This window comes from Crotalus tigris, unplaced genomic scaffold (assembly GCF_016545835.1).
Source record: "Crotalus tigris isolate CLP2741 ecotype Arizona unplaced genomic scaffold, ASM1654583v1 scf7180000024441.2113493, whole genome shotgun sequence".
Lineage (NCBI taxonomy): Eukaryota > Metazoa > Chordata > Lepidosauria > Squamata > Viperidae > Crotalus > Crotalus tigris.
The window spans coordinates 1341247-1413335 of record NW_024100610.1 but is presented as its reverse complement, the minus strand read 5'-3'; the positions used below and the strand labels follow the sequence as shown (position 1 = coordinate 1413335).

The window sequence follows — 72089 nt, the reverse complement described above, 5'->3', positions numbered from 1 at the left end:
AATCATGTAATTATCCACCTTCAGGCTTAAAAGTGGCCCATCCCAGAAAGGCAGAAGAAGCAAGTTGATGTGATTATTCTGATTGTGTGTTTTTCACCTCATCTCTCTTTACATGCTCTGCTGCATAGATCATTGTAATTTGCCCTGCACCCTTATGTTGTTGGGTTAGTGCTTCTGTGAATGGAATGGTGCTTCCCATATTGCCTTCCTCCATGTTGTCAGCTGAAGTGTTGCAAAACTTCATAGGAAGCAGGTAACATACTTTGTCTCTTTACTTCTCTGCTTCAGTGGCTTTGCACAAGCCCATCTTGTCACAAAGAGAATACACAAAATTGCAGATGAAGAGCTAAACAACAGTAGCATCCAACAGACATGCTACTTTTATAAGCTCTGTTTAAAGGATCACTTTATTGTACATCCTGTTTTTAAATTCTAATGTACAGTAGTTCATGTGAGTTTCAAGCACTATACCATCCTCTAATGTTAACAAAAGGCAAAATGCAAGCTTCTGGCTATTTCCTCATCCACAGTGCACCTCCTGGAATAATCTATTGTCAATAAACTCTCATGCTGCAATAAATACTGTCATTTTTTTATGTTGGCTCAAAACCCTCTCTTTTGTTTTATAGCAGCAGTCATGACACTGCTTCAGCCTGTGACTTAGGATCAAATGTGACTTTGGGCCTAATTTCACTTGGGTTTCTGAGTTCTGACTTCTGGTAACATCTATCCCATTTATCCCATTCTCGCAGCTTCTGCTTACCAGAGAAAAATAAGAAGTAGAATAAGAATAAAAGGAAGAGACAGGACAGATAGTGCTAGAGAGGCAGAAATGGGATACACTTGACTTTTGTTCCTCCAATTAATTTCTACAGCGCTGTTCTCCATTAGCCAACACCCCTCAAGAGATGATCTCTGAGGGAACTTGGCCCTGGACAAAAATAAAATTGCCTACCTTTGCTCTGCAGGTTATCAGGAGCCTTTTGTGGGCTCTTGCATCCATCCCAACAATTTTCCAGGAAGAGCTCACAAAACAGGCCCAAAACTAAACTCAAGATAGGTCAGTTTGGGAGTCTACACCTTCCAGCCTGACATATTTTTGTGCATTCAAAGTTCTCACAGCAGGGAAGTGGGGGTGGGTGGGAATAGAAGGCTCGAAGCCTTCGCCCCTCTTCTCCCTTTCAAATATACCATGAGAAAAGTCAGGTTTTTTGTTATTTTGCATTACCATTTACATATGAAAAGCCAGCGCTTTTTTTGTCATAGTACACACCGGAACAGAGTTCCAGCACCTTTTTTCGATGGCTTTTCCAAGTTTTAAAAGTAACTTTTGAAAATTTGGTGTTTGGTCCACATGGACTTGAATTGCCCTGTCGAGTGTAGCAGGTCAGTGGCAAAATCATTAAAACAGTGCATGTGGGCTGCTTGTGTGTCGAGTCCGATGCATGCGTACTTCGTCCGTGCTGGTTGTGATGGCACTGCATGGCTTGTGATTGGTCATGTGGTCGCGCACTGTTTATTGCGGGCGGCAACTGTTATGTTTCATTACACAACTGACATGTGTGAGTGAGTGTACAGTAACTGACTATGTGAGAAAGGTAAATAATTTCTTTATTTTAAAAAAACGTTGGTGAATTGAAAATCTTTTTTAAATTTTTAGTGTAAAAGTGTGACCCCAAATTTAAAAATGAAAAAAAAAATACTCATTACTTCTCAACCATCGGTCCTGCTAAGAACTGAATATATAATTTTTTAAATAAAAGATTAACAAGATGTGAATTCCGGCACCCTTTTTCTTACAAAAAAAGCACTATTGAAGAGCCCTATAATTAGTTCTTTGTGCTTTCTAGACACGGCCATGGCTACCTTGATGAGTATCCAAGGCTACTGTTTTCAAGACTAGTAGAAACACTGAGCCATCAATTTGGTTTTTGTGGAGGAATTAAGCTGTTCTTTTAACAAACTTCACTATTTCTGGTCAATTCATCTTTGCAAGTTTTTGAAGTTTTCTACAATCAAGGTTGTAGAATCTCTTTACCAGCAGCAAAAGCCGGAGGAGCAGATCCATATCAGGCAGGTGCCCACACATTCTACCAGCTTCAGCAGGACCATCGGTCTCTAAGCAAACATTCCCAGAATTATCCATTTTGAAATTATGATGCAAATATAATTCAACATTCTTTGGGTATTACTGTGTCCACAGGATTCAGTGTTCTGCGGAGGAACGCAGACCTTCTCTCTTCATATATATTGACTGTAATTACCTACATCTTTACCCACATTTTAAAGCAATAGAAGCTGTTTTTCCTTAGCAATGTATTCAAATGCCTTTGAGTAAATGTATCTGTTGCAGAGATGCCCAAGGGGTGCGGCTGAAAATAAAATAAAATTAATATGGTACTTGTGACAATGCACTTGTAGCCACCAACCTGATTTTCTTATGTATGTCACATGTATAACACACACACAAAGAACAGATGATTGTACTGTTGTTGTCACCATCTTGATTTTAAAACCATATTTTTGAAATGTTCCTGGTCTGTTTGCTTGACCACCTCTATCTACTTCTGCATGCAGATGGAAGTAATTTCTCCCACCCTATTCCGATGCTTGTGGTACATAAAAAAGTACACAAAGTCTTTGTATATTTCCTTACATCTCCTTGAGAGTTCTAACATGTCTGGTATCTTTAATCAAACTGCATTGTGTACAAACCTTTCCTCACATGTACTGCTTCTTCAATATTAGCTGCAGGAGCAATTTCTATCTGCAAACTTTTTAAATCCTTGAATTAACAATCATCTCTTGCTCTAGTGGGAGGGGCTGGCCTTCCTTGAGCCGAGGCTGCAAGATCCGGTCCTTGGTATCTGTGGAGCTCAGGAGTTTGGGCCTTCTGGGGCAGCAGTCTAAGTTTCAGTGGGTATACCAATATTTGTATAATGGTAATATGTGGAAATAAGGATGACAAATAATGAGAAATGCACTTTAAGACTGCAGATTATTCAAATCACTGTTTTGGATTTATGACTCCATTATGTCTATTCATTCTATGTTATTTAGAGTCATTCAACAAATATAAGTACAACTCACCCACCCCAACATTCCCATCAAAGAGCAAAGATCTGATGGCAACTATGTATGATGTAAAGCATTTGGAGAATACCCGTAGAGCGGCCCTCACCACACACAATGTTGTTAAGTCTAGTTCTAACATTTCAAACTTCCCAACTCACTTCCAGAAGTTCAAGGTGGAGGATGCAGAAATGTGCTCTCGTCTTTCTTTCATGACTCCAGTTCACGAAGAGTTCTAGAAAACAACAGCAAATTATGATAACTCTGAAGTCACACATGGAGTCAAATAAAAACTGCACTATCTACCCATCCAAACTCTCCAAAGCGACATTTTCTGCCATGTATACTCTTAGGAATATATACAAAAGAAACTTCTTGTGCTCAGTTTTTGAGAATATTTAATCAAAAGTAACTATACTACATCCTGGTTGTATTCAGCTGTAGACTTCTCGATTGGTTGGCTAAGTTGAAACAAAATGCTCCAAAAAACAGTTCCAAACTCAATGCATCTCAGAGGAAGGGTATATGTGCAAGGCTCGTCCTTACATCTTTGTAAAGCAAGAGAGGCGTCTACTATTATTTATCTTAAATGGGGAAAGGGGACAGGGAGGAGGTTGAGGAGAAAAGAAAATACAGGTACACATATATTATCCCCCCCCAGTTGAATACTGATAAGTATATTACAATATTAGTAGTTTCCCCCCCTTCTGAAACTGGTCTACAATACTGTATATAAACTCCTATAACCCAAACAATTTGACCTATTTACTGTAAAAAGAAACAGTTGTTAGGTAAATCCAGCCACAGAAACTAACTTCAAAACCCATCAGTTCTTATTTCATTTGGCTTACCTAGCAGCAGCAGAATGAATATGATTATGCTTTAAGAGTTCATTAAAATTACATTCCACATTTCTGCCTCTAAATAACATAGAATGAATAGACATAATGGAGTCATAAATCCAAAACAGTGGTTTGAATAATCTGAAACTGAAAGTACATTTCTCATGATTTGTCATCCTTATTTCCACATATTACCATTATACAAATCCTGGCATACCCACTGAAATTTGATGCACTGCAGAATGTCTTGGACAATAGTTGGGATCTTTACATTTTGAGAGAAACATCTAAAATCAAAGATCATTATTTTCTGGACAGGGAACTGTGTTTGTCAACAAACAGAAATAAATCTCACACATTTCCTAAATAACTTCATGCCCAATTTTAAATAATGGTGCAGCAATGTAACTTGCTGGGTCAACATGCATCTGCTGTAATAGCATTTATTTACTAAATTCAAGATATTAAACTAATGAAATGAACTCCTGCAATAAAACTCCTGTTAGAGAAGAAATTGGAATTACAGTTTTCATTTGAGAAATTGTAATTTGAGAGAGAATGTCCATGTTCTTCTCTCAGTGGATCCATGGCAAACCGATCGTTAGAAAGTATTAACTCCCATCAGCATTCGCTTCTCCAAAACTATCAGCAATTGTGAGGAAGAGGACAGGAGTGAACTTGACTGAAGTTCTCCATCTTATCTTGGTAAAGCATAAAGATCTTCTACCTCAGGATCACAACAGTAGCACTCCCTGAATTGGCTATGTGTCAAAGGAACTGCAGCCTTGTGTGTCATTCTTTGCATTGAAAGGTGAGAATCAATCTTCTTCCCAATTCTGAAGGTTGAGCTTATACTCCCAAACCTTTCTTGGATATTCTGTACAATAGTGACTAGTTATATAGGAGATGTGTGCTTGTCATAGTAAATTTGGAAAAGCCAAGTAGGAGAAAGACATATATTTTAAATCGTTCCTCCTCCCCCCTATTGAATTCAGCCTTTTCCACCCCTTGCAATTCTATTCCTGAGTAGGGTCCTTGATGTTAAGGTGACCAACTTTTTTACAATGAAAAGGAGGACACAAATAAATTAAAGAAAAAATATTGTAAATAAAAGAAACATTTTATTCATTGCAACAATAATACAGAATACACTATAATATGATAAATGCATAATAAAAAACATTTGTAACAATAACATTTTATATTGTAATTATGCTTACATGCCGCGCCCCTGTCCGCAGCCACCTTGCCAGCACTGCTGCCACACCATGTAAAACGGGCCCCACAGCTCCCAAAGCACCAGCTGCGCCAGGGGGGGCAGCCCGCCATCGACACACCCCACCTGCAGCCGCCCCACCAGCACCACCGCCCATCCTGCACAGCCCCGTGTAGAGGAGGCCCTGCGGCTCCCACAGCCGCCCCTCACACACCCCTGCCCGCAGCAGCCCCGCTGCCCCTGCCTCTTGCGCCCACAGCCATTATTGCCCTAGCAGGGCCGAAGATCAAGAGCGGCGTTGCCGCTCCAGTCTCCTCCAGGTATCTTTGGGACTAACTAGGAAATGGTGTAGTTGGGTAGCAGGGAGGGGTGCAAAGTTCCTGCCAATTCGCCTTTGCTGCAGACAAATTACATGTGCAAAGTTTGCCAGCTGGGTGTTTTGGCGCGCTCAGCAGCAATTCCTATTGGCTTTCGAAAGCCAATAGTGGGAGTAGCACAGCTCATGCAAAAGTTGAAAAAAAACATCAAAAAAGGTGTCCGAACGCCATTCTGAGCGTTCTATGAGAAAAAAAAGCCCTGCAGATTAGTCTTCAAATATTGAAAAGGAGAACACGTAGGAGGACACTTTTTGAGGGAGGACAGAACTTAAAAAAGGAGGACTGTCTTCCCTACAGGAGGACGGTTGGTCACCTTATTGATGTTGCATTCATGAAGTTAATGTCACATCTCCTTTCACCTTTGTTGTGTTAAACGTTCAGCCAAGAAAGAAGAAAAGAGAGAGAGAGAGAGAGAGAGAGAGAGAGAGAGAGAGAGAGAGAGAGGCTTACAGACTAAATATATTCCAATATCATAATATCTGTTTTGTATATTCTGACAAAGCTTCTTGCGGCAGCATTGCCAGACTGCTGAGATCCATAGATAGCCCTTTGCTGATCCTAATTTCCCAAAATGAAATTTAATGATATATACAGGGTGTACGGTAGCATAGCCAGGCTACATAAATAATTTATTATATAATGTTCAAATTGGTTGCCATGTTCTTTTAACACTTACTTGTTTGTTGTATGACCTTTGAACAGAGCAACATATTATGATTGACCAATGGGGGCTGATTTTTGGTAAGCCTGTATATTGAGTAAGTGGGGGGGGGAGGGAGAGAAATGTTTTATTGATTTTATTGATATTCTAGGACTTGATTCAAATGTGGTGGAAAGTACAAGATTGTCAAACTTCATTAAGCTGAACTAAAAGCACTGTGTATTCCTGATGGCCACAAAACCATGGATTACTTGACCATGGACTGCTGAACAATCCATAGTTTGGATTTGCACGTTATTCTAAGCTACGAGGTAGGATTTACAAACCACAATGACTGGGTTCACAAACTAAATTAAGCCAATCCAAAACACATCACACTGTGGTTAAGTGCAATGTGAACTCTATTCCGGGTTGATTCAGTCAATGTTGAACAGCCTTTAAATAATAGAATGCAATAAAGCTAAGTGGATAATAAGTTAATACTTGTTGTAAAAAAGACAAAGGAAAAATTCAAATGGATATTCTTGAGAATGTTACTGCAAGAAATAAACTTTAGACTAGAATGATTTCTGAGCCAAAGTCTTTTTGTCAGGAAAAGTGCCTCAAAGACGAGTTATAATGAGCACATTAGTTTGTTAAAGAAGGAAATGACAGGAGCCAATACAAACTGATTATATCTTATTTGATGAAAATCTAAAGTTACATTATTTGATACCATTGAACTATACTTTAGGGTGAATCAAATAGCCAACTTCCTGCTCTTATTTCACCTTTGAAGATATTGAAAGAGGAAATCCAGTGGAAATCATTGTGTGATGGGGCCAAGTGTATATATAGTTAAGCAGAGACGACTTGTTTTGAGGAATAAAAAAAAAAAATAAGGGGGTGGGAGGTGGGAGAGATATAAAAGCTCTTCCTTATTGTGGGCCAATTCACTTTAAGTTCTTCTGAAGGGAACAAAGAGGCAGTCTCGCACTGCATTTATTACTCAAAGGGAGAAGTAGAAGGCTTCTATCTTTGGGAATCTAAGGCAAGCAGGGGTGGCTGGGTTTCCTCTGTCCTTATTGGGAGGCAAGTTCTGGGTTCTGTCCTTATGGATCTCCAGCACGGTTGCTGTAATGTCACCTTCCACAAAACAAAAATGCAAGTCAGGGGAAAATGGGCAGTTTCACCGGACAGAATCCTTCAGGAAGGGAATAGATTCAGCGGATGTTCACTTCCATGAATTGGTTCAGCAAAATAAATTTAATGTAATATATATGACTGGAATTGGCCCTGGAGATGTGGTTCTGCCAGCGGGCCTGAGGAACCCAGAGAGGGATGGAATCCATTAAATGGCTGGTATGACTGTGTGTTCTTGCCGGGGTGTGGTGGTTATTTTATTATTTTTAATTTTTATTATTTTTATTTCTTTTATATTGGGTTTTATTTCTTTTATATTGGGTTTTATTTATTTCTTGTAAGCCACCTTGAATCTCAGTGTGCAAGTAGGAGGCAATATAAATTTTCCAAATAAATACATAAAATAAAATAGATTTCTTCCCCTTTTCTAAATACAATGACCAATGGCATGAAAGGAAGTTGTGCCAAAAGCAATCATCAGTACTGTTACCTATAGGTAATGTTGGCCTCAGATTACAACATGGAAATGATTTACCATTCTCTTTTGATGGAATGCTTTTCAAATTCCCAGATGACATCATTGTCATCTCCATGTCAAACTGCCGGCCCACAGGCCGGATGCATCATAGCGAAACTGCGCCTACCCCATTGCCGGCAATGGCAAAAAAGTCACAATACATCACGACACGTCACGTGATGTTGTGAGTTTGACACCCCTGATCTAGACTATATACACTCAGGTAAATATATACATACAGTACATACAAACACATGTATAAATGCCACAGTAACCAAGTTATAAAATTACACAAAAAAGGGGAAAACAATTTCAGTAGGCATTAGCAGGCCTTGAAGAAGGTTGTCTTTGATCAGCTCCCTGCCATCAAAAGAGATTTTTCTTATAGTTTTCTATCGCAGGGGTCCCCAACCTAACAGGCCTTGAGTTGTTTGGAACCAGGCCACGGAAGTGGCGGCTGAGTGTGCATGTGGGCCTCCTCACTTGCACGAGGAATGAGTGAGCAGTGGGCATCCTTTCTTCTCCCCCCCTCCAGTCCACAAAGCTGGAAAGGTTGGGGAACTCTGTTCTAGTGCATCTTCCTTTGTAAGGTATCCTGAGATGGACAATCTCATGATCTGGGTAGGAAAAAACACTCTTTGAAGTAACTTGCCCTCAAGCCAGGATATAAAGTTTATTATCACACTGAACACATATGGAAGGATGTCAAACACTGGCATAATATAAGTGCATAATATGACATTCTTTGCAACAATAGTTTTTGTAGTTGAAGGCTATTTTCAGAAGATGTACAGGACATCACAGTAAACTAAGTATGTGACTGATCTGTTTGTGCAGGCTAGCAACTCATTTCTCTCAACTCACTGACACAGCTATATAGGCTGGTTGCAGTTGCAAACCAGAGCACATTTGTTTCCTTCCAAGGAAGCATGAAACTGGATTTACTACGAAAGTAAAAATGCAGAAGATTTGAATCCTAAGGAGAGCATAACATTAAGTCACCTGTCTTGAAGTCTCTAATCAGATAAATGTCTGAATTTATTATGTCATGTTGTCAAATAAATAGATACCTGGGCTTGAAAGATGGAAAGAAATATGCATTTTTGGACTGTTCTTTATATGCTAGTCCTGACAATATTTCAACTGAGATGTATAACACATCCTCCCAGCTAACTTTTTTACCTTTCCCTGCTATGCATAGCAATTGGGAGTGTATACTGATATTTATAAAAATGCTTTAACTTTGAATTGTATCAACAGATTGGCTGGATATATGGTGGGTTACTTGGCTGAAGCAGTAGGCGTGAGCTTAAATGGACTCCAGAAGATGGTAGAGGACAGGAAGACCTGGTGGAACGTTGTCCATGGGATCGCGATGGGTTGGACACGACTTCACAACTAACAACAACAACAACTTGGCTGGGGAGGGGTAGCATATTGAATAGGTTTCCTGGTGACTGAAAGCTCAAAAAGCTCTTTAAATTCTACTGTAAATCACTTCTGCAATTGTATGTGTTCATCTCAAATCTACTTTAGAAACCTGAAACTCTGGAGGGAAAAACACCTTTCCCTAGAAAACTCTAAACTCATTATTTGTCTGCAGCTTTTCAATTTTTTTTTAAATAAATGTCATTAAAAGTGTTAAAAAGCGAATAAAAAAAAACTAATCCAAAAATTGAAACCAACAAAAAAACGAGAAAGAAAAAAAAGACCAAAGTGCAAAAAGAAAAGATTTTTTTTAAAAAAAAAATAGAAATCCTGTTCTTTCGTAGCAAATACAATTATAATTACAGATATCTGGTACTCTATGATTACAAAAATGCTTATCTGGTTGTTTTTCTATTCATTAAACCATACATCATAAATGCACTTTTTTCCTGTTTCATGGAAAAGTCTGTAAAGGGTTTCTAGTGAGCCATAAATGTAGATGTTATTTTTTTTTTCTAATCAAGGAAGTCAGTTTAGCTGTCTTTGCAAGTTCTATAATTTTCACCTTTCTACTTGTAAGCATATACGGTAGTAATCTCACTGCATCTTTTCAGCTCCCATGATTTCTACCTGAAGGATAAGAGATGGCAAAATTGGTGCCTTCCAGGTCCCCTCCAATAAAGGTAGTCCTCAACTTACAACTATAATAGAGCTTGCCCACAATGGGTTGTAAATCATGATGTCATAAATCATGGACACCCATGCGATCAACCCAATTTCACAACCTTTTCTGCAGAGTTTGTTAAGTGAACCAGGGACTGGTTTTGCCAAAAATCAGAAGTAAATGACTGTTTTCAGCAAAACTGTGGTAAAAGATGGTCACATGACTGCAGCAAATGGCCATAAATGCAAGCTGTTTGCTGAGTGCCTGATTTCTGGTCACATGATCAGGGGAATATCCAGCAGAACTTTGGAAACTGGATTGTAAATACTCCCAGAGAGGGCCATCATAACTTTGAATGGTTGCTAAGTGACAAGTCTTATGTTAAGGACTACATGCAGATGATGCTATCTAAGGAGCCCCAGAAAGTGCATCTTCTCTACAATTGTGCCTAAAATCCCCCTCCCAAGTTCTGTGCAGCTCCCACCCTGATGGTATTTTGGAAGGCCTTGAAAAGCTGATTGTTTCCCCAGGCCTGGAGCAAGAGTAGATATGGTCCTCTTGCTACGTGTATTTTTCTCCAAATGCTATATGCTTTGAACAGACACTATTTTTGTTTATTTACGTTGGTTTTATATCATTCAATTGTTTTACACCATGAGCTACCCAGAGTAGTCCTGGAATAGGCAGTATCTAAATCTATTAATAAATAAGTAGTTGAGAATCCTCTCAAAAATGCCAAGTTAGCAATTTTGCTAGACATGCTTACAGTACAACAAAACAGGGCCCTGTTGAGTTCTCCGTTCGTGTGCGAATGATGAAGACTCATGATGACAAATAACAATGCTTTATTCTCCTACTCCAACTCCAAGCAAAAAGCAAAAGGCACACAGGCCTTTTTATAGGGCTTGAACCCTGGACAGAATGAACCAATAAGAGTTCTTTCTTCGCGCCTTGCGCATGCGCACAAGACTGGCGCCATTCAGTTTGATCTCGGGCAGCTTTTAGAATCCCCAGGACCATTTGCAACAATTCTGGGCCTGCTGTGTTTCCTCATCAGGGCCAGGACATAACACCCCTCCCCCCTGGATAGAACACACGCAATTCCAATTTCTTTGCAATCATAATAAAAAAAATTAAAAGAAAATAATAGTCTGCTCACATGCAGACACCCTTCTTCTACTAACAGAGTTAGCCAACCAACCACTCTCTAATGTGGACTTCGCGTGTCTATCTTCTACTCCACAAAAGTCCCATCTCCTCAACCTAGACCTGTAAAGTCCCTTGTACTGATAAGAACCTCACATATTTGCCTAGATGCTTAGGAGGGGCCTTAGCCCATTGTGACCTACGCAAGGTTAGGGAGGGTGCCTGGCCTGTCAGCTCACCTGCCCGGCTAGGCAGACCAGGACTTGTTCTCAAGGGCTCCTGGCCTACCAGCCTGTCTGTTGGGCTTGCTAGACCAGGACTTTTATGCACACGTTTTGCAGGTGGCCCCTGGTGAGGCGTGCCGGCAGAATTGCCAGAGCTCTCCCCAGGCTCCGTGAGAACAGCTGAAATTCCCCAACCCTCTGAATTGGCTGAGGATTCTCCAACTACCCTGGATGGCTCCAGGGAACTTAGTCCCTTGAGCCCGTGACCAGTCTCGGATGTGACCTGCGTTTCAGGTGTGCCCCAATACTCCCAGTCCCCTGTCGCCGAGGTGCCAGAGTCAGAAGCTGCCTCAATGGCAAATCCCGCCTCAGGTGAATTCCTGTTTGGAGCTTTTGGGGATATGCATGACTCCCTGTTCGGTGCAATAGCTGAACTCTGAGGATATCCTTGCACCTCCCCTGGGAAATCCATAGCGACCTGCGGTACGTCCCAGGAATGGTGAGATTGTGTCTCAGGAGGTTGACCTGAAGTGCGACTTAATTCCTGGGCCCCCTCCCCCCCGAGAGCAGGGGCAGGGGTGGAATCTGCAGGGGACAACCACCAACACAGTTGATCGATGTGACGCCGCAGGATGCAGCCATCTCCCAAGGTCACTTCGTATAATTGAGGTCCAGAGATCTTACAGATGACAGCAGGAACCCACAGATGACCAGGAGCATAATTCCTAGCCCAGACCGGATCACCCAACTGTAGTCTCCTTGGTGCCCGCGGATGTGACACCTATGAAGCCACCCGGTCTGGGTGCAACCTGTCCAATTTAGTAATGAGTCTGCAACCCCAGCGGAGTTCAGCTGGGCTCTTCCTTGTGGTTGTGCAAGGTGTGGTGTGATGTGCAAGAAGAAAGAGCTAACCTGTGATGCCAGTTACCGTAAGTCAGTTTCTTGAGGGCATCTTTGGTGGTGTGCACCATTTTCTCTGCCAGTGTGTTGGAGGATGGATGGAAGGGAGCCGATGGTGCATGCCAGATTAGGTTGGCCTGAAGAAAAGCCTGGAACTCAGAAGAGGTAAATTGGGGGCTATTATCTGAAACCAGAACATCTGGAAGACCGTGTGATGCAAAAATTCCTCTCAACACCTGGATGGTCCTGGCACTAGTAGTGGAGGAAAGAGGAACAACCTCTAGCCACTTGGAATGGCTATCAACCACAACCAGGAAGAACTGCCCCTGAAAGGGCCCAGCTTAATCTATATGCACCCTAGACCATGGGGTTTGAGTTTCCTCCCACCTATGAACTGGTGCCTGAGGCATTTCAGGCTGAGACTGTTGGCACACTTAGCACCCATGCACCTGGGCCTCGATGGCTTTATCGAGTCCAGGCCACCAAAGATGGCTGCACGCAAGTGCTTTCATCCTGACTATCCCAGTATGTCCCTCATGCAGAGAGATCAAGATTCTAGACCTCAATGAGGCTGGGATGACTACCCTGCTACCCCATAAAAGGCACCCATTAAAGGCAGACAGTGCATGTCTCCTTTGCCAAAAACTTTGAAATGTCACATCTGGACACGAGTCAGGCCATCCTGACAACACCCATGTCAGCACATGTGTAAGCGCGTGATCAGTGGCAGTTTCAGTAGCCACGTCCCTAGCATTGAAGGGAGATTCAGGCAATTCCTGAATGGAAAGAATATTTATGGCAGGAGCAGGGTCTGCTTCTACATGAGTTAAAGGCAATCTGCTTAGGCCATCTGCATGGCCCATTTCTTTTCCAGGTTTGTGAACTAGAGTGTAGTCATATGCTGACAGGAAAATGGACCTTCTCAGCATATGAGGAGAAATGATATGTGGAGTCTGTTTGTTAGTAGTAAACAACCCTAACAGAGGCTTATGGTCTGTATAGACCATGAAATGGTGGCCATATAAGAAATCATAAAATTTCTTTATGCCAGCTACTATGGCCAAGGCTTCTCTATCAATCTGAGTGCAATTCCGCTCTGCAGATGACAGAGTCCTTGAATAATAGGGACTTGTGTCCGATCAGCCTTCAGATGGCTAAGTACTGCTCCCACCCCATAAGGAGATGCATCACATGAGATGCAAACAGGCAGTTGCTCATTGAAATGCGCTAAAACAGCATTAGAAGCGAGCAAGCCCTTAACCTCATTGAAGCTCTTGTCATGGATTTTAGTTCACTGCCAAGTAGCCTGCTTGTCTAAGAGCCTATGTAACGGCTCTGCCACTGCAGCTTTGTGTGGGAGAAATGCATGGTAAAAATTTAAGAGCCCCAAGAAGGCTTGCAGCTCACTCTTGGACTTAGGGCTTGGGGCATGTTGAATAGCTTGTAGTTTAGCTTCAGCAGGGTGAATGCCTTGGGCATCAATCCTGAAACCTAAGAAGTCAGTGGAAGTGACTCCTATCTTGCATTTATCCTGCTTTAGCTTAAGGCCTGCTTTTCTAAAACGAAGCAAGACAATCTTTCTGCTAAATTTTAAGATGACTCCCCAGCAATGAGGATGTCATCGAAGTAGGGACAGACCCCAGGAATACCTCGAAGTGTGCTCTCCATGACACTTTGGAATATGCCAGGGGCTACATTTACCCCAAATTGCAGTCTCTTGACCTTGAATGCCCCTCTGTGAGTTACAATAGTCTGGGCCTCTGCAGCTGCCTCATCAACAGGTAGCTATCAATAGGCGTGTGCCAGGTCAAGTTTTGCAAAAATGCGCCCCCCCTTGAGGGAGGCCAGAATGTGGCTTACAACAGGGACTGGATAAGCGTGCTGTTGCAATGCCTTATTCAGTGTAGTCTGCACATATATGTATTTCCGCATTAGCTTTTAGAGGCGTTACTATGGGAGTTTCCCATGGACTAGAATCCACAGGTTCTAAAATGCCCTGCTGGAGCAATTTGTTCAGCTCAGCATCTATCTTCCCTTTGAGGGCAAAAGGTACCCTCCTAGGCTTAACCCTGATGGGCGTGATGGTTGGGTCTAATCGTAGCAAAATGGGAGGCCTCTTGCAGGATCCTAGCTCTGAACTAAACACATCCACAAACTCCTTGGAAACCTTGCAAGGCCCAGCGTTTGCAAACTGTGCAGCCCAGTCACCTGGATTCCTAGAACCTCGAACCAATCGAGTCCAATAAGACTTGTACGATCACCCCCAACAACCACCACATCTAGGGAACTTTCAAAATCCTTATACTGTACCCTGAGGGTGGCCTCCCCCTTAACACACACCATAGAATTTTGAAAGCCAGTGAGTATTAGATTCAATGGCCTGAGTTTAACTCGAAGGCCACTACTGCTGCAAATCCTTTTAAAGGTATTAATTGAAATAATGGAAAAAGCAGACCCTGTGTCCAACTCCATTAGTAAGGGAACCCCTTGCAACCTTACGTCAAGGGAAAGTTTCTTCTTAAGGGGCTTGTGTGTCCCTGTTTTTAGAATGCTCCTGCGTGATGCGCAGAAACCCACCCTGTTTTGGCTGGGGAACCTGGTACCTTTCTGAAGCAATTCTTCCTGAGGTTGAACCTTCTGGCAACCCAGACGGATGCAATGTGGCCCTGCCTGCCACATGCCCTGCAGATGGCAGAGCGAAACCTGCAGTCAGCTCGCTTGTGGCATCCTCCACACCAGAAGCATTGAAGAGATGCTGGGGCCTTGACCGGACATCCTGTCTGCCTCCTCTCAGCTGGCTGGTGAAGCCTGTTAACCTCCTCTTCAGGAGCCACTTCTGATCCTTCTCGAGCGTCCTCTTGATGGATGGTAGCTGTTTCTGGAGGATTCCTGGCGAGGCGCAAGGCCTTCACAACCCCACCTGCTGTTTCCTCAGCTGCCACCTCTCGCAACACATCTTGGAAGGAGACATCTTCTTTTGCAAAAATCTTTTGTTGTAAGTCTCTGCTCCTTAAGCCACAGACAAAGTGATCTCGCAGCCTCTCTTCCAGATCTTTGAACTCACAAGGCCTGGCTGCTTGCCTTAAGATCGCAATAAAGTGCGCAGCAGATTCACCCGGCCTCAGGTCTCTCTGCTCAAACGCGTACCTCCAAGCAATGACAGATAACTTCAGCTGGAAGTGTTCCTTCAACATTTTCTTCAAGTCAGCATATGCTACTGACTCCAGAGGTGCAGGGGCCACCAGATTTTCTACGATGTCAAAAGCTTCTTGTCCACAGGCACACAAAAGAGTTGCTGCCTTCAGACCATCTTCTCTAATCTGATTTACTCTGAAGTAATTCTCCACCTGTGCTACATAGGAATTCCATCTCTCTAGGTGGGAGACATCGAAATCAGTCAAGTGGCCAATCTTCGATATCGTAAAGTTTACAATCTTCACCACTCACTTCCTCTACAAGCTGCTGTTCGGGGAAAGGGTCGTTTAGCTGAGCTCACCCTCCAGTGACGCTATACTGGCAGGCTGGGATGCTGATTCAGACACTGACTTCCCCTCTTCAGGACTTCCTGGATAAGTCCTTAAATCTTTTTCTTCAGCTTGCAAGGATCCCATTCTCGTCGCCAGTGTTGAGTTCTCCATTCATGTGCAAATGATGAAGACTCATGATGACAAATAACAATGCTTTATTCTCCTACTCTAACTCCAAGCAACAAGCAAAAGGCACGCAGGCCTTTTTATAGGGCTTGAACCCCGGACAGAGTGAACCAATAAGAGTTCTTCTTTCTTCGCTCAGTCTGGTCCCGAGCAGCTCTTAGAACGCCCAGGACCATTTGCAACAATTCTGGGCCTGCTGAGTTTCCTCATCAGGCCCAGGACACAACAGGCCCCATGTGGAGTAAGCCCTTAATCTGAAAAGCTGGCCACTTAAGAGTAAGCCTTTTAAAAATTAATTAACTTAATTGGCCTCTCTTGTTGGCTGATGATAGAATAATAGCATAATTTCCAATTTCTTGGTTTTCAGGAAAAAATGTTCTGCAGTTTTTCTGCTTGCAATGAGTTCTCAATGCAAAGAGTGGATAGAATGGGGAAGGGGGGAGCACTCTGAGAAAATTCACTCCTGATAGTGGATTTGTGCATCCATCCTGTGCCCCCCCCCCAGGCAATGCTTTTTTACAAGTAGAGAAATTTGTTCATTCTGTTCATTAGACTTCCTTCAGCCATGAGCAATTCTTGGTTGGGTATGATGAAATGTCAATTCTATTAACTCCTAGTTGGTAGGGAAAGATATTTTGTTGGTTTACCAACCTTCTTTATTCTTGCATTTCAATGAAACAAGAAAAGATTATGAGAATTCTAGCAAAAGCCCATGTTGTATATATTGTATGAAAGTATAAAAATGAGTGGGATTAGTGTCACCTTCATGCATGTTATCAATCTGGCAGTTAACAATGTTTCTGAAACTCCATGAAGCCCTGGCAGCTCCTAAATTGGTCTTCCATCTTTTAGATTTCTTCTCTCAGAACATGTTGCCTATTCAAGGCACAAATAATCTGGAAATTTCACACACTATTTCCCATGGAAGATTTGTGCTCAATATCAATTCAACATTATAAATTCACAATATCAATTCATTTTTTTTAAAAAAATTATTAAATAAATAAACACTTGATATTAGAATACTATGTCCACCCAACAGTTTTGGAAGCATATTATTTCTAAACTACTATTATCGCATCAGACTGTAGCATCAAAGAACATGCAGTCAACCCTTTCAAATTCAATGTGGAACAATGAGAAATTTTTTAAGCAGCATTCAAAATTCTCCCACTCCTGCCAGTTCCATTCTCAGCCAGTAGAAGAGAGAAGACTCTACAAATCTTAAGAAGTTCTGCAAAACTGCATTCGAACAGTCATGTATTATTTGTTAAATCTTGGCATGTTATCAAGACCACTTCCATACATGTTTCAGTATGTTGGAAAATCCAGTAAAGAATCACTAATATGATAATTCTTAAGAGCATCTTTGTTTGTGCTCTGATCATCTATCTCATGAGCACCTTTTGTCATACTAAAAATGACAACTTTGGGGTGATGGGTGAGGGCTGTACTCAACTTTTTGGGTAGAGTACATACAACCCTATAACCACAGACTATATCACTCTCTCTGAAAAAGAGACTCTCTGAGCCAGGGGGAGGAGTCATGCAGAGAATTGCTTTGGTATCTCTACATAGGCAACAAGAGGGCAAAGACACTCCCCCACCCTTGAATGTGGTTGAAACTTAACTGGTCCAGTCCAGGTGCAAACCACAAATTTGGGAAGATTTTTGTGTTATAGGCGTGAACAATAAAATAGCCAGCTGAACTCTTCAAGTGCGATTTTTGATTGTTTATGCCTGACAATCACAGACTGTTTACATAGCTTCTTTTTGCAGAAGCAAATGTTATGACTTTGCAACAGTTGTGTGAACCTGAAGGTGGTGGACATTATTTAGTCTCCGATTATGGACTATATGGAGAATTTGACTTTAGAAGCAGTAGCAGTTCTGGAAATAGATTTTGTAATCCATGAGTTCAAGAAATTATGAAGCTATCTTTGAGGGCTCTAGAATTACAATCACAGCAAGAGCTTTACGACTTGATGTTTTGGTAGTGGGCAACATGGCTCCAAAATTATTTTTAATCTTAGAAGTGGAAACAGCTGCCGGAGTGAGAATGAAACAAGAATATACTGTATGTTTCTGGAAATGGAATGAACTGTAGAATATTGAGATATCCTAGTAAAAGTATTGGATTTGTTAGAATTGATTAGTATGACTTCAGAGAAGCAGGTGAATTTGATTAATATTATGTTCAAGCCACATATGAAGGTGGTGCACCAATTCCTCTTCTGGGTTATAGTGTTTCTTTTTGTGAAGGTGAAAAAAATGTTTGCAAGTTTGATAAGAGGGAAAATAGGTCAATCTAATTTTTGTGATGAAATGATCCAGAAATGAGAAGTCCAGTGAACAGAACTTCATTATATCCTTTTGAAATTCAATTATATATGTAGTATGCAATGAAGGTAAAATCCAGGTCTTTCCACTATCCAAAAAGATAGTCATTCAAACATGGGCAATCAGTAGATCTGTCAGTAATGATGCAAACATATATACATTTGTATAAATGAAAACTATACTTTTGAAAACAGAGACTGGTGGAAAATAGGCTTGGAATAACTGATGGTTTATTTTTTAAAAGAGTATTTTATATGCTTTGACATTGCTCTAGAAAGAAATGGTCAAATTTCTTTTCTCTCCAATAACTTGCAAGTGAAATTCATTTGCTGTCACAGATTTTTAAACACTTCCCTTACAATAAATCCATGTTGCCAATATATAATCATCATTGTCATCATCACTGACATTGTTGTTAGAGTATTAATATTCAGCATGCATTCCTGCATCCATAAATTTAATTCCTTCCTTTGTATATTCTCCTCCCTCCCTCCCCATCTTTGGTTATAACTTATATGTTATTATAATTTTAATGTGATTTTATATATTTATTCATATAGTTATGGTTTCATTTTAATGTTTAAAGCCACCCAGAGCCACCTTGTGACGAGTTGGGCGGCAAACAAATTTAATAAATAATAAGAATAAGAACTGGAGGATAGAGTATTTAATTTGCTGAACTCTGGAGACCCCAAGATCACGTTCAGCCATGAAATTCTTTGAGGATTCTCTTTGAGGATTCCCTCACTTTAATCTTTCTTTCAGCCCAACCTAGCAAAGCTATAAAGATGAAAGGAAGAAGGAAGGTTATGTACCTGCCTTGAGCTCCTGGAAGAAAAATGGATATAAATTTAACAAATTAACATTAAGATCTGCAATGGGGGAAATTTTAGTGCTTTAGTGGTAAACTTGTTCAATACTACTACTACTTCTATTATTACTACTACTACTACTACTACTACTACTACTATTACTGATTATGATATGTTTATCATTCAAAGAATATCAGAAACCAAGTTAATCCTCCAAGCACAAGATGGTGCTGCTCTTTGGGGATGACCTTGCAGTAGGATGAATAGGTATTTCAGGGACTCTACACAGCAGTCAATCATTTGTTGAGGTTAACCTACCATGAGCTGAAGTGGACCAGTGTGTTCAAAGTGACATAACATAGAAAATGTATTCTGGATATGGTGTGCCCAGAATGGGAGTTTAATAGAAGACAACATCATCCATTTTGGTCCTCCAAAAATAGTTGTCAGGCCATGCTGGTAATGGGGCAAGCAACCACTCTGGATCTACCCTCTCAAATACCAATCTCATGTGATGTCAAAGGATTTTTGGTAAAAAGTGAAGGATATCCAAGCCATTGCCTGAGGTTGTGTACATCACCTAGAAGCTGCAAAAGTTGGCCATCAAAGCTATAGTGCTGCTATTTGAAGCATCTTTAGTGGGATGTGAAACAAAGCAAGTTTGGGTGGTTGATGTCCTGGATCAGGGGAAAAACGAACAACAGGATCAATCTCTATTTTAAAACATAGATGAAAAATACTGCACAGTATTTGGACAAGGCAATTCGTTAGCATGACTAGATTGTTGTGTCTCCTTCTGATCCCACTCTGGAAAATTTTAAATACAGCAGTTCAAACACTTTTATTTCAGTCTTTCTTTACAATACCTAAAGACTGCCTTTGTTCTCTGAGACCTTCTTGCATAAGCAAGCATGGAAATATGTAGGACAAGGCTTTGGTTGCTGTTGTTGTTGTGACGGAAAGAGACAATCATCTTAGATTTTAATAATTGTTGGATGGCAGCATCCACTCTCTAAAAGAAATCCAAGGCCAATCATACATTTATGCATAAGCATGAGTTTACCCTTCACCCAGCTACAAGTAGTGTCTCCCCACTAAAATTGGAGTCTGGAAACTTTACTAGCTATCAACAATCATAATATTGTGGGGGATGTTGGTTCCTCCTCCAAGAAGTTGGTGAGCCTGGCAATTCTTCTCCATCTCAAGCAAATTAGCCCATGTAGGCATGAAGAATTAACATGGCAAATGAGCCCTTGTCTGCAGACACTGAGGTAAATGAATGCTGCCTGGGGCAGCCCAGAAGGCAAATATCCTTTTAATAGAAGGGAGTTGGCTGAAACAAGGTGTGATAGAATCGCAGAAGAGCTTCCTCCTGTTGCCCCACAGATGCTGGACTTAGTGGCTCCAACTCAGGACATGTGTCTTGAAAACAACAATGGCTGGGGAAGCAGGGATATGCCCATTGTGGAAAATCTCCCCTCCAAAACCAAAAGATCCATACTTCTTCCGAAAGAATGACAAAAATGACAAGAAAAAAATTACACAAGTTCTTATGGCTTAAGTGCTACCAAATTTTGGATCATGGGGCTACTCTTATTATGAAAAGAGATTGACATGAAAATAAACAATCATTACAAATTTGTCACCAAAAACAAATACAATCGACTACATTCAGATTCAAACACAGCCGGGGCTCTGCACAGATGGAAAAAAATGATATAGTTCTGAGTCACTGATTTTTTTAAATGTGCCATCAAGTTGGCGTCATTTCTTAGTGACCACATAAATTGATTTTCACCATGATATTGCTTCCCTAACCTGATTTTTCCTTTGGTACGCTGATTACCACTGTAACTGAGTCCATCCACTTTGCTGCTGGTCATCTTCTTCTTCATCTTCCTTTTGCCTTTCCCAAGTTTAGATCTTTCTCCAGAGAACAAAGTCCTCAAATACTGTGTCCAAAGTAGGATCATTTTAGCCGGATCATTTATGCCTTGAGTCAGAACTCTGGGGGTTGATTTGTTCCATGATCCATTTGTTTCTTTTCTTGGCTTTCAGGGGTATTCTCAGAACTCTTTTCCAATGCCAACATTCAAAAACATCGATACATTTCCTACCCTTCTTCTTCAAAGACCAAGACCAAGTTTTGCTTCCATAGAGCCATAGGGAATATCATGGCTTGCACTATTTTCATGTTTGCAGGTCATGGCATCCAAATCTCTTTTCCAAGACCTACATCACTGCATCTACCAAGCACTAGTCTGTGGTATAATATTTCTTGTTCCATTACTATTGATGGTTGATCCTAAAAGGCAGATTATAATGTTTGTCTTGTACCACATGCAGGCCATTGTATCTAAATACTTCACTTTGCAAAGTGATTTTGGTGTAAAATATTTGGAAAAATCACATCTTTTCTGCAAGCTGTTATTTAAGTGGTACAGATTTCCTCATTTTATGTTATTGAATAAGAATGTCACAATTATCTTGCTCCTCTGATCTATTTTATACCAAAGTCCAAAATCCAACTAATGGTTCAATTCCTGAAAAGAAGATGAGACAACTGCCAAACTGAGTAAGGGTATACATTGTTTGTCACCTAGTTGCCTATCCATGGCACACCATGGGTTCACATGATGACATAGAGACAAATAATACCACCTTTGCTCAGTTTTCAGTCAAATAGGATGGTTCATTGGTCTTCAGACAATTTATCTGGAAATATCTCACTTACCTTCAAATCTCACTGATCATTTGCCAGATTAGTTCATGAAAATAAAAAAAAATTAAAAAACTATGTTGAGGCTCTAGAGAAGAGCAACATATATGATTAGGGTCTGGAAGCTAAACCGCACACTTGTGGGAACTAGGTATGTCAGATTTAACAAAGAGAAGGACTAGGGGTGACATGAGAGCAGTCTTCTAATACTTGAGAGTCTGTCACAGAGAGGCTAATGACGCGAAGGACTCACTGGAGAAGAGCCTAATGCTGGAAAAGATTGAGGGCAATAGAAGAAGGGGATGACAGAGAATGAGGTGGCTGGATGGAGTCACTGAAGCAGTAGGAGTGAGCTTAAATGCTCCAGAAGATGGTACAAGAAGGCCTGGAAGAACATTGTCCATGGGGTTGTGATGGGTCGGACACGACTTCGCAATTAACAACAACACAGAGAGGAGGGGGTCAACCTATTTTCCAAAGCACCTGAAGGCAGGACAGAAGTAATGGATGGAAGATTATTAAAAAATGATCCAGTTTAGAATTAAGGAGAATTTTCCTGACAGTGAGAAAAATTAATCAGTGGAACAGTTTGTCACCAGAGGTTGTGGATGCTCCATCACTAGAGGTTTTTAAGAAGAGATGGAATAAGCATTTTTCCGTAATGATATAGAGATCCCTGCTCAAGCAGGGGGTTGGACAACAAGATCTTCAGCATCTCTTCCAACTCTGTAATTCTATGACTTATAAGATCAAATCATTGTAATTATTACAAATTTAAAGCCAGAGAAGTCAGTTACTATGGCTCATTTCTGAAAATAATTTTCTTTCGAAAGAACTGGAAAAATCCACTTTCCTTCACAAATGGTATCAAATTATCGGAGAGTGTCTCTGTTCAAGTTTTATGTAGTAACTTTGACTAAAATGTGCCAAGGGAATTGGGAATTTCTAGAGGTCTTGTGGAATATTTCATTTGCTTCAATTGATTGGCATAGCATCCTTGGGTGGGGGGAGGCATGTGTCACATGTGCTTTACATCACTGCAGCACAAGCTGTGCATTTTACATATTTCCAAGTGACATCACAATGTAAGAAGGCAGAGTTTACATTGTGATCTCATAATACAAACTTTCAGCATTTTGACATTATCAGGGTTAGGAACAGATGGTTATGATTTGTGCAGCTTTGAATAGGAAGCCCTAAAATTGAAATATGGGTAATCTTCACTCTTGCCTGAGACAAGGTGCTAAAATGTCAAAGTTTCCAGAAGGCAAAATGCAAAAGACGCCTCTGAAATCATTTAGCTCAGGCCCAATTGCCATATGGAAAAAAGTTTAATTAGGTCACTCAAGATCACCACCAAGAGGCATGCAAGCCAAGCAACATTTTTCCATTTCAGATTATTTCATCCGCATCACGTTAGCTTTCTTTGAAGTCTTTTTTATTTGCACATTGGAAAATAAAAAGAAAATGTGCCTGCATGTTGACTATTTATGCATTCCAAGGAAAGGATGCATAATCTTGCCAACATGATGGCTATTTTGTAGCCCAGCCCAGATCCCAGGAGGTATATAAAGAATAATTCCTGATGTGAGCAGGAAAAGGCTTTGCTTTTGTCTGTAAGCCTCTATCTTCTTCTTTGGGAGCTCTGTTGGCAACTCAGCTTTGCTTCAACTACTTGGGTTCTACCTTTTCCTTAGCCATCATGAGCAGGCAATGCTGCACCTCTAAATCCTTTAATGGGAGACGGAATTATATTTCTAGCGGTGGGCTCCATGCGGGCAGCAATGTGTCCTCCTCCTTCCGCCTCCTTGAGCATAGCAGGAGATACTCCGGAGCAAACCTGAGCAGTGGACAGGGCTACAGGGCTGCACCTTTTGGCTACAGTCTTGGGCCAGTGGGCTTTGGTGCTGGAATTGCAAAGAATGAGGGATTTAGCAGCCAAAGTGCAGGGACCAACAGCCAGGCCAGAGCAGCTGGCAATCAAAGCAGCGGCCATCACAGACATGAAGCATTCAGCAGCCAGAGTCTTGGTGGTGGGAATAGTCATGGCAGACGCTATCGGCCAGAAGGTTTCAGCACTCGAAGTCTGGGTGGCAATGTCAGACGTGCTGTCGGTGTGAACTATGAATGCCTTAGCCGCTTTGGGGAAGGGAGGGGCATCCATACAGTCCGAATCAACCCAAACCTGTTGCAGCCTCTTAGGATCCAGATTGATCCAGAGATTTCTCGAGTGAAGGAGGAGGAGCGGGAGCAGATCAAAACCCTCAACGATAAGTTTGTCTCCTTCATTGATAAGGTGAGAAGAGTGAATGGTAAGGCTGGTCTGTTGTGTTTTCTTAGAAAGCTCTCACTGGGCATTCTAATTAGAGAATGTTCTTTACCAGATGGACTAAAACTTTACTGAGTACAGATTAGGGTTGCTAGGATCATGTCCATGTCGTTCAATTATACCAGATTCTTCTTCTATTTGGAACTTGTGTTGTTTTCCTCCAATGGCCTCTTCCTTTTCTCCAGTTAGCGCACACAAAGACTAGCAATGTCTAAAATGGCAACTGCACACATGCTAGCCTCAACATTAACCTACAACTTGCACTAAATCTAGCATCCAATTATGCAAACTTGCATAAATTGTGACTTATCTGTATATGAAAAAACAACAATGGACCATTTGTTAGAGATTCCTTCTTAAAGCAATGAGCTTTTGGGGGGAGGAAATGCATATAGCTTTGGAGTGATGCACAATCCTATTCTCCTATACATAGGCTTTTTGGAGGGTTATTTTTTTGTATGTATATCTGTGAGTTAGTTTTTTTATTCCTGGCAATTGCTTGAACCAATCTCTCCAGGTTTCTTGTCAAGGTTTTTCAGAAATAGATTTCCATTGCCTCCTTCCTAAGGCTGAGAGTGACTGGCCCAAGGTCATGCAGTTGATTTCTTGCATAAGGTGGGGCTAGAATTCACCCTCTCCTGGTTTCCAGCCTGGTGTCTGACTGACTCTTATACATAGATCTAGAGCAGTGTTTCTCAACCTTGACAATTTTAAGGCATGTGGACTTCAACTCCCAGAATTCCACAGCCAGCAATGTGGAATTCTGGGTGTGGAATTCTGAGAGTTGAAGTCCACATGCCTTAAAATTGTCAAGGTTGAAAAACACTGCTCTAGAGAGTTTCAATTTTTAAAGTGTATTTATTTGAAATTGTGGCTATATTTCTCCTTGTCCTGTCAAAATGTATTTCTCAACCACTTTTTACAGCTTTTTGGTGGATTAACCAAGTGCTATACTGGAAACTGCTCTACAACATCTTTGGGGGAGTTGTGCAACATTTGTGTATGTGTGGACTGCAGTGGACCCATCATCACACACACAGCCCAGAGCAGTTCTACTAATAGAAGGTGTTGAACAGAAAGTAACAGTTAATCCAGCCTTTGTTAGCATCCTGTATGCATTAGTTAGGGAGGAAGGCATTGCAAATGCTGAGTATTGCAAATTGCCATGTTTTTCCAATGATACATTGGAAGTTCTGTCCTGTAATTCATTGCTGCAATTTTTAAGTCAATTATTCTCAAGCAAGCTAAGAATATTTTTAGAGATTGACTTTGTATTTCTGATGCTGAAAGCACACATTTGGATGTGTGCCCTTTATTTATTTATTTTTCATTAATTGGGCTTTTATAGACCATTTAAATCAGTGGTTCTCAACCTTTCTAATGCCGCGACCCCATAATACAGTTCCCCATGTTGTGGTGACCCCCAACCACTTATACATCACTGGGTGTCAGGGGCGTGGCCAAAGAAAAGGGGAAAAAATGGCGGATAGCCTTGTTTGGCGACCCCCGTGAAATGGTCGTTCCACCCCAAATGGGGTCCCGACCCACAGGTTGAGAACCACTGATTTAAATCCTCTCTTCCAAGACATGAAATGGTGATACCTAGTTTTTTTTCAGAACAATAATATCAATAACAAGAGGAAGAATAATAATTCTTTCAGTCAAAAAGTAGGCTCCTTTACCTTCCTAATATAATAGATCCTGAGGATCTGTTGATTGTCTGAAATAGTAGAAGAGCATCTTGACACTTGTCTCATTACAGGTCAAGTACTTGGAGCAACAGAATAAGCTTCTGGAAACCAAATGGAACTGCCTGCAGCAGCAGGAACCTGTGGAGAAGGCCAACATTCAGCCTCTCTTTGAAAATTACATCACATCCTTGAAGCAGCAGCTGCAGCGGCTGCTGAATGAAAGGGAACAGCTGCAATTGGAGCAGTCAAAATTCCAGGATATGGTTGAAGAGTTCAAAAGCAGGTAATCAGTGAGAGGTCAAAGCAGGTGGGAAGAAAATGATGCTTGTAAGGCCTACCCGTGTCAGAAAGTAGTTGGGGAGCCTTGAAAATGGAATTGGGTTCTCTTAAATATGGAACTGCCTTTTTATTCTGTAGTAGCAAGCAGAGGCCCGCTACCCATCAAGTCAGGTGGGCACTGCCCTTTCTGGACTGCTGTGGGGCAACAGAGCTCCTGGCTGAATGTAGATCTTCTGGCATGGGTGAGGAGAGGGAGACCTTTATCCATTATAGTCCAGTGGCTATTATCTCTTGCATTGTTTCTAGTATTTTTAAAGCAGAAATCCATAACCTGGGGCCCCAAGCAATGTGTGCCCTCCAAAAACTTGAGTGTGGTTCTCTGGGTCCCTCCCCAAATTGCCACCTGCTTATAATTGTTAATGTGGCAGAAGGTGTTAATTGCTACCTGCCCTGGGGAAGTGGGAAGGGCAATTATATCCAATGTGCTTAATCATATTAATTTAATGATGTGCTAATTTAAAAGGAAAGAAAGCAAAGTTAAGTCTGCGTTGGATTTATTTATTTGTTTGGTTGGTTGTTTGGTTAGTTAGTTGGCTGATTAGTTATAAAATTTATTCCCTTATTTATTTATTTTTTGTCAAAGTCCCATTGACTAAGGGTGAAGAGCAGACATTAGTCTAACCAACCAAAAAGGTGATAAAGTCTGGCTGTAGAGCAGTCTCGGGCAGCATTAAAATTATTGCCCATTTTGTACTACTGTCTTTCATACAGAAAAGGTTGGGGTGGAACCCTGGCTGAACATCATACAAAGATTCCCAGCTTTTGAAGAACAAAGTTCTACCTTTCCTTTCCCAAAGCATGCTATGTGTGTCCTAGTATCTCCTCTTCCTTCTTCAAATCCGGAAAGTGTTTGTAGACCTAGTGTTAGATGGAGTAATGCTGGCTGAAGTCTGTCCTTTTGAGATAATTGAAATTCTTTGAGATGATTCATTATCTGTACAATAGCCAGGAGGATCCTAATCCAGCCAATGAAACCTCTCTCCAAGTTCTGCTCCAACCATCAAGGGGCATGAGGCAAAAGCTTTGGACTCACACTCTGCCCCAATCCTGACATTCACTCACACAAATTTTGCAGTTCATTTGTTTTATTTGTACCTTGCGTATATATTTGTTTGTTCAAGCTCTTGGATATCTCCTTTTTTTCCACCTCAAGGTATGAAGAGGAAATCAACCACCGGATAAGTGCAGAAAATAATTTTGTGCTGCTAAAAAAGGTTAGATATTTCTGGTTCCTATATCTCCAAAAAGTGTAATTAAAATGATTCAACCCTCACCCAATATGTACACACTTCTGAGTAGTAGTAATGCTGGATTCGATGGAACGTAGGTTTATTGCAATAAAAATAAAGCCCTGTGAAATTTACTTGAGATCACTATGAGCCACTTTGAGACATTTTGAGACAGAGTGCAAATTGATTTCATTCATCCATTCATAACATACAAACATTTCCGTGTTCCTCACTCATTAATCACCAGTAGTATATAGAGTGGAGTTCAGGAGGCATGCTCTTTTCCTATTCCTTCCAGCTAATCATTTCTTGTTGATGGTGACATTCTGCTGGAAATGGTGACTCTGTCCCCTGTAGAACTTATCTGTCAATTTTTGAGTGATCACTGGAAGAGGAGAGATGGGACAAACAGCCCAATCTTCTTTACTGGTGTTCAAATTTTCAGTGTTTGGAAATCATGCTTTTTTTTTCTCATGATAGGTCCCAGGCTGACACACATTTCCAATATAGCAGATGATCCGCAAGATGCCAGTAGAGCAAACCATATAGCCAATGCTGATTAAGCGGCTAGGGTTAATGGGACTAATTGTCCAATATATTGGGAGGAGACCAGACTAGGAAAAAAATCCTATATAAGACACTCATAATAATAGTGAGGAACTGAAGGTTCATTTGATCAACAATCATATCAAAGTCATGAGTGGAGAATATGGAAAAAATCTTTGGGGGGAGAACACATAATAAAATGTTTTGACAAGTGAGTTTTGTTCCATTAAGGTAAATGTACTTTCTGTCATGCTTTTCAGGATGTTGATATTGCCTATAGCAACAAAGTTGATCTAGAAGTGAAAGTGGAATCATTGAGACAGGAGCTCAACTTCATCCAATGTGTCTTTGAAGCTGTAAGGATTTCTACATATGTGGCTTGTTTGTTCCTTCTGCACTGAAAAGATTCATAATCTCTGTTTCCCTTGGGTTACTTTTTTTTCCATTTTACTTTGTACCAGGAACTGGCCAAAAGAAAGGAGAGAATCTAATTTCTTTTTCATAAACCAAGGCAGAGGGATGGAAAAGATCCAGCTCTCTCCCAAATAGTTATGTATCAGAAGAATCCAAGCAACAGAAAGGATTCCGATTTGCAGGCCCATTGCAAACATTGCAGGGGATCCTCCTTAAATAGAGGAACCATGGTGGTGCTGCGGTTAGAATGCAGCATTGCAGGCTAATTCTGCCAACTGCCAACAGTTCGATCCTGAGCAGCTCAAGGTTGACTCAGCCTTCCAGCCTTCCAAAGTTGATAAAATGAGGACCCAGATTGTTGGGGGCAATAGGCTGATTCTTTAAACCACTCAGAGAGGGCAGTAAAGCACTATAGAATGATGAATAAGTGCTATTGCTATTATTGACCACCGTAAATGATGGTTGATTTTAATTATAAACCAAGTTCATATACTATATATAGTTCAAGAATTTATAAATATCTGCATCAGAGAACAGGTGGAGCAGGATTTCCAGATTCATCAGGCTCTATAATTACAAAAGTGATGTGACCACTTCAGGTGATATTTCATGAGAGTGGCAGTGAAGTTCCTGGATATTCTTTCTGAACATCTTGACTGTTCTTCCAAATTTGAGAATATAGTTGTGGATGTCTTACAATCTGATATAGTCCCTGAAATGATTTATTACCCAAACTAGGTAACATCATCAGTGCTAGACTGATGATGTTATCTAGTTTGGATAATGAAATGTTTGCAAGAAAACAATCAGGCTCAGAGAACACCAAGGACCCCTCATTTCAACCCTGAGATACAAATATTCTCCTTTATTGCTATGGCCCCTGAAACTTTTCTGTCACTGTTACTGAAATAGGTTGCATATATTGCAAATCAAACCAGCTATCCTAGGAATGAAGAATAGTGCAGCAGTCTTCTCTAGAGTCTTGAGGGAAGGGGTTAACAAGTGGAGGGAAATGGTATAATTGATAATTGGATCATTTGCTCAAAGGAGAAGATGTGAACCTTTCTAACATGTCTTCTTGTACTGGGATAGGCGTTTCCTGCATTATTCAGAGTACTTTCAATATCTTTTGCAACTTCTTCTTGACAGGAGATAGAGAGTTTACAGGCAGCAAATGCAGAAACCAATGTTATTGTGTCAATGGACAACAGTCGAGTCCTTGACATGGAAGGAATAATACACTCAGTGAGATCTCAGTATGAAGAGATTGCCCAGAAGAGCAAGGATGAGGTCAATGCTCTGTATGAAAACAAGGTAGGCTTGGCTTAACTTATGTTCCCTAGAGGGAAATGAGTGTTTTTATGATTATTGAAGTTAGTAGAATCCAAAGTTACAAAGCAACAACAAACATAAAAGAATAGGCTTTCTCCTGTATTTCAGTACAAAGAGCTACAGAACACATGGGGAAATTATTGCAACAATCTCAGCAGTGGCCATCGTGAAATCCAAGAACTTACCCGTATGGTCCAGAGATGCAGAAGTGAAGTGGAAAGTACCAAAAAACAGGTAAAGAAGCTGATCTAAGTCCAGAATAGGCAAAAAAATGTGTTTGCCAGATGCTATTGAACAACTCCCACCTGTCTTCCATCAGTAGAGCTGATGTTGCACTGTGAAGGCAAGAAAAGTCCAACTTCCGAAGAATCATCCATTACTCACCTCTTCACTAAATGCACAGGGAACAAAGCACACTTTACTACTTTACATTTGATAGTTTTAATTTTAACATCTAGAATTGGGCATGTATATAAAAAAATAAGGACACGATCAAATCCAAATCCATGTCCTGTCTGATCCTGAGAAAGGCAGGAAGCAGCATGGGCAGTGCAGGCCCTAGAAAGGTACATGTTACACACTGCCCCATGAGCTGTATTGGTTACCAGTTTTTTTCCAGGTCCAGTTCAAGGTGCGGATTTTGACCTTTAAAGCACTATATGGCATGAAGACAAGTTGTTTGAGGATCTGCCTCCCCACAGTTGTATCTATGCTTCCTATCGGGTCCAGCAGGAGAGGCATGTTATAGATTCCATATGCTAAGGAGCTGCATCTGATGGGAACTTGGGGATGGCCCTTTTCTGCCCTGGCACCTCCCCTCTGGAACATCATCCCCCCGCCAATGTTGACACTCTCTCTCACTCTCTTTCTCTCTCCCTCTCTCTCTCTCTCTATTTCATAATTCTAAACTGCCCATTTCCCTCCAAGATTAATTCCAATCCTATTGACCTTTAGGAAATCTTTCAGCAGGCCTCAGGATTCCTTGGTAACAAAGAGGCCACAAGTTGGTTGCATTATGCATTCTCCCATGATCTTGTTTTTATAAATATATGTCTAATTGTTTTTAATAGTGACTTAAGATTGTTTTAATTGTTAATTTTATTGAATGCCATCCATGGATGCACTCATGAGATGAGCAGGTATACAAATCTGATGAACAAACAGATGTGAATTTATTGGGAATTTTTCCAGTGTTAATTTTATAGATTAAGAATACAGTGCTGATATTTACATTAGATCTCCCATCAAGTCTTTCTTAGGCTTGTCCCTGATTGGCTTCCAAGTTCAGACAAGATTGAATTTGTTCAGATAGTATGGCTCTAGTATTATGAATTAACAGACATTTTGATCATTCTGAAATGGGATGCAAAACCTAGGGGCCATCATCATTAAATGTGATCCCCAGAGTCCCTCCAAAATATACTACTGAATGATCATTTTTAATATGCAGAAAGGATAAATGACAAATGACATGGGGACTCAGCAGATTAAATGTATAATTAAAGTTCACTTCAAGCACATTTGACTTACCCTGTCCTCTTCTTCTTGGGGAGCCATCTAAAGACCAACTTCATCCTCATCCCCAGAAGAATTGATAGAACATTAAGAATCACTAAAATTCAGACAATCTGATTGATGGATTTACAAAAAGAACGTGCTTTCTTTCTCTCTCTCCCCCCCCCAGTCATTTTGTGCCTCTGTATTTAACTCCCCCTTTCTCTCCTCTCCACTTCCTGCTGATGAAGCTCCACTTGTCCCAAGTTCATTTTTTTTTTTTTTGGTCTGGCTTTTTTCAAGATTGATGCTTTACAGACATCTATTGCTGACAATGAGCAGCGAGGAGAGAGTGCTTTGAAAGATGCCAAGTTAAAGCTAACTGAGGTAGAGAACAATCTGCAGAACTCAAAAGATGAATTGGCTCGCCTGCTGAGAGATTACCAGACCATGCTGAATGTCAAGATTGCCCTGGATATTGAGATTGCTATGTATAAGTCACTTCTGGAGGGAGAAGAGAAGAGGTAAGTGGGTTAAAAAAAAAATGGCAAAAAATTCCAAAACATACAACTACAGATTGCTAATGTTCTTGTGGGAAAGTCATCTGATCATATTTCAGGACTATAATGTGCTGTAATAAAAATACTGAATGAATCAGCTGATACTTTCAGTATAGAGAGAGCTGCTATTTAAATTGCTTTTCACTGTTTATGGCCATTTTTTTACCTTTAATAAACTCCAGATTGTGATTGGGGGGGGGGTAAAAAACATAGGACAAATACACTAATATACAGCATTTGAATCCACCAGCTGTCCTAAAGGATCACAGTTCAAAAATGAGCTGGGAAAGTGTTTAAACATTTGAAACTCAATCAGCCATCTCCTTCATACTGATATCTGGGATACATAACTAGCTTCTTGGGACATTAATAATTATTCTTTCTCTTTTCTCCACAGGATATCTAATGCTCCTCCTGTTAACATATGTAAGTATTTTTGAAAAGCACATGTGTATCGTCATGAATATTTGCCTGATGCCCTAGATACATAACCTTGGATTACAAAAAAAGAATGTTATTCAGCATTGCTTCCCCCCCCCCCTATTCTTATAGCTGTTGTAGGTTCTTCCAACATCTCTGTAGCTGGTGGATGTTCTTATGGCAGGACAATCGGAAGGAGACAAGGTTACACCCAAAGAAACAAGAACAGCAGTGGAAGATCCAGCTCTAGAAGTGGAGATCATGGCAGCAAACATGCACTAACCCCTAGGAGTGGAGACAGCCTTTCTAAATCCTCCATAAGCTCTGGGTTTGGACAAAGTGGTAGCCCTACTGTGGTCTCATCTACTCCTAAGAATTCTGATCTGGCCAATGTGGGAAGTCCTGGAAGTGGAGGGTATAGTTCTAAGAGTAGAGGATACAGCAGCACAAACACAACACATATTTCTGCAACTACTGGGGTTTCTAGCAAAGGTGCCTCCGGAGGGATCTCTGTGAGTGGCAGCTATAATATCCAGAGCAGTGGAGGATACTCTGGGGATGATTACATCAGTCTTTATTAGAACATGGCACAATGACATCTCAACATTCTCCACCTCTTTGTGAGCAAAACTGTAGCACACTCTAAAAATTAAACGAGGGAAGGAAAATTTCATTAAACTTCTGCTGGGGCAAGTTTTCCACTAAGTTCCCCATGTATGGGTAATCATTTGCTGTGACAGTGCACAGCTTTTTCAGTTTATTCCTGAAGCTAATTGTTCCTGTCAATGCAGGGGGTGGGATTAATAATTGCATTGGGAGCCTTTTTTGCCATCTCCACAAAGCCATGGATATTGAGTGTGTTTATGTGTGTGTGAACCACTTAAAATAATAAGAAGTCAGTTGGCCATGTTAGGAAAAACATGGGTAGAAACAGAGATGGGGAAGGAAAGGGAAGACTTTCCAAACTAGTAGAATACTTCAGCAGATATTTTAAAGGATTACGCCTTGAGCAGCAGGTGTTTCCCGCTAATATTTATTTAAAGAAGCCTCATTTAATCGCTCCCCTGCCCCCAAATGAAAACCAGTAGCTTACTTTCCTTTTTGTCTAGGCAGTGGGTTGGGTAAAATCATATTTAGGAATGTATCTTTCTGATATTTGAGTCTTGGCCAGGAATAGAACACTAGCCTGGAGAACATGCAGGACAGTCTAGTTTAATCTAAGGAGAATCTAGTTCATTTTGAAAGCAAGTTTAAAAATTGAATCATTGATAGTTGGAGAGTTTTTGATTGGCTCAAAGGGGGAAAAAAAGATACTCCACCATTCCATTCAACAAAAATTGCCATATATTTATAGTCTATGGGTAGGAAGAAGGGCCCGTTGAGGGACTGCATGACAAATCTTTGGGCAAGAGACTTCACTGTTGAAATGGTCTGTTGATCTGGAGAGATTTGCAAACAGATTTGCTTCCCATCATAACCAGCATATTAGCTTTGTTAATAAGGCAAATCGACAAACCTTAATTAAGTAAAGTATGAAGAAGAACAGTGATGGCATTTAGGAAACAATCATGAGAAAATTTGGAGAAGAGGCTGACTTCTGTTTTTTTTTTAACTGAAGCATTTCTGAACTCCAAAGGAGTCTTATCATCATTCACACTTTCTAGGGAGCCCCTAAAATTGTGATTTTTGTGAGAAACCCTTAAAACTTTCTCCCTAGCACAGAAGTCCAATATTCCTTTGACAGTATATTCCCACAATTCCTAAGACAGCAGTTCAGGTCTTTCAAATATATGACCTCTTAACAGAGCTACATCTCTCTGCTGTAACGCCATAGGTACTTCCATAGGAGTTGCAGGTATTGAGAATGTCAACAAAAAGCACAAAAATAATATCTGAATTACGCTTCAAATTTCTAATCCCATGCATGTGGGAGCACATGTGACACATAGCTATTGTCCAAGTGCCTGCCATTATTACTGAAAAAAAATTCCTCCTAGTTTTTTTGTCTTGCATGTTTCGTGCAATTTTTCCAAATGAAATAGGATTTCATTCTTTAGCTGTAAAAATCTGAAGTGTCCAAGAATGAATGTCTAAAATGTAACTGATGGCCTCTTTGAATAATGAGAAGACAGAAAGTGGCTTCCTACATTTGGAATGAATGATGCTTCTCAGATTTGATTATACTTTTAAATGCTACTTATCTGATCAATTGGCTAAATCTGAATAAATCACACTTTTCCATACAAAAAGCAATATTTGCAAGCGACAGTAATACCTGAGGCTTTGAGGGCCACAGAATTCAAGATACTGTTGTTTTTCATTTTTCATTGAAACAGATACAAAACAGTGCTTTTCTACTGGATGGAAATAGTTATTAGAATTTGTATTCAATGAGCAGCTCTTCTGAATTTCTTGGCATGAAAAAGTTGTTGTTACTAGGTTTTAAACCAAGTAGAGGCTTATGGTAAAAAAAACGTTTATGAAAAATCATTTCTGGGACATTTTGCAAGGTTTCACTGCAGCAATCCTATGCAGTTGTAGTGGCTGCAGAAATGTGCCTGGATACTATGCTAAAACCAGAGCCAGAATTCTATTAAGAACTCAAGGAAAAGCAAACAGAATGTGGGTAGTTGTAAAAGTGAATAGTGCAAATATCAATTGTGTGTAGCCTGTTGGAGCAAGTGTTCATCTTTTTTAGATTTAGAATGATGGCAGTGTTGGTTTTAAGGATCTAGGCTTGGTTCTATGAATGGCTGCTCTGATGGAACAATAGTAACAAAGTATTTTTACTCTGGGGAAAAGAATGGTTTGTTTTTGTTTCTATAGAGATATAGGTGTGTATGGCATTAGCAACCCCCTTTTTTTCTCATGTTGTTATTGTCCATTTACAAACTGCCTTTATAGCCACTGCACAGGCCACCTCCCATCCTTTACCATTCTAGTTAGCGATATGCATTAACACATAGATGCATTGACTAAATCATGGTGCAGAATTATTATTATTTTGGATGGGTTGAAGAGTTTATGTGTATGCTGCTCATAAAAATGTGTCCCCTCTCTCTTTTCTATGGCATGCAAGTTAGAACTGGCCTGCATTTAAAAGAAACTGTTCTGCCACAGTCTGAACCAGCCCAAATTGTCATAATCTGTATTACATGTTGAGGTGAAGAAGGCAAGTGCTACTCTTTGCTTGAGAATGTGCCTTAGTTCTTCAGTAATTTATCCTGCACTCTATTTATCTAAACAAATAAATTCTTCTTGCTCTAAGCAACTGCTCTTTCTGGCTTCAAGATTTTCTTATAAGCATTTACAATTGGCAGTTGATAGTGGATCAAGGTCAAAACAGAGTAAATAAAGAAGAGTTCAAAAGACTTTCCTGTCAGAAGCACCATTCATTTCCCAGACTATGCATGAAACATGCATTACTAACAGTTTTTGTACAACTATGCTTGTATTGCATTTGTGAATAAAGCTGAGCTTCCCCCCCAAAAAAATGGGAAATGGTACCTAGATAATTCACATCTATCAATCAGTTAATCAACCAATGCCTGGTGTGCATGTCTAAATACATGCTTTTGAAAATGCTATGAAACAATTTGAACCTCACAAAATTGTGCATGATACTGTGTATATTGTGGGAAGATGCACCATGTGTGCATAGCAAAGAAAAATATACACCATACTGCAGTTTCCCCTGTGAATAGGGTTGCAAAAAGGACGCTTGCAGGTAAAGCATATACAAAAATTAACACTAATGAAAAATGAATCATAGAATCAAAGGGACCTTAGAGGTGGTCCAATCTGCTGCCCAAATCAGAAGACCTTATTCCATCCCACACAAAGGGCTGTCCAATATTTTCTTGAAAACCTCCAGTGATGGAGCACCCACAACTCCACAAAGCAGGCTATTTCACTGATTAATTACTCTCATTGCCAGGAAATTTTTCTTTAGTTCCAGATTGGATTTCTCTTTAACCAGTTTCCATCTATGGCTTCTTTTCCTGCTCTTAGGTGCTATGGAAAATAAATTTGAGTCCCTTCCTCTTCTCTGTGACAGCCCCTCATGTACTGGAAGATAGCGATCATGACTCCTCTAATCCTCTTTGTTAAGCTAGACATACCTAGCTCCCTTCATTGTATGATATATCCTGCAGGCTTTTTATCATCTTCTCTGCACTCTTCCTAGGATCTCAGTTTCTTTATTTTATCATGGAGGCCAGAAGTGGATGGATCTGCTTTAAAACATGCTGGTTCTAGACTCCCTGCATCAGACACAAACTTGGTGTGATAATCAGAACCCCATTTATGACTTCATGATTCTGATGTGCTTACCAGCAGACCTATGATACTGGACTGTGTCCTGGAAATCATGACTTAAATGTCAGCAAACAAGTCAAGGAAAATGTTGAGCAACTATGCAACAAATAGCAATATGTAGCACCATCTAGTGGGAAATGAAGATAGATAACTCACAGAAAAATGATTTAAATTAAATCTATTCCACCTTTAATTTCAAAAGTCTGCCATTTATCTTTTCAATTTTACCCCTTACGTGTTTCTGTTCCTTTGAATTTTATATTCAGTTTTACATCTATACGTCTCTTCCCTATTTATTTTTTTTGCTTTTCCTACTTTCTGTTTTTTTTTTCTTGATTCTTCTTCTTCTTGTGCCATATCCGTTATCAGACGTTGGCGATCATGTTGGCGATCCTGTTTTTATCAGCAGCCGCACAAAAAAGTGCTGCTGAGTTTTGTCCAAACCAGTCCCTTAGATTTTGAAGCCATGATTTTCTTGATTATGTTTGTAAATATTTAGTAAAGTAAAAAAAATGAACTTTTTTCTTTTGTTGAGACAGTTCTGTATGGATTAGTATTTCTCTCCACTTCTTAATGCTACTACTAATGTTCATCTTCCTGATGCTACAAATTCTGGAAATTGTCCATCCTTTACCATCTCCCACCCTCTTCTTCTTCCTCCCCCTCCCCCTCTCCCTCTTCCTCCTCCTCTTCCTCCTCACTCCCCTCACCCTTCCTTTCCCCTTCTTTGCTAGTTTTGCTTAGGGAGCTCACAGTCATCAACTGAGTTTGCACGAAACACTGATATAGTTTAATTTATGCTGAAATATGGTTGGCTAGTTGGTGAACCAGTATGACATATGATCACAGCTTTAGAAATGCCCTTCACCGTCAATTTACTATGCTTTCCTCCTGTCCCAGAGCAAAGAGGAAATCATATCAGTAAAAATCATGCTGCCCCTACAGCAAGTTTTTAAGTGCACCCCAAACAGGACCAGTGTGCTTGTTGTCTATGAAGCTTCTCTGTGCAACTTTGGAAGGGGAACAATTGTACATTTTTCATAGCCAAAATCAGATCATCTCTAAGCATAGGAACAGCTAGCAATTGGCACAGGGAAAGTGTGTCTGGGTGGTGCTTATAAGACTGGTGCTCTGATTTTTAAGGCTGTCAACTTATGGACCTAATGGCCTCTAGATGGCAGCTAAACTTAGCTGCAAGGTAGTGATCACTTGGATTTGTGCAGCCCAGGTGTGTGTGTGTGTGTGTGTGTGTGTGTGTGTGTGTGTGTGTGTAATGGAATTTGGACATGTGAAAGGGGTTTTCAGATATGTAGTGCTCTAGGGTACAATCAAGTCATTTCTATAAAATTCTGGACCTAATGAGTAATGGAGCTGTCAATCATTTGACCACTAGATGACACCAGAGAGACAGAATATTTGTATCTCTTGGTTTCCATCGGATAGTCCTCCAGATTTGTGAATGGTGATGCAGTGGTTGGATCAAGCACTTTATATTTTAATAGGTTGATATACCAATCCAACCTGTCTGACTCTAAGCAGCAGTAGCAGTTTGCAAATCTCAATGGCATCATCTAAGATCTCATTCATACGGTCTGCTTACCATTACCTGAAGTTGCCCCACTTAACCATTTTCTGAGGCTACAGTTTTCACAATGGAGCATGCGTCTTGTAGACAGCCCACAGCCAAGACAGGAGAAAGTTAACCCAAATCACCCCAAGGTTAAAGTGTTTACCCGATGACCACAGCTGAAGTCTATGGGGACATTCTAGCTTACATGGAAGAGTCATCTTTACTGATTTTTGCATTAATCATAGAGTGCTCAGAGCACTGATCATTAGAAGAGCAGGAGAAGGAAAACAAAAACAGCTGTATGTTGAAGCCAAATTGATACCTGGTTACACTGAACAAGGAATGAATTTTTTAAAAAAGAAAATTCTGTAAGAAGAACTGATGATGTATTGCAGAGGTGTCAAACTGCTGGCCCGCAGGCTGGTTTCATCATACCAGAGCCGCGCCCACCCCATTGCCGGCAACGGCGAAAAAGCTCTGATACGTTGTGCGATGTCACGTGACGTTGCGAGTTTGACATGTCTGATGTATTGGGAAGGGAAATCCCCACCACACTGTTATAGAAGTCCAAGACTAGCAACTTTTGAATTAAACTTTCAGTTATGCGCATTAAGCCAGGAATGTGCTAGTCAATTTGGGGGTTTCTGAATGTTTTTTTTTTAAATTAGGTGGTAAAATGCAAAACCCCCACAACCCTACAGAGGAGGAGGAAAAAGAAAGCCAAGAGAGTGATTATACACTGAAGAAAGGAAATCTAATTATAATATAGAAGTTAAATTAAAATAAACATGACCTCCCCAATCAATTTACAGAAAAAATAAAAAGATCCATATGTAATTATATAGACAGTGATATACAATTAATTTAATCCTTAATTTTATCATGAAATAATGACCATATAGAACTTCTTTTCTGTTAAGAACAGTGACTTTACAAAAATAAGCAAGAGGCTCATGGATCCATTCCTTAAAATCAGAAGACCAATTTTCTTTCCAGAGCATAGTGCAGGGGTCTTCAAACCTGGCCCTTTTATGATTTGTGGACTTCAACTCCCAGAATTCCTCAGAATTCCGGAGCTCTGAGAAATGTTGTTTAGTGGTTTTGAAATCTCATCTGCCAGCTCCTTCAGATCTGGTCTGCTTTCTCCCTGCTGCCCATCACCGTATTGCCATCTTTTCCCATTAGGGGACTGATAATTTCCTTGACTTTCTTCTTGTTCCTTACATATTGAAGGACACTTTTTTGTTGTTGTTTCTGGCATTTATTGCAAGTCTTAGTTCATTCTTTTAAAAATAGAGAAAAGAAAAGAAAGGAGAAAAAAAAGAAAAGAAAAACATGGCTGCAGAAAGTGGGATTCCCTGAGCCAAGGAACTAGTTAAAAGGGGGCAGCCTTATAGCAGACCAGCTGGACTAATTATAGCTATGCTTATTGCTGTATTGTACAAGATCACCTCAAGGCTCCCCCTCCTTGCACTATGGATGGTTCTGAGGGGATTCTTCTGTTTTCCTAGGGAAAGCCCCACTTTGTTGAATAGAGGTTGACAGATATATTTGATAGAGATGGTCCTCGAGTTACAATAGTTCATTTAGTGACCATTCAAAGTTACAATGGCATTGAAAAAAGTGACATGACCATTTTTCACACTTACGACCTTTGCAGCATGCCCATGATCATGTGATAAAAATTCAGACACTTGGCAACTGATTCATACTTATGACTGCTGCTGTGTCCCAACTTCATGTGATCCCCGTTTGCGACCTACTGACAAGCAAAATCAACGGGGAAGCCCAATTCACTTAACAACTGTGTTATTCTTATCAGCTGCAGTGATTCACTTAACAACTATGGCAAGAAAGGTGGTAAAATGGAGCAAAATTTACTTAACAAATGTTTCACTTAACAACAGAAATTTTGGTCTCAATTGTGGTCGTATGTCGAAGACTACCTATACTTTGATGTGAGCCCTGCTAATCCAAATATGGTCTCAAAGGAATCTGGTTTGGAAATATGCCCTGTCAAATAAAGTCTTACTTTTATATTCTGCATGAGGGTGGCTGGTTCAAGTTTCCCACAGTAAAATGAGTGAATGTGTGCCAAGCTTCTTTTGATGGGCTAGTCCAGGGGTAGGAAACCTTGGCTTTTTTATGATTCGTGGACTTCGACTCCCAGAATTCCTGAGTCAGCCTGGCTCAGCTTGAAACACTGGATTAGACTAATAGTCCTAGAGTGATATAAGCCAGCTGTGTGTTCCTGGTTCAGTCCCCAATCAGTTTTCTGCTGTGCCAATTGACATTTTTTTTAATGGTTGTACTATTTAGTATTTTTATGACTCTGTGTGTTTGTGTGTGTTTGTTTGTTTGTTTGTTTGTGTGTGTGTGTCTGTAACAGTGCCATTTTCTTACTCCTGTTTCATTAGCTATTTCCAAGTACCACCAACCACAAGGATAGAATGGGATTTCTTGGTCATTCACTGCTGGCATAGCTTCTCATTTGCAGACATCTATACAAAAAATATCGGGTGTGTGATGGCTCAGTGGTAAAAGATGCTGAGCTTGTCATCTGGAAAACTGACAGCCCAGGTTTGAGATCTGAGAGCGCATGACCAGATGAGCTCCCATCCTTACCCCAGGTCCTGCCCACCAAGCAGTTTGAAAACATGCAAATGCGAGTAGATAAATAGGTACCACTTTAACAAGAAGGTAAGGGCATTCTGTGCACCTCAGCATATAGTCATGCTGGCCACATGGCCACAGAAATGTCTTTGGACATCAGTGGCTCTCTGAGTTAAGAAACAGAGATGAGCACCATCCTCCAGAGTCAGACACAACTGGACAGAAAACCTTTACTTTTACAACTGGACAGGAAACCTTTACTTTTACACAATAAATCAATTATACAAAGACATTTCCATCAGGGCAAATTACTACTGAATTTCAGTAGTAAATAATTTGATTGATGGGTCACTGGCACAGAGGAGAATTGAGCAAAGAAAGAGTCATTGATGTTTCTTGCATCCTTCCCCTATATTTTTGACCAGTCAGACTATAGGTCTAGGTCTACTGCTTAACAAGATCATTCTATCATTCAGACGAAAAGGTTAAAACCACTATCCCTGGTACCCATCTACATTTGCCCAAATAACCATCACTCGTTAAGGAACAAGTGATGCAGGAGATGCTCAGTAAGAGGGGAACAAAGCTGGGGGAATCCACCAATTACATTTCTTAATTTGTCCCACATTAAAACTCTGAAGACAACATCACTCTCTAGCCTGGATTCTGATGCAGACAAGAGTATTTCAGTTATTGCAGAACAATTTAAGTGAGCATGTTTTTCTACCAAGACTGAAAGATGGCATTTGTACACAGCTAACGGAAGAGTTTAAATGACCAGTAGACTATGTTAGAAGAACGTTTTCACCTTCAGAATATTTCAGTACCTATTGTTAAGTTATATGCATGGTTCATTCTTTTATAATGTGTCGAGTGCTTTCATAGCAGTGACAAGTACCATTAAGATTAAAATCTATTTCATCAGCATAGGGAAAGGAGTTGTTTTTGCCTCTTAGCTATATCATAATGGCAAGATGTTTGGTTAAAAAATAGCACCGTGCAATCCTCAATTATGTGTGCATATGTGTATGAAAGAAGTAGACCACATCTTTGCTTCTGGTTCTACTTGTTTTAGTCTGTTTTGCTTGGTTAAATTCAGAGTTGAGTTGCAGGACATTTATGCCTTATGCTGAGTATAGACAAGCCTAAGAGAAGTCCACTGTAGGCCAGCTTCTGATTCCATCCTTCATATAAAGCCAATGTGAATAATGATTTTTTTATTTTTGATTAGGTACAAGTCAGTATCAAACTCTTAGTGATCCCATAATCAGATTTTCATTAGGACAATCTGTTTCCAGCTGGTCCTCCAGGTCTTCCAATGATACTCCCAGCGTTGCTGTAATTGAGTCCATCAACTTTGCTGCTGGTCATCCTCTTCTTTTTCCTTTCACTTTTCCCAGCATTATAGACTTTTCCAAAGAACTAGGTCATCACATAATGTGTTTGAGTCTAGTCATTTGTACCTTGATTAAGAATTCAAATTTGATTTGTTCATTGATCCATTTGTTTGCTTTCTTGTCTACCATCGTATTCTCAGCACTCTTCTCAAACAGCAAATTTCAAAAGTGTCAATATTTTTTTTTCTATCTAGCTTCTTCAAAGTCCAACTTTCACTTCTATAGCATGTCACAGGGGAAATCATTGCCTGCACCATGAATAATAATAGCTTTACTGTTTTCTGAATTTACTAGTTGTTCGTGGGTTGGAGCTAGGTTTCCATATCTGAAAATATTCCTTGTGTGGTGTTTATCCAGTGAGAAAAAATAGGAGAGGTTATTTTTGTCAATTCTGCTCTCTCTCTTTCCAGAGAGAAAAGAAGGGATTGCAGAAGGAGAAATAGACTGCAAAAAAATAATATCCTTTCATCTTCTGCCAGTCTGCAAAGAATGTAGCATTCTTCTGGATTAGAAAAGGCTGCTTTGGATTCCCAACATTATTCGATTATTGTATTTTTAAATTTCTATATTGTTCTTCAGGCACCTAGGTGGTATAAACAGTAGTAAAAAGGGAGTAAGCTCATTGTATCCAATCTTATTAAGAGAGAACCAAATCAGAAACATTCAGACAGAAATAAATAAAAAAAACATTCAAAACTTTTGAGAAAAGAAGAGTGTCTTGATCTGACTTGAAAATGAACAATTGAATATTTTGTACTTAAAGATTATTTTCCCAGAAAAGAAATGTGTTACAGATTTCTCCAGCATCTTTATGCTAAGGAAAGAGCAAAGTGTGCAATATAACAATAATAATTTGTTGCAAGAAGCGAAAGATAACTCTTAAATAAATAACGCAGATATTATATAACTATTATAATGACTAATTATAATAACAACATTCATGGTTTGTGGACTAGAAAAACCTGGTCTACTTTATTTTTTCTTTATTTTTTCTTCTAGAGTATAATAATTAATTTTTAAAACTATAAGAGAAAGTGGGAATGGACTCTCACAAACTGAGCTTAACACAGAGAGACTATGGGTGTATTATTTTGCTGGCAACTGTGCAGAATTTAATTGTTTTTTGCTTCGTTATGTCATTTCATGTCAACTGGTGGCTTTATGTTTCTGAGCTAATTTCTCTCTATTCCTCAAAGGCAGTGGTGGGATTCAGTCAATTCACACCACTTTGACAGAACCGGTAGCTAATTTTTTGTTGCCCAGGCCCAGAATGGACTTCTGGAAATGACATCCACACAGAGAACCAGTTGTTCACATATTTGAATCCCACCACTGCTCAAAAGTGTTTCTTTCCCATGTCCTTTCCCATTATCGAGTTTAGATCCTTAAACCATGCAACCAGTAAAGTTGTCTAACAAAAGCAAATCCTACCCAAGTCCTATTTTCTTCATCTTTTGTTGTTGTTGTTTTTTAGGTGGCACTCTTCTTCAGCTGAAAACCTCTTGGCTCTTTCAGCAGTAGTAATAATCCCAAGTCTTGAGACACTGCTCTCTCTGATGAGGGATCATCAGTTTCCTGAAGATTACTTTAAGCTGCATCTGTCTCTAACTATGTGTAATAATCTGTCTGTAACTAATGATAAACTAAGAGCCTCTTGCTTGTGCACTCTTCCCTCTCTAGTGCCCTTAAGTGCATTGCATCATTTTAGTAATTATATTAAGAATAACTCAAAAATAAAAAAAATACTTTGAAATCAAAAGTTCTTTAGTGTTCAGCAAAGTTTTATAAAAACAAGATTAAGATGAATGTTTAATTGTGTCTTGGAATGCAATTTTGTCTTCTCGTGTCTGGTAACTGGAATAGAAGAACCTGGTGTTGGTCATCAAATGGAACTTACTTGTGGAGTAATTGCCCCCTTTCAGGAGAGATCTCAAAGCCCTCCTTGAAAATTCTCTCTACAGTTTATGCAGGAAGACTGGGATTTTGCTGCATAAGAAGCAGCTGAAATAAGAGCTGTGCAATGAGTAGTAGTGGCTCAAGGAGCTAAATCACTGGCATTACTTGATTGTTGCTGAAATATCATTTTGCACGGAGGATTTAACAAAATATACCAAAGCATGTATGGAGTATTTATTCTGTAATATATCTTTTCTGCTTGGGAAAGACATATTTATGATTAAAGATTTATTTATGAAAACACAAACATTTAGATATCTGATTTTTGTGAGTTCTGAGATACATGACTTGATTTCTCTTGCATGGCAACTAATTAGTCTGCAAGCAGAGTCTGTATGTAATTTTGTCATATATTTTGGAAGCTATGTCCAAAATTAATCAGGTAGTCATCAGTGCATGGATCAGTTTAAATCTTTTTTTAAATATTGGGAAGATTACGTTTGGTTTTAGATGGGCCCATGGCCTGATCCAGCAAAGATCTTAAGTTCTTGACATCCTTCAGGCCATGAACTTTGATGCTTCTTTTCTTGCTTGCAATTTGTGTTTACCTAAAAATAAGCACTTGTACATATTTAATAAGGGCAGATACAACAGAAATCCAAAATAAGTTTCTATAATAATCTCAGCTAGAGATAGATGATAGATAGATAGATAGATAGATAGATAGATAGATAGATAGATAGATAGATAGATAGATAGATAGATAGATAGATAGATAATCAGTTAAAAATCTGGTGTAATTTAAACCAGATAACAAAATTCCCCCAACAATTTATTCTTCTCTTAAAGGATCTACTTCAAATTTCTCTTCAAAAGTGCAGGGAAATTTTAGAAACCGCAAAGATGGGTTTTCCATACAATCTAAAACACACATATGTCCATAAAGACAAAAAGAGAGATTGTAGAACAATTCATGAATGTATTTCAATGGATTCAGGTCCTGGACAGATGAAGGCTGGGACTGTGAAATTATGACTTGTCAGCTTTCTCTATTGTATGCACAGTCACAGTTTCACATATGAACAACTCCCCCCAAAAACTGGCTGGACATTTCAGCCTCAGCCCCTTCACTGATATTTTATTAACCTGAGATTATATCTCTACCAAGATTGGATTCTTGGGGGAAAAGGGGAGTTGTGGGTATCCATTTGTTAGCAACTGCTTGGAGAAGCTGCCTCTTTTATTGGAAAATTATTGTCTGTAATTTCCATATCAGTTTGCACCCAGCATATTCTCAGTCAATTCTTCTTTCCCAAACTGAATAAGCACATTCACCACTCAGTTCAATTAGCAAAAAATACACAACTTGATATTTGTTTATTAGATATTAGTAAAAGAGTTGCCTAGCAAAATAGGACACACAACAGGCGAAAAGAGAAAGAGAAAAGGATTTGAACAACCAACAAGAGACAGAAAGTGGACTTAACATCAATGATACACATGATCTGTATCTTTATTTCAAAGGAACATACCTGCCCATTACACTGTGATAATTATCATGAACATTCACAAAGGGAGTAGCCTTTGTTTATTCCAGTTTTAACCTTTTTTCAAAGAATAAAGGTGGAAAGTACGGAACAAGGGAGGTGATCCTCGTGAAGGAAGCAATTTGGTAGATTGGGTTGAGGTATCAACAACTATCAGAAGAAGATACATGACATTTAAAGAGGTGATGGTAGATGGGAGGTCTGAACTGCTGCCTATACTAAGTCCCCTTCTCTCCTTGGAATCCAGCTTTGCCATGCAGTATAAAACATAGTACAGAAGGCGGAAGTGTGTGCCAGCTGTTTAGTAAGTGGAGCTATGTGGAGATAGAAATAGAGGTACCTTGCACCTATTGTTTCTCCTAGAAACTTATGTAGGCCTTGTTCCTGCAGTCTTATTTTTAATGGGCCATAATAGAACTGATGAAAGAAGTATGTCCTAAAAGGTAACATCTCTGTATAGGAGTAAGTATGTTTGAATAGATCTTTAGGGATTAAACATGGTACTAGTCAACCATAATAAAATAAAACTGCACAAAGGCTACTCCTAATTCTTGTCCCTTTAATGAAGATTTAGCACCAACAGCTCTGGAATTAGATGCCAGATTATCAGTGATCTGAAGACCAGCGAGATCAAGGCTGCAGGCCTGAGTCAGATGGTACAGAAATTCCAGTGGAAAATGAATTAGACCAATAAACAGGTAAATGCAAAGGAAATCTATTAGCATTGCTAGCTAAGTTGACCACAGTGGGATTATTATAATCTTTCATTATTAATGGAAAACCAGTTCAGCTGTTGTGAATGCTCCTTGCCTTTCAGGCAGAGCTGTTATAATGCAGTCAAATTTAATTAAATTAAGTAAAAGGAGACTCCCATCCAGCTATGTCCTTCCATACAAAGGATGCAGCACACTAAAAATCTGAAAAACAGCTACATTTGTCTGGTCTGGCATTCTATTGCTAATCTACATCTCAATGTGTATGCCTTAATGCAGATATGTGCATGTGCAAATATCGACACTCAACAGTACACATGAGCAGCAAAAAAAGTTGCACTCATCTTTGATGTGCATAGATCCTCATATGGATAGTTATACATAAAGCTCCCTAGATCAACATATATGTTGCTAGGATACTGCATTTATGTTCCTTAAGCACACAGGGTAATATAAGAAGTGGTAGACAAAATGTGAACATGTTTCCTTAAAAAAATACCTTGCCCACCTCTCATTAACTCTATTTTTTTCTAGGTCAGGGATAAGTATCTGACAGAAGTTTTGAATAATAGCTCCATGAAGTCTAGATACTTGGAAGGGGGCAGTAGTTTAGCTTTGTTATATAATGTTTTATAAGATTACCAGTTTGGTCTAGTGGTTAAGGCATCAAACTAGAAAACTGGAAGACTGTGACTTCTAGTCCTGCCTTAGGCTGGGTGACCTTGGGCCAGTCACTCTCTTTCAGCCCTGGGAAGTAGGCAAGGATAAACCACTTCTGAAAAATCTTGCCAAAAATCTGCAGGGACTTGTCCAGGCAATTTCCGAGAATCAGACATGATGGAACTGAAGAAAAAAAAATGGTGTACTATAAATTCAAATGGGATAATGCTGAATTATAATAGAGCTGGTATATACCCAATATGAACTATACATTTTCCACCTTCCAAACTTCCACACTAAAACATCTCTAGATATATGGACCTCAATTCCCAGAACTCTTAGCTATGGTCATGTTGGCTCTGGAACTCTGAGAGTAGAACTCCATACATCTGGAAGGTATCCAGATTGAGGAACAAGGTTTTAAAACATACCTGTATTTTTCCTGGATTCAATGAAAGCCATGGCAGAGATTTATATGTTAAAAAACCTTCTTAACCAATGAAAGAGAATATTTGTTGCATAGGATTGAAATGAGGGGTTCTTGATGCTTTCTGATCTTGATTATTATTTTCTTGCAGACTTCATTACCCAGACCAGGTAACATCATCAGTCTGATGAATATTATTACTTAGATTTATTATGGCTGCCCACTCCAAAAGTCAGTTCCCCTCCAGATATTGAATGTAATTTGGGGCATCAAAGGAGAAAAGTAGACGCTATATATTGAAAGATGTATATTTGTTTATTCCACCTAAAATAAAAAATAAAGTCTCCATAAAATCAAGCTTGATTCCTTTTTTAAAAAAATAGTTTTATTCAAATATTTTACATACATGATGCATACAAGAAAATAATTTTTTAAAACCTACTTGCTATTGTCATTAGCCATGCTGTCCCGGAAGCTGTAATAGGATACATGTCATGGCTGACTCGTCTCGGCCAACTCGCTGCAACCAACTTGCCATGGGACAACTCACCACAGGACAACTCAACGCGGGATAACTCCAGAGGGGGACAAGAGAGACAAGTAACTCCACACTCTGGCTTAGCCCAGCCTCAAGGCCTTCTAACCTGAGAAGGTTCAAACCTAAAGCAAGACAAGGCCCAATGCTATTCACTTGTCCCTTTCTTGAGTTATTCCTTGTTGAATTGTCCCACGGCAAGTTGTCCCACAGTGAGTTGGTCAGGGCAAATCGGCCAGGGTAAGTCAGCTGCTGTCAGTCAGCCACAGTAAGGCCTAGGCCCCCAGGCACTACTATAATGGGGGGCATTGAAAGATTCAAGCTTGGAGACAGGAGGTGGTAGAGAATGGAATGCATCCCATTCCCTGGTTTTTGCTTTCCCGACATCAAGTTATAGAGATGGAGGAAAATGTTGGTAGGAATATCAGTCTTAATATTTTATTTTATTATTTTATTTTATTTTATTATTATTTAATATTTTATTTTATTTTTTATTTTATTGTTTTATTTTATTTTATTGTTTTATTTTATTTTATTTATTCAATTTCTATAGCTACCCATTTCAATCCAATTCACTCAGGGAAGCAAACAACATTACAATAATTAAGATCATAAAAACAAGCAGAAAGCCTCAGTTATAAATTATACATATAGATAGGCAAACAAAAATTATCATAAGAATTCTATAAAAATTGACAGGGCAACTAGGTAATGGAATATCTTTCATGAGGGTGGTACTCTGGAAAGGAGGTAGGGAGAAATCAGAGCTCCATAGCCGATGGGAAGGACCAATCCTGCAGCAGACCAATTAGACCCCTGCAGGTCATCAGATTCCCTTAGACTTCATTCCAGGTGAGTCAGAATGTTTGCCCAGGAAGTTCTGCTAGGTTTCCCAATTTGGCCTGGCTTCAGTCTGTTTCAACAGCAGGATGGTAGACAGACGGCCCCTTTCTTCTAATCTTGATCAATGGTGGTTGAGACTTTCCTGGCTCTACAGCTCATCAGTATAGATTAAATTAGCCTTCTAGTCTGTCCTTCCTGGCGGCAATAATATCCTTTTGAGTGCCAAATCTCAAGCACCACCAAGAGATTAAGGAAACCCTAATAGTAAACTCAAGGGAGGCTGTTGAAAAAAGCTCTCCTCCAGCGACATCTTAAGTGCAGGCACCAAGGATTGAAGTACAAGTGAATAAAACCAATGGGTGAGCCTTCTTTGGACTAATACTCCCTCTACACCTGTTCAGTCATAACCCAAGTAAGATAGGTTGGAATCACGATGGGAGGTGAGTCACAAGTAGGTACTTTCTCCTCTTCCTTTTGTTTAAACAACAAATAACTTCCAGTTTCCCTTTTGGGTAGTAATAGCAGAATAATTGGTACTGTCATTTCACTGTTTCACAATCTGAGACTTGTGCTAAATCAGGAAGGGCTAGTGGGTTAAAACATTTGTATCATGGCAACTGAACAGCCCAATGACATTGTGCAGTTCTGAGACACCAATGGTACAGCACTTCTGGGCCCAGCTCTTTAGAGAGAGAAAAGCTGAGTGGCAGATAAGGCTAGTTAGGAACCTTAGGTGAGATGGCAGCAATCAATCAATCAATCAATCAATTAATCAGAATAATGCTGGAAGGGACCTTGGAGGTCTTCTAGTCCAACCATCTCACTGAATGTTACTCTGGGTGATATACAACGAATCCATAAAATAGCAATATTAAATCAGAATGCCATTAAATACACTGGCATTATTAGGCTAAATGAAAGCATTCAATGTTATGAACAGTGGAGCCACCTCAAAAGATCACCAATTCTTTGAGACCCTGATGCCCGATGACACAGCCAAGTTTTGAGGATTTCCGGAAGGATGAGAGGGAAAGGGCCAATCTCACCTCGGAGAGGGTGAAGTTCCACAGACCGGGTGCCATGACAAAAATGGCTCATCTCCAGGTACTTTTCATTGTTTTCATTGAAATTATTGTAACTTTTGAATTTCTGGATTGTCTTTATTATTGTTAGCCATGGTTCCAGGGAAATTAGTTTAACTTTTGTATTTGTTGAATTGCCCTGTGGTGAGCTGGCCGTGGCAAGCTGTCCCATTCTGCTCCAGTATTTCACCAGATGTAAGTCTTTAATAGTCCACAAAGGAGGTGATCAGGGAATGAGTAATCATAGCAGATGTTGTTGGATGCTGTTGGCTTAAGAAGGAAAATAGTAGATTTCCATGTCATGTGCTAGGAACAAAATAAAGGCAAAAAAATAAATAAAATGTCAGAGCATCATAATTCAAACATTATAAAATGATCATATTTCAATTCCTGATATATGTTAAATAAAATATATCCTTCTGTTTCCTTCCTCATAATGAAATTGAACAGTTTTAACTAAAACCAGTTTAAAATTTGAGCTATTCTTAGATCTGGGAGGATATGCTAAATCTTTTTATCCATTCTAAATGTCCCAAAGCTGTTGAATTAAAATTAAAATTTTCAGAAGGATTTACAATCTCAAGAATCTAGGCCGACAATAATAACCAGATACAAATATAGATAAGGAGGGGAAAAAAGGTGTTGAATCCATATCCATCAATGTTAATGGTCTCAACTCTACAATAAAAAGGAAAAGGTTTTTAAATAAACTCAATGAACTTAGATATAATTATGCTACAAGAAATTCATATAAAAAACAATATCAACATTTATTAAGCTGCCCTAAATTGGGAAATATGTTTGTGGCACTTTCACAATATAAGAAAGGAGGAGTTGTAGCATATATCAAACAGGAAATTTTGAAAAGCAAATTTATAAACACAAAGAGGGTAGAATTTTAATAGTGGAAATAATTTTGAATAAAATAAAAATCCTCTTTGTGGGAATTTGTGCCCCGAATGAGGGGCAGAAACAATTCTATAAAAAACTACATAACATTATTAATCAATTGGAATATGACAACATTTGTATAATGGGAGACTAGAATGCAATTGTGGATAGACACCTAGACTATAAATGTGGAAAGGGTAGAAAAACAACCAGAGGAACAATACCTGATACATTCCTAAAAATGGTAGATGAGCTTAATATTCAGAATACTTGGAGAGAGAGGAATTTAGAGAAAAAACAGTTTACATTCTACTCTGGACGTCATCAGTCATGGTCCAGAATTGATATGGTGTGGATGTCAGCAGACTTAAATTTAGAGGTAGAGGATATTGTAATCAATACGAACTCCTGTGCTGACCATAATCCAATTAGAATTAGATGGAAAGGGCAAAAAAGAATGAGGAGATGGACCTTGAAAAGGGCAATCCTAAAACATAAAGAATTTAAATTGAAATTAGAAGAACAAATGGACCTATTTTTTAAGACAAACAAAAAGGAAGATACGAACTGCCAAAACCTATGGGATACAGCCAAAGCTTACACAAGGGTGCTGAAATTTCTTATATGGCCAGGGAAAACAAAATTAAAACACAACGACAAAGACACTTAGAAGAAGAACTAAGTAGAGTTGAGGAAAACTTACAAAAGGAACCACAAAGACGTGATTTGAAACAACAGATAGACCTAATTAAACATAAGATGAACATCATTGGGAAGGAAGAACTAGGACAGCAGATAAAACGTACTAAACATTTTTTTTGAAAATGCCAATAAACTGGGGAGATGGCTGGCATATAAAATTAAAAAACATAATAATAAACAGAGGATTACCAAACTTTGTAATGCAGAAGGTGATATGGTGTATTAGAATGAAGGAAAGAAATTAGTGGCATATGAGTTCTATAAGAACTTATATAAAGATGATGAATGGAGAAATAATGACATTGTACAGTATTTACAAACAGCTGACCTACCGAAAGTGCCAGAAGAATTTAAACCTCTGTTGAACAAAGAGATAACACCTTTAGAACTTTCGGAGGCAATTAAGAAACAAAAAAATAATAAAGCACCTGGGCCTGATGGTCTACCTGTAGAAATGTATAAAATCATACAAGAATCTTTAAGCCCAATATTGTTGGAACTATTTAACAAGGTCTTAACAAAAGCTAAAATACCAGCCTCATGGGAAGAAGCTCTCCTCACTCTGATTCCTAAGGAAAACACAGACCTGGCGCATATTAAAAACTATAGACCCATTTCATTATTAAATTCGGACTATAAGATTTTTATGGCCATAATGGGTGCAAACACTTGAAAGATTCCTAGCAGATTTTATACATTCTGATCAAAATGACTTTTTATCTAAAAGATACATAAGAAACAACGTCAGGATTATTTTGGATATATTGGAGTATTATGAGGTACACAATGAAAAGCAAATGGGTTTAATTTTCCTTGATGCACAAAAAGCATATGACAATGTGAAATGGGATTTTATGCTCAATCAATTGTTGTATATGGACTTCGGGGGAAATTTTATAAATATGTTTAAATCAGTTTATTTTAATAAGGCAGCAAAAGTAATAATTAATGGAAAAATGACCGATAGCTTTCCAATTCAAAAAGGTACAAGGCAAGGTTGTCCGTTGTCACCATTGTTGTTTATACTATTCCTAGAGATATTGATCAGAGTAATTCAGAAAGATGAACAGATCAAAGGTTTAGAGATCAAGAAAGAAACATTTAAAATGCAAGCTTTTGTAGACGATTTAGTTTTTATAATTGAAGAGCCATTACAATCAGGGACAAGACTGATGGAAGTATTGAGTAAATATGGGGAAATAGCAGGTTTAAAGATAAATAAAGAAAAAACTAAAATGCTCGTCAAGAATATGACTAAAATACAGAAAAATGAATTGGTTGACAGAATAGGTATTCAAATTACGAATAAAATAAGATATTTAGGGATACAACTAACTGCTAGATGTGTTACACTCAAGAAAGACAATTATGATAAACTAATTGAACAGATTAAAACTGATTTAGATACTTGGACCAACCTACAGCTTTCCTTTATGGGCAGAATAGCAGTAATCAAAATGAATGTGCTACTGAAAATTTTATTTTTGTTCCAATGTATATCCATATAATTGGATAAGAAATTTTTTTCAAAACTTTAACAAAATTATACTCAAATTTATTTGGCAAGGAAAAAAAGCAAGGATTAAATTAAAATTACTGCAGGATTCAAAGGAAAGGGGGGGATTTGGCCTCCCTGACCTGGAAAAATACTATCAGGCCATAGTACTATTGCGGGATTGGATACTATTGAAGAACAGGAGATTATTATGTCTGGAAGGTTATGATTTATAAATAGGATGGCATGCTATGCTACGGGACCAGAAATATAAGACACACAGATATTTTCGAAGGCATTATATCAGACGAGCTTTAATTGATGTATGGGTTAAAACCTGGCAACCAACTATACTCAAGACCCTGGCTGGATCTCATCGTTAGAAATGCATGTACATCCAAAGTTTATACAATTAGGGAAGATTATAACATATAAAAACGTACTAGACGAAAAAGGGGAATTGAAGCCCAGGAAAATTCTTCAAGATGAAGGGATAGAACTAGAATGGTGGGCATACCTTCAATTACAGGTAAGATATTGGAAAGATAAAAAAGAGTTAGGCATAAAAATAGAACCGATAGGGCTGGATAAAATATTACTAGGTACTGAGGATAAAATGATTAAAAAGCTATATCATTATTTGAGATCAGGCAATGTATGAAGAATAGGTAAAAGAAACCATGTTAACGTGGAGAAGGGATTTTGATCTCAACTTTGATCTGCATATCTGGCAAGAACTATGGGTACGAAATAGCCACCTCCTACAAAGAAAACCTCTACAAAATGTTCTACAGATGGCATCTCCCACCCACAAGATTAGCTAAAATGGGTCCAAATATTTCCTCCACATATTGGAAATGTAAATTGGCAAGAGGGGCATATTACCACATGTGGTGGGAGTGCTCAAAAGCCCGTGACTTTTGGAACAAGGTTAAAAAATGGCTGGAAGAAATACTAATGATAGAGGTAGAGCTAAAACCAGAACTCTTCCTACTCAGCATAACTACACAGAAACACGACAAAGGGATACTTTACTTGATGTTACATATTCTCACAGCTGCTAGATTGTCGTATGCACAAAACTGGAGGAATAAAGAAATTCCAACAGAAGAAGAGATTTTATATAAAATCCTATCGTGTGCTGATATGATAGGCTCACAATGGAAATGAAGGACAAGACAGAGTCAGATTACTTTGAAATCTGGGACAAATTCTATTGTTGGTGTGAATCAAGGAGAACTGTTTGGGTTTTAAGTTAGTGTTAAGATAGAGATATATAAAACTGTATGTTAGTATATAGAGAAACAAATTAGAGACTGTATTGTATAGAAAAATATGTATATAGAGAGATTAAGAATTATATGTTTGATGAAGAACAAATTGTTAGGAATATATACACTGGAATGTTATGTTATGTCTATCTTTGTTTTAATTGTTTTATAAATAAAAAACTTTTTTAAAAAATTAAAATTTTCAGACATGTTAATTCACTCTAGTAGTTGAACAGTTTGTGAACATCCTTACATTTTTTTGACATTCTACCCATTCCCTCAGCTATCGGAAGGTTATATTCAAGACCATTCCACATCATTATAATAGCTCTGTTAATGTAATTAAGTAGATAATCTTAATTTTTTTTCAGCTCTGGGAGACATGACAGAAGAAAAGAGAGTCCACCCAGGCATGGGTGTCCACAGCAGTGTCAAAATGATGCACAATGTCATGACAAAACCCTGCCCTGCTTGCATCCCTGTGTCTGAGGCAAATCTACAAATCTTGATGATCCATCGTGGTGTTCAGATTACAGTTTTCATCTTTGTCCCAGAGACAACTGTTATTTATAGGGAAGGGGTCATTGGGATAGCCCAGGGATAGGCAACCTTGGCTCTTTTATGACTCGTGGACTTCAATTCCCAGAATTCCTGAGCCAGCACAAAAGAGCCAAGGTTGCCTACCCCTGGGATAGCCTTATCACAATTAAAATGTTTAACAATACTCACACATGTCTAGGAATTGGGGGTGGGGGTGGGGTGAGAGAAGTATTTCTATCCATATAGCTGTAGTGATGTTAACTAGAAAATGGCATCAGGATTACAACTGTTTCTTTAGCAACCATTTGAAATTACAGTGATACTGAAAAATAGTGACTTATGATTTTGTACTTATGATAACTGCACCCCCAGCCTCCTTTAGAAGAGGCCCCTAGGCTGTAGCAGACTTTCCTCAATCTGCTATAGATTATCCACAGTTTTAGGCTTAGAATGTTTTTTAAGCATCAGTTAAGATGAAAACTGCATCCCCCACAATCTGGTGATCAAAATTTGAACACTTGGCCACCGGCATGTATCTACGATATTTGCAGCATCCTGGGGTTCATATAGTCGCCTTTTGTGACTTTCCTAGCTGGCTTTTGACAAGCAAAGTCAAGGCGGGGAAACTAGATTTATTTAGCAACCACATGATTCACTTAACAAACTTCAGTGGTTTGCTTAACACCTGTAGCAGAAATGTAATAAAACTGGGTGCAATTTGCTTCACATCTGACCTGGTTAGCAACGGAAATTTCAATCCCAATTGTAATCGTAAATTGACTTCCCAGATGATATATACTTCTGTTGGGCTGCTCCCAGTTTATTTCTGGCTCGGTTTGAAATACTATTGTGCTGTATTACAGTGTGCATGGTGCATATGAGCTCTGTGTTCTCTTGAAAACTGATCGAAAAATGGATGTGAGTCTTAAATATAGAAACACTGAAACAGGGACCTACAAAATAAACTCAAATGAATGCAAAAGAGATTACACCACAGAGAAATTACTTGGTGGTAAACTCTATTAATAGTCTGGCTCTGTAATATTGAAAATTAGTCTGTACTTAATTTGAATGCTAGGAGTGCTTAGTGTTGGGAGGATACTTGTATTTTAACTACTGCCTATGTGGGAAGAATAATACGAATGAGTTTTGCTTCAACTCTAAAATCCCATCATCAAATAATAATTTGTGCCATGGTATCCTGAATAAGTTACATGCGTCCTAAATAAGCTACAGTACATGTGTCCTAAATATTGTGAAAATGCATGTTTATAAGAGTTCAGTATTAAAAGAAAGGCTGCATTTTTCCCTTTTCCACCTCTGTTCCCAGTTTTAACCCAGCTCCACACTCTTATAGATAAATGAAGGATAAAAGCGTTTTTTGTTTAAATTTCCCTTTCTGACAAGTTTATAATGACTTATGTGCCAGAGTAGGGTTTACTATGACTGAAAAAGCAGGGCAATATTTTGTGAAGTGGGTTTCATAAAATTATTCTTTATGGGAATTTTATCTCTGTTTGTTTCAGTTTGTGGGTCTTGGGAGAAGGAACCCAAAAATAGGATTTTTAAGAGATAGGGCAATAAATGCTTCTGTTTTAATATTGTTCTGTTTTGTGAATTCAGTTTGCCCTAAAACAATATTTTTAAAATTATAAATAAGATTTCTACTAATTTTCCTCCTTCTTGGTATGACTATATGTACTGATTACATCACAGTTTTTTGTTATGCATGTTTTAACTGATACTACCATAAATTATTTGATATTAGTAAAATAGGGTCTTAACAAGAGAGAGCTGAGCTGCAGTGTTGCAGAACATCCATACTCCTGGTTTACTGAATGTGGTCAGTAAAGGAAGAAAAAACTTCCTTCACTTTCTTTGTAGCCTGTAATAATGTGAGGGAAACAATTTTCAGACATCATATATTCTGAACAAAGCTTGCAAACAAAGCAATTCCTATCTGCACTTTGAAAAGCACTTCTGTCCCTGAGGCAAGCCAAACCCGTGAAAGTTCCTAAATTAAAATGCTAAACCAATCAAGGACACCTCCACAAGTGTATATAAGCATTTGCTTTGAGGTCTTGTGCTAGAGGACTGCACTCTCTGCTTTGCTTCTGTAGCACCTGTTCCCTTGGATCAACCTTCCCGTCTTGTCCCAATGACTCACCAGATGTCAGCAACCAGGAATACCTTTCAAAGGGGGAGGGGGTTCAGCTCTTTCTCTGCTCTTGATGGACTTGGTGGACACAGGACCTATGTCGCCTCTGTGCGCCATCCCGTTGGCAACGGAGGTGAGGTCCACAGTTTCAGCAGTCAAAGTCTTTCTAACATGGGTGGAAGAGGAAAAGTTGTGCATGGTGGTTACGTACTTGGATATTATGGTTGTGCAAATCACGGTAGCCCTGCCTTTGTTGGCCCAGTGGGTCATTATGGCCCTAGAGTTTATAATTCAGCTGGAAACTGTGGGATTTTCGGTGGACACTCAAATGGCAGGGGGGATGGCATCCATGAAGTCAGAATCAATGAAAAGCTTTTGAAGCCATTGCATGTGGGAGTTGACCCTCAAGAACATATTGTATGTGATCATGAAAGGGAAGAAATGAAGAACCTCAACAACCAATTTGCCTCCTTCATTGATAAGGTGAGATAATTGGTTTCTCTTTGACTTGAAGTTTTTTTTTAAAAAAATGGCATAAAGTTCCATGAGATATGCTAACTGTTTCACCAGATATTTGAGCTTTTGGCATACATTATCTTATCTCTTAATATACTGTACATTCTTTAAAAATTTCTGGATTTCCACGTTTTCTCTAATGCTCATTTTTACTAGATTGTTTAGCCATCAAATTAAAAGCAATACAATTTAAGTAACTCAGAATTTAATATGTTGATCATTCTGTTACTTAAATGAGAGAACAGTTCTAAAATGAGAGATCCATAGCAGAGCTTCTGTTGCTTCCTAAGGAATCTTGATCTGTGTTAGTCAGAGTACAAAAGTATGATGCTGGGGATCTTCTTTCTCCTTTCATATTGGTTTACTTAAGAAGCCATTCAATATGCCACCTATAACACTGGAACAATTTCTTGTTCCGTTGGAGGAAGTATCAGGAAGTGAAGGTGTGGAGTCCTGATGAGCTTGACTGCCTGTGAAACACACAAAACAAGCTATTGTGGCCATTTGATTTACACTTTTGAGGGCTACTGGTGGGGAAAATTCCAACTGTTACTCAAATAAGTCCTCTTTGGGCTTCTATTTTTATTCTAAGGGGAGAATGCAATATAGAACTAAAGTCTAAGTGTTTAATTTTCAAAGTTGGCAACTAATAGTATTGGCTTTATTTAATAAAGATTGATGTTGAAAGACTAAATGCTTCTTTTGAAATGTAAATCTGCTGCATAAACCTTGTGCTCACGACCTTATCAGTCCCCCATGTATTGAATCATTAGTTCGTCATTTCAAATTCTACATCATCCCATCATTTAATTTTTTTAAAAAAATCACCCTTCAAATATCTATTTGTTTTGTGCCCAGATTTTCTTACTATGAAATTTTGTATGCAACTTTCCTATGTATGCATATCTATCTATCAACCATCTATCATCTATCAATTTATCTATTATCTGTCTTTCATCTATCTATCTATCTATCTATCTATCATCTATCATCTATCTATCATGTATATATAAACATACACATTTTCTCCAAATATAACGTATTTTTTGAGTCAGAAATATGTCAGATATTAGCAGACTCTTGACTTATATTTCTACTTGTGCAGCAATGGATTTCATTTAGGTTGCTAAGCTAGAGGAAACAAGATGGTTACTTTCTCTGGCATTGCTATTTTCATCTGACCCTTTAGACTTTTCATTTGGCTCTGTATTCTTTCTTTTTCTACTTGGAATTTTAATTTATTTTCCTAGATGAGTGTACTGAAAAGACTTGCCTTTTGGAAAGGATTCATACTTTACAAATGAGACTAGTTTTAGTGTTCTGTACAGTGACATTGCCTGGAAAAGCAAATCAAGAATGAAGAATATGTGCTCTTTTAACATACTTTGGATTATTATATTTTGTAATATGACAAAATGCACTTTTGCCTAGTATGATATATGCCAGCTGTATTGGATTTCAGCTCTCAGCCCAGCACACTTGCTATGAACCATGAGAGAATGTGTTCCAATTATTGATATTTCTACAAATGGCCATCTCAGCAGTGCAGCTCTGGGAAGCTAATAAGAATTAAAATACAATATAAACACAATATATATAAAAATATTGTTCCCAACCAATTAGTAAAAAGTGGCTCATAAAAACATCCTTCATCAATGGCATGGGCTCAATTACTCTCCTGCCCTCCATGCTTAAGAAAGTTAATATGGAAAAATTCAATAATGAAAAAGAACAGCGATTTTGACTTATCTACAAGCCTTTGATAAACATTTTACAGGCAGATGCACGGGGACTCAGGTTTTCTAGAGCTGTTCATACTAGATTTACTTTGCTAGCAAAAATATGTTTATAATGTGCATTGTTGTATGTGCTTAATATGTATTTAGCTGTAAATGTTTGTGCTATTTAAAATATCATTTTAATACAATTTGATACTAATAAAGTTTGTAACTCAGCTTACTCAAACAGATAAGGGTTCCAGCAACAACCAAGCAAATGACTGCAATGTCAAACTGATGTTGCATGAGGGATGATTAAGTCATTCAGATGCCACCATTAAGTCTTTGTACTCCAAAGTCTTTTTGGAATCACAGTATGTGATGGTGACATTGGTCACACGTGTAGTTGGGTCCCCCTTTTCTTCTCTGCAGATGCCCAATATGCCTCATTGTTTGTCTTGGAAGTACATATCCTAAAGCTCCAGAATTTCAAAAGATTGAGCTCTGGTCCCAGAGATTTCTAAAGGTTAAGAAATTGTAATGTGTACTATGACAGAAATAAGAAATTAGTAAGCACATGGTCAGAGAGGAATCATATCCATAATTAACTATATTTAATTTTAATGAAATGCATATAGAATGAAAGCAGACCAATGTAAATTTTGCTTCAGAAATAAAGTGAAGTCTTGAATTGTTATCTAATTTATGATATTGTTGGGTTCTGGTTTATAAAATAGGTCCGAAACCTAGAGCTACAGAACAAAGTCCTTGAGACCAAATGGAACCTTTTGCAAGAACAGGTCATTCCAGCCCAGAAAAGCCTTGAACCGTACTACGAAAACTTCATCACCAACATGAAAAAACAATTGCAGTGTCTATTAAATACCCAAGAGCATCTAAGAAATGAAAATGATGGCATTGAACATCTGGTGGAGGACTTCAAGTGCAAGTAATGTGAGGGTGATCAGGAGGAGGGGGGGAAAGACAGAATCTGAGTCTCACAGATTCTTTAACATTCTCAGCTGGGATACTCATTGGCACTAACATGGGACTAGATAACTCATTTTATTCAATACTTTCAAAGCATGTAGCAATTGTCTTAATTAAAAAGAGAAGACCAGAAATGGAAATTGAAATAAGTTTTTTTTTCAATTTTTACTTTCTTTCTTTAAGAGCTGGAAAGATATAATATTTAAAAGATTTTAAAAGAGAGTTAAAGCAAGATGGAATTAATGTAATGTAATCTACAGGAGATAATTTCCTACAATGTATTCCTAAAAATGTTTAAAATTTTGGATAAGGTAAAAATTATGTTTTCCATAGTGCTCAGTTCTCTTGTCTTCTATAATACCTCTTTATTGTTTGATTATAAAAACTTTTAAACAGGCTTCTTAGATTTATTTTTGTTCTCCAGTTCAAACAGAATTGCCTTTTTAAAACTTTCCAGCACAATTTAGATACTGATTAAAACATAGAAAATAATTGTTGAATTATGATCAGTATTTAGAAGTTTCATGAATTCCTTCCAATTGTACTGCAGTACAAAGAAAACTTCCCTGAAATGACTTTTACTAAATAAATACATCTTTGTTGCTCTTTCTGCTAAAGAATTCCTAAAGTCACTTGAATATTGAATGCTTTTCCACGTCTCATGAAAATTTGTATAATTTTTTTTGAAACATGGAAGCCAATCAAATAAACACAAGAGAGATAAATTACCCAGTTAAGAGCAATGCCCCATAGGATGGAATAAAATACTTTGGATTCTTTTACAAAAATAATAGAATGACAATTTCTTTAAAATTTATATCCCACCTTTATTATTTCTATAAATAATTCAAGGCGATAAACATATCTAATACTTCTCTCTCCTCCTATTTTCCTTACAACAACAATCCTATGAGGTGGGTATGATTGAGAGAAACTGACTGGTCCAAAGTCACCCAGCCAGCTTTCATGCCTAAGGTATTATGAACTCACTGTCTCCTGGTTTCTAGACTGGTGCCCTGGCTCTGTATTAAATATAGTATATGTCTATATTATTAACATTATACAATATATATTATGCATTTTAATCATTACATAAAAAAAGAAAGTGGTCAGTAAAAGAACAAGGAAACTAATGAGCAAGGGCATTCAAAATAGGTAAATAGCCTAAGCAATTTACTTCATATTATTTTATGGGAAAGGTAGTCTTTATCCTTTTCTGACTTGTTATGACTCACAGAGATTGCTTTGAATTGTACACAGCTCTTATTCCATATTTCCACAGCTATGAACAGGAATTCAAAAGACGGACAGACGCAGAAAATGAATTTGTGCTGCTCAAGAAGGTAAGACTTCTGGATTTAATGCCTTAAACTAACTAAATTTCTACTGCAAAAGAAGGCCTTCCTTCCTTCCTTCCTTCCTTCCTTCCTTCCTTCCTTCCTTCCTTCCTTCCTTCCTTCCTTCCTTCCTTCCTTCCTTCCATACCCATTCTCTATTGCTGTAAGGGATCACTTGCCATATTCCCCAATGAGTGATTCTCAAGGTGCCATTTTACCTATGATAGATGGACCTCTCTCTTTTTTTCAGCAGGAGATGAAGGGCATCCTCACATTTTCACCATAGAGAAAACACACGAAGTGAACTGTTTTTCTCTTAAACTCTATTGAAAGTAAATCTACTAGCTGTGTGCCTGTATCCAGATCACTGGGAAAAGTTCAGATCCCCACATTTGGAAAAGTATAATAGAGCTGGAACAAATACAGAGGAGGGAAATCAAACACAAACTAAAGAGGGCTTCACTCATACCCGCTAAAGGCCTGGGTGAAGACACAGTAAAATGAGGGGCTGTTCAAATTTCAGGGGAACCTCAGGCACTGCTATAGAGAAGGTGGTCTTCCAGGTCCTGATAGATGATATTGCTTAATCAAAAGAAAAGAGCATGCCAACTCTACCAGATATGATTGGCTAAGCAGCTATTAAGGAAGACAGGCAGTCCCTCAAGTAACCAGGCCTGATGCCATGTTGGGCTTTATAAGTAATGATCAACAACTTGGATCACATCAGGAAGCGAATGGGCAACTAGTGTAACTCACAAGGCAGAGGTGTTACATGAGCGTATCAAAGCAAGCTCACCATTGCCCTTGATGCTGCATTCTGGACCAACTGCAGCTTCCGGATGGTCTTCATGGGTGGCACCACATACAGTGGGAACAGAGCTCTGAGGCATCCAACACTTGAATGAAAGTCTGAAAGGCCCTCTGATCCAGGAAAGAATGCAACTGGCACACTAGTTGAAGCTATACAAAGGCCTTCCTGGACATAGTTGCTAGTCCAAGAAGATACCCCAAATTGTGTGCCATCCTTGAATGGAAAAGGTAGTGTGGGATATTTGTCCTACTTTCCTTTTCTATTTCATCAGACTTTCTTTCTGCCTGTTTTCGTAATTTCTGCCCTATTTTGAGCACCAGCTTTAAAACTGGTTTACCTTTCAAACCCTTGAGTCAGCAGCATCTCCACTGTTGTGAATTGAGGGCATTGAGTTATGTCAAGACATGCTGGGTCCTTTGGGATATACAGCTGTGTCTTTAAGTGGAGGTGTCAGGCTCTTCTTTTCTCCCTAACCCCAAGGATCTACTATCCTGCTTTTCCTAATGATAGGGTTGCCTGACCATATAGAAAATTTCAAAACTGAAAAATGTTTAATTAACTGTTCTATCATCTTCAGGATGTAGACTCCATTTCTCTGAGCAAGTCAGAACTGGAGGGGAAAGTGCATTTGCTGAGTGGAGAATTGGAATTTCGCAGAGGTATCTATGCGGAGGTAAGAACAACCCTGGAATTATCTTAGATAGAATTGACTCATAGGGGAAAGAATATGAACGTGCTCCAGTCCAAACAAGCTTTTTTGCTAATTTGGATTTCCTATGCCACACAAGGACCAGGGAGGACAGGAATCCTTCTTTTGGTGATCTGTAATTTTCTAAAAAAAAAAATAGCTGGGGGAAAATTAGATTCACAAGCATTTATTTCATGTTCCAGTATTCATTATAAAAAAGCAGTGCCCCTTGATGCACAGAAAATGGCAAGATACAAAGAAAGGAGAAATGAAATCTCTTAGAAGTGGCTCCAGCTCTGTCAAAATAATTTGTGAAGGGCCCCTTTACTTGGCTTTACTATTAGTTGATCAATCATCACGGCTGCAATTTATACTTACTTATTTTGTGGATGTTTTTCTTCTTTTTAATGTCTTCTAAACTGTTTAAATTGTAAGCCACTCAGAATCACTTGGCTATAGAAATTGAATAAATAAATTAGCTTTCCAATGAGCTCAACCAATCAATGCTCCTAGAGATGGGTTGAAGTATCACAGAATATTCTTCCCTCAAGTGGTTTGAGTTTCTATAGGAGCTAATGTCCCTCTCGGTATTCTTAATTTTTTTTTGATGCAATGATAACCACCATTTTTATTGTCGGCATGCCTCAAAACAACCGTAGCCTTGAGCAATATGAAACTGTAGCCTTGAGCAATATGACAGGCTGACACAAAACTGTCACTCCAAGGTGCAAGCCAACCATTTTACCATTAAGTAAAACAATCATTGCTTTGGCCATCAAGGAAAGGGGGCATGACAGAGATTTTTCCCGTAGCTATTTTTTTCTTATAACAATGTCATTAAAACATACAGAAAACATGCATTTTTGCATTTTTTTTTCAATTGCCCTAGTTATAACTAATTTGTTTATATTACAAATTACTGTTATTTTATGTTAAAATATTTTTTAAAAAAGGTTTATATTTAATATAGTCGTGGGATTCAACTTGAGAGATGGCATGAAAGAATTTAATTTTCTTAGCATTTACACTTATATACCACTTCACAGTGCTTCAGAGCCCTCTCTGAGTAGTTTATAAATGTCAGCATATTGGCCCCAACAATCTGGCTCCTCGTTTTACCAAACGGAGAAAGATGGAAGGCTAAGTCAATTTTGAGTCAGTCAGGACTGAACTAGTGGCTGTGGGCAGAGTTTGCCTGCAATACTGCATTCTAACCACTATGTCACCAGGGCTCTTGTAATGTTTTGACAGTGGAAGCAATGGAAGGGCCAAGGGGTACCATCATTGGGCACTGCTTAAGGCAGGGGTGTCAAACTGCCAGCCCATGGGCCGGACGTGTCATGTGGAAGCCGCACCCACCTCATTGCTGGTAATGGCAAAACTGGCCCGACACGTTGTGCAACATCACGTGATGTCACAAGTTTGACATCCCTGGCTTAGGGCATCAGTTGGGCATTAGGGCATTAATCTGGCCTGGTAAAAGCCCAGTGGGAAGGATTACCACTTGATTTCAAAAGACAGGAAGAACATACATTATATAGAGCAGCAGATGTTTCATCAGGAAAATAATCACTTGTAGTTGCAACATTCTTATTAAAAGATGAAGAATACTGTATGCGTCACTAAATCAGCAAACAGGATATTTTCACCTATTTCATTTAATGTAATAGCTTTGCAACAGCTCTGGCAGTCAAGTCATATGTCATGTTTTTATGTTAATGTAACCCTGGTGGTGTGAGAGCCTTTGCTACCTGATTCAGCTATAGATTTTCTGTGATCTTGCAGGAATTAGCACAGCTCAGTAACAATGTTTATGACACTAACATCCTCTTGCAAATGGACAACAGCCGAGACTTGAACATTGACAGCATCATCAAAAGTGTGGAAGCATGGTATAAAAATGTTGCCCAAGGGAGCAAAGAAGAAGTGAATGCTTTTTATGAAAACCGAGTAAGTTATGGGGACATGGGGTCTTTGCATCTGTTTGGAAAATTATATGGGTCTTATGGAATTCATTCCATTTTTCATGTCCGTTCCCTGACATTCTCCCAAACATCTACTTGGCAAGTTCCAAAGGAACAATATTAATTTATGAAAGATTAATCCAGTCTCCTTTTTCTCTGTCCCACCATTTTTGTCCACCTAAATTTTCTCTTGACCCTGTTCTTTTTAGCATGTCCCTTAGAGGGTGAAATTGGGGATGCCGAGAACCACTACTGGCTTTTGCATTGTCCTCACAATCCAATAGGAATTTATCAAAATGTAAACGTGATGTCAATATTATTAAAATGTGTTTGTTTGTTTTTTAATTGTCTTGGATATCAGTTCCAGGAGCTTCAGCAACAGAGAGGGAAATATTCTCAAACTCTGAAGATCAACCAGCAAGAGATTGCAGATCTGACTCGTCTGGTTCATAAACTGCAGTCCGAACATGATATTATTAAAAAACAGGTAGGGGCAACCCGGGTGTGTTATTCCTCATCTAGAAGCTGTTTGTTTCAATATACTTATTAAAATTATTTCTGGAAACCTCATTATGGAGTCCAAACTTGTCAACACTTTTCGTGAACATTTCCACAAGAGTTGAAATATGCTGTTTGTGTTCAGCACTAAGGAAAACAATGGCAATTTGTTGAAATTGCTGTTTTTATTTTTATCTCAACTGCCCTCCATAACAGCATTATCACATCTGCTGGTTTGCATACTGACACTACAGCTTCACACATGACAAGAATATTTATATCCACTTTTTATGTCAAAGAACAGGCCTTTTTTGAGTAGAATAGTTTAAACAAGAATAAAAGCAAGCTTGGGCATCTATGGGAAGATGAGTGATATCACACATACATTTGCACCATAATATCAAGAGGCAACTGACCTGAATTATGTAATTTGCATTATTTGTGTGTGATGGCATTGTGACATGTGTGATGTCATCATGGATTTCATCAAACTTCTGTAAACATAAAATTCCTCCCCCCCCCCAGACATAAAGGTAGTGGTGATTTTAACATATTCTCTTTTCCACAGTTGTTCTTGCTTGATTCCATTGTGAGCCTATAATCCTCCTCCAGTCAATTAATATCATGTTTAGTAGAGGATATTTCTCTATGTGAATCAGTAATACTATTTAAGGCCCCTTCTCTTTGAGGAATCTTTAACTGAGGTCAAATTTAAAGATAAGGAACCAGAAGATGGCAAGTCAGGATCCTTGAAGTTGTCCATCAGTGGTCAATACCTGAGCAACAGGCTTAGCAAACCAGGGAATTTGCCTAGTTAGTTTTCTTCTCCAAATTGAATTGTGGTCTATTTTTATCGACGCTGAAGCTATCAGATATAAGTAAGATTTTTAAGCAAATCTATGTTATTTTTTGTCTACTTTATTTGGGATTCGTTGCTCATTTTCCTGGCAAAGGATGATTTGCCAGTCTATTTCCATGATCCAAACATATATTAAGACCTGAAAAGTGCCTAGATAAGACCTCACAGGAAGGAGTTATTTTAGGAAGAGGAGGACTTGTGAGTCAGGAAAATGAAAGTCAAGAAGCAGAGATGAAAATGAATAGAAAAGAAGGAAATGAAGCCCTGGTGTTTGTATGACTCTTGCTTCAGTATTTTTAATATTTATTGTTCTTACTGTAGGATACTGAATTCCTCTTGCCTCTTTGAACAATCTGGATTTTGTGGCCAAGTTCTTTGTGTTTTTCATTTTTAACATCCTATTCCAACTTTTCCTTCTGTGGTAGTGGATTCATTTTCTCTCTCTTCCTATCAGGTCCTCTTGGACTATACTTTTCCTTCTCTTTCTTTTTTTTATCAAAGCAATCATGGTTGAATCGCATTTTTTAAAAAAAATGTTGATGGTGCTTTCATTTCCCCATTCAGACATTTTCAAGCTAATGTTAATTTCCACTTAGCTCAACTATTATTTCATTTTGACTGTCTGCCTTCTCCCAATTCTAAATTTAAAAAAAAAAACAACACTGAAACTCAAAATGCTACTCAGTTCTTAGCCTTGGCATTTTTTTCATTATTGGCCTTCCCTTCAAGTCTGCCATCTGACATGTTGAAAATGTATTGCTTTTTCTTTATTCACATTATTACACATCAGCATGCACCCCAGTGCCATTTCCCTGTTCATTTATTCAGTATTGCTTGTTCTGAACAGGTTAATAGTTTCCAAACATCCGTTTGTGAGATTGAGCAGCATGGAGACTGCGCTCTGAAAGATGCCCGGGATAAGCATATTGATCTGCAAATTGCTGTACAGAAGGCCAAGGATGATTTAGCAAGGCTGCTAAGGGATTACCAAGAGCTTCTGAACACCAAGCTTGCTCTTGACATTGAAATTGCTACTTATAAGACATTGCTGGAGGGAGAAGAGACCAGGTGAGTATGAATTACATTCAATATATCTCAAATCGAATGTGAGCAACTAAAAACTCCCAATTCTTTTCTCCTCCTTTTAATTCAGGCAACTTGGTCAGCTAGTATTTCCCTGAAGCAGAAATTTGTTCCTAAATAAACTTTTGCCACAGGGCAAATTTTGCCTGGAAGTCTCTCTGAGATATTTTTCTTGGTATTCCTGAGATTTTCTTCATGTTGTCTAGCTTTTCCAAGGTGGAAATCTCTAAGCTGCAATTAGATTTGGCTTTCGGATCAGATCTTGGGCATGTCTATAGTTAGGCCTGAAGAGCCATACATTTGTATTCTTTCCTCCTATTGCCAGGAAAAGGTGCTGAGCAGGGGGTTGGACTAGATGACCTCCAAGGTCCCTTCCAACATCATCATCATCATCATCATCATTATTATTATTATTATTATTATTATTATTATTATTAAGGTAGTTTTCCTTTCTCTGTCATTGGTGGTCACAAACCAATTGGTGGATGTGCCAGGATTTAATAACATATACAGATAGTCCTCAACGTACGATGACAACTGAGCCCAAACTTCTTGTTGCCAAGTGAGATGGTTGTTAAGCTAATTTTACTTCATGTTATGACCTTTCTTGCCACAGTTGTTAAGTAAGTCACTGCAGCTGTTAAATTATTAATAGGGTTGTTAAACGAATCTCTCTTCCCCATTAACTTTGCTTGTCAGGAGATCACAAAAAGTGATCACATGACCCCAGGACATTGCAACTATCATAGATATGAACCAGTTGCCAAATTTTGATCATGTGACCGTGGGGATGCTGCAATAGTTGTTAAGTGTGAAAAACGGTCCTAAGTCACTTTTTTTTTCAGAGCTATTGTTACTTCAAAGGGTCACTAAACAAATAGTTGTAAGTCAAGGACTACTTACCAAGGACCTTGTGTTTATGATTTGCAGCATAAACGTATTCCAACAGCTTTATAAACCCAGCTCACCTCAAAGAAAAATTGGCCAATTACCTATTAATTACAAAAAGCCACAGGCAGGACAAGGATCTGGGGTGTCTGTCTGAAATAAGTCATAAGGCAATCTGGTTGCAATAGAATCTTCTTTTTCTCCCCATAGGATACATTTGGGAAATCCTGTCTGTATAGGTAAGTAAAAAAAACATGAAAATATGGTGTGTTATGTCATCATGTATGTTTGATCTTCTTTTTAGGGACTGTGCTTATGCTCTAAGCAGGGGTTCTCAACCTTGGCAACTTTAAGCCTTGTGGACTTCAACTCCCAGAATTCCTCAGCCAGCTTTGCTGGCTGAAGAATTTTGGGAGTTGAAGTCCGCAAGTCTTAAAGTTGCCAAGGTTGAGAACCCCTGCGTCTAGTGCCAGTTTGAGCCAGCTGATGTAATGGTTAAGGCAAAAGACTAGAAATGGGGAGATTTTGAGTTCTAGAACCAGCTTAGGCAGAAAGCCAGCAGGGTGACCTTCGGCCCATCCCTCTCTCTCAGCCCTAGCAAGAAGGCAGTGGCAACCCACTTCTGAAATCTTGCCAAGAAAACTGCAGGGACTTGTCCGGGCAATTGCCACGAGTTAAAAACTGACCCAAAAGCACAAAACAAAAGCAACACTTAATGTTGGGAATATCAACATTAGGGTCTGAATTGGTCCATGTTGTTCAGCTGATGTGTATACAATTTTCCTCCACGTTGCAACAGTTGTGTTATTATCTAAATCAGTGCATCCACTACACATCTTTTTAGTTATTTATTACTACTTCCTATCCAGCTATTAGTTAAGGTGGCTCATAACAGTAAAAATAGAAAAAATAAATCCAAATAACCTTTGCACAATAAAAATCCTGATTAAAAAAAATAGCAAAAACCTAAAACAAACTCAACAGCTAAAGACCCGACAGGAGAGATGCATTTTTACCAATTTCCAAGAAATTGGTTTTCTAGCTAATATGGTCAAATGGTGGTCTTCTTATTTCTTATAATCAGTTTATTCCCATTTTTGTAAGGATTTTCTCCAGTGGGCCAACTTTTTCTACAGGAAAGCTCTATTTTTTTTTTTTTAAGTTTACTTTGGAAGAAGCGGTAGAACTGACTCATATATCACCTTCATTACACATTCTTGAAAGTGTTAAAGCAATAGTATTGCGAAGATAAGATGGGAAATAGGTTTCCATAGGTCTCTGGATCCATCCTCTGGATCACACAAGTTGACTTTTCTACTTTTTCTTGCAGGTGTGATCAAACCTGGGATAGAAAGTGCAGTTGGATCCTCATTTTCAAGTGGATATGGTCCTCTGGGTGGAGGATATGGTGGAGGATATGATATGGGATTTGGTAAAGGATATGGAGTGGGTGGCCAGGGGAGAAGCAATAGGAACTTCAGCTCCAGAAGTGCTGGATTTGATCAAAATACTGGAAGGAGCAATATAGCTACTGGGAATAGATCAGCAGATGCAGAGTACTACCAAGGAAAAGGATGTAGCTATAGGAATGAGTCCTGCTCTGGTCATCCCTCTGCAGTCATGCGCCAGTTCTCAACAGAAGAGGCTGGTAGAGGTGCTGGCCATGGCCCAGGTGCAGGATTTAGCTCCAGAACTGCCTATGGATCAGTTTGCGGTGGAGGAAGGGGATATGGGTCTACAACTGTGGTAGGGAATTGCCCAGATGGAAACTACCCTCGTGGAGGTTATGAACCCTCAGGGGTGGCTGCATTTGGGGATGGAGGGTGGTACTCTCGGGCAGGAGTCCCAATGGGGGGTGCAGCTGAAGGAAACCCTGCCTCTGTAGGAATAGGTGGGGCAGCAGGAGGTCCTGCAGGAGTGTGTTACTCTGGACCACTAGGAACTTCTGCAGGGATGTGTTATGCTGCACCAGCCGTAACACCTGCAGGGGTGTGTTATGCTGCACCAGCAGGACCATCTTCAGGGGTGTGCTATGCTGTACCAGTAGGAACTTCTGGAGGACTGTGTTACCCTACAGCTGTAAGAGTTTTTTAAAGAGATTGGGACAGTCTTATTTTTAACAATCAGTAATCAATCTACTATAAAGCTGACAGCACAATAAAAATTCAAAAACGTCTCCTAAACCCTTTGGGACAATGCCCATGACGAGTTATCCATTCTGTATTTGTATCTTAGTGAATCTATTATTTTAAGCAAGACATTTGCCACAGAATCATATACGTTCCTTCTATCAAGTCAGCCATTGTTCCATGTAGTTTTGGCACTGGCTGTTTTCTTAAACCTACTCTTACTAACATTTTATACTAATGTTTTATTCACATATTTGTATTAACTGGAAAACAAATGCATTGGTTTAGAAGAGGGGTTGCCTTATTTTTTGAAAAAGTTATTTAAACTAATTTGACTTTTTACTCCAAATTTATTTTATTGTTATTGCTATATAGCTAATGCAAGCATACATTTGACATTCCAAAATATTTATTCCTTTCTGATGCTTAGATTACTTTGCTTTCCCGCTTAGACTTCTTGTAGGATTGTGCGAGTCTGTTTAACAAATGGAGTATGCTAGCATAAGTAGAAAGCAAAATGTTACAAGGAGAACTTAATTTCAGAAATCAGAATTAACCCAAACAGCAACTGTTATGTCCCGAGCCTTTGCAAACGGCTCGGGCGTTTGCAGGCAGTCCCGGGCAGGTGCAAAGCTGCCCGGGACCAGACAGGCTGTCGCCAGCGCCGTGCGCATGCGCGGGTGCTGGCGCGGGAAAAGTAACCCATTTACCCGGGAGTTGCCTATATAAGAGGCTGCGAGGCGTTTGGGCGAGGCTGAAGCCATCTTCCTGTAAGCTGAACGCTGAATAAAAGAAACTGAGAACTCCAGCTGCTTCTCGTGTCTGTTTTCCCGCCACGGACTCAACACTGGCGACGAAGGTGGGATGCCTTGCACTACCTGGAAAGGAAGAAGTGTAAGCTTACCCAAGGAGTCCTGAGCGGCGGAAGAGGAACGGCGTCGACTCGGCAGCTGCCCGCCATTCCGGTGCGCATTCGGGGGTAGGCTGGCTGATAGACCCGTCTCCTGAAGATCCGAAGATGGCGAAAATCGGAAGGCTTTCAGAATTCGACGTCTCACATCCAGAGCGGTGGGAGTCCTACGTATCCAGAATGGAGAACTACTTCAAGGCAAACCAAGTGACGGAAGATAGCTTGAAGGCTGCCACCCTGCTTTGCGTTTGCGGCCAAGACGCCTTCGAAATCGCAGAAAACCTTGCAGCACCTGTTCCAGTAGAGTCTGTAAGCTACGCAGACCTGAAGAAGCTGCTGAAGGAGCACTTCCACCCCAAGGTGTCCGTTATCTCATGGCGCCACACCTTCGAACAGAGGGATCAACGGTCCGGTGAGTCAGCCAAGGAATACATCGCAGCGTTACGGAAGGCCGCCAAGCCCTGCGAGTTCAAGGACCTCGAGGAACGACTGAGGGACCGATTCGTGTGCGGGTTAAGGCATCGAGAGCTACAACAGAGACTTTTCGCTAAGGAAGAATTATCCTTCCAAGACGCCTTAAGGGAAGTCACCGCAGAAGAAGCAGCAGGCGGCGCCGTCAAGAACATGCAGCCGATCAGAAGCAGTACAGAGGGTGCGTCCGTGCACCAGGAAGACGTCCGACGAAACTCCGAGGAGGATCCGGACGAAGAAGTCGACCGTCTACACCCCGCGAAGGAAGAGAACCAGAAGGGAAGCTCTTCGGCTCCGCTCAAGTGCCTCGGTTGTGGAGGTCGCCACAGGAGAACCGACTGCAAGTTCCGCTCCGCTACCTGCCGGGCATGCGGCAAACAAGGGCACATTGCAGCTGTGTGTCTGGGCCGACGAAAGGCACAACCCCAAGAAGAACGCCTGAAGGGTACCAGATTCCCCAGCCAGAATAGGGTAGGTTTTTGCGCTTCGCGAAGAAGCATCTGTAGAACAGGCACACACAAGC

The 72089-nt window shown here is 39.3% G+C and overlaps 2 protein-coding genes across 2 annotated transcripts in view; both read left to right on the top strand.

Annotated features, from left to right (window-relative positions):
• LOC120302947 (keratin, type II cytoskeletal 4-like) overlaps positions 1–596 on the top strand; it is a 14287-nt gene extending 13691 nt beyond the window's left edge. Inside the window, exon 9 of the mRNA XM_039331975.1 lies at positions 1–596. This exon is cut by the window's left edge and continues 729 nt beyond it. The gene's annotated coding sequence lies outside the window, so the exon portion shown is untranslated.
• Positions 597–23395: 22799 nt separating this feature from the next.
• Positions 23396–70828, top strand: LOC120302974 (keratin, type II cytoskeletal 7-like). The gene is made up of 9 exons (XM_039332017.1): positions 23396–23989; positions 25785–25996; positions 27206–27266; positions 28088–28183; positions 64550–64714; positions 65090–65215; positions 66933–67153; positions 68267–68295; positions 69387–70828. The coding sequence occupies exons 1-9, from the start codon at positions 23396–23398 to the stop codon at positions 70148–70150; spliced, it is 2268 nt and encodes a 755-aa protein (XP_039187951.1). The 3' UTR covers positions 70151–70828.
• Positions 70829–72089: the final 1261 nt, after the last annotated feature.

Bases quoted from the DNA above. Each gene is read 5' to 3' on its own strand.
- LOC120302974 (XM_039332017.1), top strand. From the start codon at position 23,396: ATGAGCAGGCAATGCTGCACCTCTAAATCCTTTAATGGGAGACGGAAT. The intron at 27,267-28,087 runs GTTAGATATTTC...CATGCTTTTCAG, and splicing joins ATTTTGTGCTGCTAAAAAAG to GATGTTGATATTGCCTATAG. The intron at 67,154-68,266 runs GTGAGTATGAAT...TTCTCCCCATAG, and splicing joins CTGGAGGGAGAAGAGACCAG to GATACATTTGGGAAATCCTG.